The sequence below is a fragment of the Pleurodeles waltl genome, chromosome 3_2 (assembly GCF_031143425.1).
Source record: "Pleurodeles waltl isolate 20211129_DDA chromosome 3_2, aPleWal1.hap1.20221129, whole genome shotgun sequence".
Taxonomy (NCBI): domain Eukaryota; kingdom Metazoa; phylum Chordata; class Amphibia; order Caudata; family Salamandridae; genus Pleurodeles; species Pleurodeles waltl.
Genome location: NC_090441.1, coordinates 164,247,795 through 164,319,883, shown reverse-complemented (window position 1 = coordinate 164,319,883; position 72,089 = coordinate 164,247,795).

Genomic DNA, 72,089 nt, shown 5'->3' with positions numbered 1-72,089 from the left:
GCAACATATTGGAAAGAGCAGTCCTGATTTATAAAAGCTAGATTAGCATCAGATAAAACAAGATTATTCCTTAACGTACTCAGTAAATCTCCTTTCCTAGAAACCCCTCTTACAGCAATAATGATAGATGCAGAAAAAGCATTTGATAGGATGAATTAGAAGTCTATGTGAAAATCATTAGTCTGGCATGGTTTTGGCCCTAAGATCATTGCTCTGATCTCTCTTTTATATTATTTCCCTTGCACGTTGTTGGGTTCTCTCTCGGTTCGTATGTCGAGTCTTGGAAGGATTCTAGAACCTGTCCTCGAGACTCGAGATACGACGGGAGAACGGTTGGGGAGAGCGTCGGGGTTAGAGGTACTTTGCTGTTCTGCATTAATGAACATTGAACTTGAAATAAAGAACACTTACGTGATACCTGACTCTTCATTGGCGACGAGGACGGCAGGACAGCGGGACCTACGTGTGTACCTTTTCAGATCGATGTGGAATTTTTGGAGGTGTTCAACGCACGGCGTCTTCATCCAGCCCTCAATGTTTCAATCCTGCTGAAAGAAGTTCTTTGAGGAGCCTGCTATATGTCTGATTGAATTTTCATCGATTTTGGGCTGTTTGATTCAACGCGCGCCTCCTCTTGATGTTATTCACGCGTCCCATCACGCGCAGCGTTGATTACTTAGTTGCTTAGCAACGGAGACGCGTCTTACGAGAGACCTCGTTTCCTGGCAACGCAGACGCCAGGAAACGAGTGAAAGACGCTGAATACGCATCTTATGAGAGACTTTGTTTCCTGGCAACGGGGACGCCAGGAAACGAGCGTCTTATGAGAGACTTTGTTTCCTGGCAACGGAGACGCCAGGAAACGAGTGAACCGGCAAATTCTTCGTGAAAATTTCATTTTGACGTTACTTAATGGAAAGTGGCTCCATTCTGCAAGTTACTTCTTCCAAGCGTTTCAAAACATTTCAAGCAGTATAGTAATGTTAAATTGGTCTTCTACAATTCAATTCAATAATATTTTCTGCGGTGACACGCACTCCTTGCGCAGTGTGTTTTGAAAATTAACAGGACACGCATATCTTTGTATTTTAAACTATTCCTCATTGCTTAATTTTAATTAACATTTAGGGTGGTTACATTTAATATGCAGCAATCCATTCTTTCTCCTCCTGTATTTTCTCCGGATCCTGTTTCTTCAGAAGCGGATTGGGATTCCTGGAAAGAAGGTTTCGAGGCATATTTAGATGCCATTGACGGTGACTCTTTTACTCATAGGAAAAAGTTTGCTGTTTTACGTCACTGTTTAGGTCCAGAGGGACGTAAAATTTTAAAACACATTCCACAGATGACTGTTGCATTAGATGTGGGTGAAGGTGATGGCGGTATTGATGAATATGCTTCTGCCATTAAGTCTCTTGATAACAGATTCAGATCGTGTAAAAATGTTATTATGGAAAGACACAAATTCTATAAAAGGGAACAAGTTCCTGGTGAACCTGTTGCTAATTAGGTGGAGGCTTTAAGAATGTTAGCTGTTTCCTGTGATTACAAGGCGTGTGAGGATGAAATGATTAGAGATCAACTTGTCGAGAAAACCAATAATAAGAAGGTTCAAGAGACCCTGTTGTCTACACCGAATTTAACTTTAGAAAAGGCCGTGGAGATAGCCAATAGAATTGAGAATACAACAACGTATATGCAACAGATGAATATAACTAGTCAGAAAGATTCTCATGAGAAAGTGGCTATAATCAAACAGAAATTTAACAAATCCCAAGCAATTGCCAAAGCTGAAACATCAGTTAGGAAGGAAAATTACAAAAGAAGGGAATGTTTTAGGTGTGGTAGTTCCACCCATTTAGGTAATGCAAGTAATTGCCCTGCAGTAGGTAAAACATGTGCAAAATGTTCCAAAGTTGGGCATTTTGCTAGAGTATGTAGGGCTGTTAACATATCAAGTTCCACTTCAAGGGATAAGGTTTTTAAGTTACACAATGACAAATTGGATGGATCTAATTCTTCCTCTAATGAGGATGACGAAATTCTTACTGTTGTGTGTTGTTCTAACGAGAGTGGTGTTGTTATGTTTAACAACACTAAAAGGCCTACCTGTAAATTGTCGATTAATGGCCATGAAATAATTGTTGTTGCAGACTCTGGATCACCTTATACACTTGTTAGTCAAAAGGTGTGGAAGAAAAATTTCAACCATGTTGGACTCAGGAAGTCTAGCATTAAGCCTGTGGGATATGGTGGCAAGCCTGTGGAAGTTTTGGGGGAGTGTGAAGTCGAGTTGAGTTTCCAAGGTAATGTGACTAAGGGAGTAGTGTATGTAGCTAATGATGAGACTTGTCTTTTAGGTTGGGAAGACCAAAGAAAGTTGGGTATTTTGTTAGATCCCAACAACCCCGAACAAGTTATACTGAGCAAGAATTATAACCAGGTGTTATCTATTAGTTCTATGTGGGTCGATGCATTTCCAGGTGTTTTTAAAGAAGGAATTGGTATGTTCAAGGGATTTGCACACAAGATAAAGTTAAAGGAGAATGCAATTCCCAAAGTTCATAAGGTACGTAGAGTACCTTTAGCGTTGAGAGCAGAGTTGAAAAAGGAGCTAGACAGATTATGTGATCAACGCATAATTGAGAGGGTGGATGCATCAGATTGGGTGGCCCCCATAGTTATTGCTCGTAAAGCCAATAACTCTATTCGCATGTGTGTTGATTTACGTGATCTCAATGCACAAATTTGGGTGGATTGCCATCCATTACCTAACATTGTTGAAATTCTATCCATTTTAGATGAGGCCAGCGTGTTCAGTTTGTTGGACATGACATCGGCTTATCATCAGATTAGTCTGCATCCTGAGTCAAGACATTTGACAGCTTTTATTACTCCGGAAGGGTTGTTCCAATTTAGACGCATGCCATTTGGTTTAGCTTCAGCCTCTGCGGTATTCCAAAGGGTGGTGGATAGTCTATTTGGGAGTATGGAAGGTGTAATTGCTTTCCAGGATGACATTCTTATCTTCGGCAAGGATCAAGCACAGCATGATGAAAGAATGGAACAAGTGTTAACTTTGTTAAATAAAAAGGGGATTGTACTAGGAGCGAACAAATGTAAATTCAGTGTATCTAGTATTGATTATCTGGGGTATAAAATTTCTAAGTGTGGAGTGGAACCAAAGAAAAAGCTGGTTGAAGCTATTTAAGATTTTCAGTCCCCTAGTAATAAAGACCAAGTCAGATCCTTCATGGGTCTGATTGAATTTTATTCAAGGTTCATTCCTAATTGTGCAAGTAAAACTCATAGAATCAGATCTCTTTTTAAGAAAAATTTCAAATTTGATTGGTGTCTGGAGTGTGAACGGGAGTTTACAGCCATTAAAAAGGAAGTAGCAATGGCAGTTCCGTTGAAGTCTTTTAACACAAGGGATGAAATAGTAATAATGACGGATGACAGTCAACTTGGATTAGGTGCTGTTTTAATGCAGAAGAAAAATGGTAGGGATGAAGTGGTAGCCTTTGCTTCACGTAGTCTGAGAGGTGCTGAAGAAACTTACTCAACTATTGAAAGGGAAGCACTTGCATGTTGGTGGGGCATCGTGCATTTTAAATCATATTTGTGGGGTGTGCACTTTACAGTCAGGATGGATCACAAACCATTAGTGCAATTGTTTTCTACCTCTGGTGCGCATCGAGCCACTCCTAGAATAGCTAAGTGGCAGTATAGATTACAAATGTATAATTTTCATGTGGAATATATTCCGGGTGCAAGGAATACACTTGCTGATTCTCTTTCTCGACTTCCTTGCAAGAATAAGTCAGATGATGAGGAACCAGAAGAAGATGATGTACTGGTATGTTCTATAGAGTTTCATTTGGGTGGTGCGGTGACGGAAGATGAGTGGAGGCAAGCGTGTGGAAGTGATGATCAAGTGAAGGAGGTCATGAAGGGGATTGCACAAGGATGGTCTGTATGCAAGTCGGAACAGTGTGAAGTGTACAAACATGTTTTTGAGGAGTTATCTATTGTAAATAACGTGTTGAGGCGTGTGGATGCAGTGGTCGTACCTAAGGATTTAAGATACAAAGTATTATCTTTGGGACATGAAGGACACATAGGTATGCGGACTATGAAAAGGAGAATAAGAGAGGATTTCTGGTGGCCTGGAATGGACAGAGATGTAGAACACTTTGTGAGAGATTGTTTGGCCTGTGCTATCAGTGACAAGTCTCAGGTTGTCCTGCCTTCCCCGGTTGAAGTTATTGAAGTGCCTGGGAAAGCCTGGAGTAAGGTTGCAGTGGATTTGATTGGACCTGTCCATTTGCTCAATGGGCAAGCGGAGTATGGTATAGTGTTAATGGACTTTTATAGTCGTTGGCCCGAGTTTAAGTTGGTGAAAGTACCTAATTCGCATAAGATCATTGAATTTTTGGAATCTGTTTTTCTCAGAGAGGGTATTCCTGATGAGATACTTACCGACAATGGTAGTCAATTCACATCTTCTCAATTTTCTGATTTTTTAGTGCTCATGGGCATTAAACATGTTAAGACTTCACTTTATCATCCTAGGAGTAATGGTCTTGTTGAGCGCTTTAACAGAGTGATTAAAGAAAATATCCAGTTGGCCAAAGCTGGAGGGTTAAATTGTAAGGATGAACTTAAAAAGTTGTTGTGGGCTGTGCGGACCACACCCAATGCAGATACCGGTGTATCTCCTTTTATATTATTGAAGGGAAGAGCTCCTGGTACTAAGTTGAAAAGGAAGTGGATGGGTGAAAATGGAGTTGATGAGGCATTGATTGAGGAAATGAGTGGAAAAAGGATTTCTGCTCAGAATAAATACAAAGGTGATTATAGAAAAACAATTTGTGTAAAGTTGGGTGATTATGTCAAAATCAAGAGTGCCCGCATTGTTCAGAAAGGTGAATCTAGATTCTCTCATCCTAAGAAAGTCATAAAAATCTGTAAAAATGCTGTTAAATTGGAAGATGGCAATTGGTGGAATAAGGAGAGGTTGTCCTTGGCTCGTGATGTGGAACTCTTGAACAGATCTTTGAAGGAATCCACCAAAGTAAATCAAGATGCAAGAAATGATCCACAGAAGGTCAAGGATTTGGAAGGTCATACTAAGAAGGAAGTTGAGTTGATGGACATGGAAATGAAATCTTCCACTAGGAATAGGAGGTTTCCTACGAAGTTCCGTGATTATGTATTTTTAGTTTAGCATAACTTGTTACATTTTTGCAACTGTTGAGTGTAACTTTGCATGTGTTAAAGGGAAGGATATGTTGGGTTCTCTCTCGGTTCGTATGTCGAGTCTTGGAAGGATTCTAGAACCTGTCCTCGAGACTCGAGATACGACGGGAGAACGGTTGGGGAGAGCGTCGGGGTTGGAGGTACTTTGCTGTTCTGCATTAATGAACATTGAACTTGAAATAAAGAACACTTACGTGATACCCGACTCTTCACACGTCTGTTCTTGTTAATGGTACAACCTCTCCTTATTTTCCCCTTCAAAGAGGCATTCGGCAGGGTTGTCTCCTTTCCCCACTATTATTTGTCCTGGCTCTCAAACTTTTCCTTTCCTGTGTCTGACTTAATTCATTCATATCTGGCTTTCGATATGGTGATCATCAATTGAAGCTTGCAGCTTATGCAGATGATGTTCTTCTCTTTCTTTCATCCCCAGAAACGTCCTTACCAGTACTGCTAAATGAACTAGCCCTCTTCTCTGATGTTTCAGGTTATAAGAGCAACAAAGATAAAACTGAAATTCTTCCCCTAAACAAATACACCCCCAGGTATTCCTTTAAAGAGTCTCATTTTCAGTGCACGTCACTTTCTGAAATGAGATATCTTGGTATTTGGTTTCAGTGCAACCTCCCATTTCTATTAACTTTAAGGAACTCTTTACTACAATAGAAAACATACTTTCTGCTGGGAACCCCTTATTTTTGTCCTGGTGGTGCAGGCTTGATGCCATTAAAATCATGATTTCTCGTCTTTATTATTTTTTATCTCTATGTTGGTGGTATCTATTCCCCAGGCTATCTTTAAGAAGATAAACTCTCTTTAAAAAACTTTGTGGAAAAATAGAAAAGAAAGAATCTCTCTATCTCTTCTACAAAAATCTAAATTTGATGTAGAAGATTTTAATCACTATCATAAAGCTTTTGCTCTGCATCAAGCTTCCTTCTGGCTTTCCAACCAGACCTCACCCTTTTCTCCTTTATGGTTTGGTATGGTATGGAGAAGGCTATACTTCATACTTTCGCTCCAAAATAAATTATTTTCTTTCCCTCTAAAACTCCTTTTATTATGTCCCCGCTTTTTTCAACACACTACTTCTTTGATACGATCTATGTTCGTTCATGTGATGTTAACATCTTCTATTTTTTTTAATATGCTCATATGGCATAATAACTTTATTAATATTTGCAACAGACTGACTTGATGGCATTCTTAGAGGTCTAAAGGTATTATCTGGGTTTCACAATTATTTGAACATGAAGCCCTATCTCCTTTCTGGACTTGTAACATACATTCCAAAGTCCCCAATCTTTTCAAGCATGTTTTTCTCTTATTAATGTTGTCCTAGGTGCTGTTTTCTACTGACAACAAACCATTCTTTCAATACCACATACCTAAGATTTTACTAAGTTTCTCACTGTTTGCCCTGTTATTTATAAAATAATTCCAGCCTTAACTACTCCCCCAACCAAATCCAAAGCTGAACTTCTTTGGGCAAATGACCTTGGAGTGAACTGGCTTATTTCCATGTGTAACAAGATTTGGTCATGCATTTTTAACATTTCTAGATCAGCTAGTATTACCCAGCCTCTTTTTTCCTCTACCATAGCCTTTACTACACTCCCCTACAATGTTCAACATTCTCAACAGGTACTTTATCTCATTGCTGGTCTTGTAAATCTCCCAGCAGTGACATAATATACATGTTATTTAATTGTCCTAATAACTTTCCTTTTGGCATAAAGTTTGTTCACAAATGAGGCGAATATTTAACATACAACATCCTTTTAACATTAGCCATCTCTTATTAGGAACCATAACTGCTGAGTTTTTCCCCTCTTTCCCTGACTATAAATTACTTGATATTTTTTTAGTGATTGCCTTTTAAACAAATTGCCTTTAATTGGAAATGCTCATCTAAATTATCATATAACATATTGCGGAATTGTATTTGTTCTCATCATAAATTGAATACTTTGGAGGTCATTATGAATATTGCGGTAAACGCCCCTCTGCCAGCGGCGGCGGCAACTACTGCCAACAAGCTGGTGGTCCGGCCCGCCAAATAATGGAGCACATGAGAAACAAGTAGCGGTCCATCCACACACCGCCATCATTGTAGTGCCAACGAGGACGGAGGAGGCCACGCACAGTCCAGTGGAAAGGAACTACCCACCCACCAAATAATGAAGCACAAGACCGCCGTCAGTTCCGGGGCGGGAACCACCGCCAGGCAAAGCATGGCGGAAACAAACAAAAGAAAAGGAAACACTCAGCGGAGGCACACACAACACGCCGACGTAGACATGGAGAGAGAGTTGGAAATAATGTCAGTGTTGCTCCTTGCCATATACCTCCACGACCGTGACCGCCAACGAAGACAACAATGATAAGTACCGCAACCTAGTACACATGGGAAGAAAGGGCACAGTTACACACCCAGCACACCCACCCTGCAATGCACTCCCAACCCCTCCCACCATCCCAAACCATACACACCAGAACAAGATGTACTTACCCGACACACAGTAACAAAGATCTGCACCAAAGTACACACATGTGCACACCACACCCCCACAGTGAAACGCTGAAACAACATCACCATAATGTTGCAATAGCACTACTTGGCACTGCAATTTATTAACTGTAAAAAACGTACTGTCCAAATAAGGCCATTGGCCAGTCCATGTGAAAGACCCTGAAGGACCAAAATAGGCCGAACTTGACTCCCGCATGTGCACAGGGTACTCCACTTGAAGGGGGCATCAATGGGGCAGCCACAAACCTTAGGGAACAGGGGCAGGCGGGGTGGGGACTTACATCTGGAAAGGGGGGGCTTAGGTTTGGGAGGTGTAGGGCTTGCCCTTGGAAGGTCGGGAAGTGGGCTTGGACCAGTGGTTGGCAGAGGGACCTGGGGCAACACGGGGCTTCTTCCTCCCTGGGGAAGGGGCACTGGAATGGGAAGGGTGGACTGGGGTGGACTTGGAGGTGGAAGGAATGGAATGCGCAAGGAGATGGGCACGTTTAGGGACCAGATGGGGTGGGCCAGTGGATTCAAACAGGTCAATTTGGGAGAGGAAAAGCTTCTTAGGGGCAGATGGGGGGGGATTTGGAGGAAGGTCTGGGAGTGGAGGTGGATGGAGTGCTTGTACCAGGTGTAGGTGTGGCGGATGTGGATACAGGTTCCTGTAAAGTATGCTGATGTGTGGTGGATGTATGATGTGTGGATGTCTGCGAATGTTTGAGTGGTTTGGGAGGAGGGAGGGTGGACACAGTGAGACAAGACAGGCTGCCAGTATACATGGATGTTGTCTGGGTGTCTGCAGGTCTGGTGAGTGTGCTGCAAGTGTCTGTCAATGTAGTTGTGGTGAGTGCAGGTGTGGTGTCTGGGGTGCATGTCTGGATGTCGGATGTTGTGGTCCAGAATGGGGCCAGCAGCAGTGCCTGAGGGTGCAATGCGTGTGGGTGTGCATGGTGAGGTGACAGACAGGGTGGCGGGGGAGGTGGACACACTGGGGGAAGTGGATGTTGTTTTCTCTGCTTCGGTATGTTGGGTGTGTGCATGCCTGTGGTGGGAAGTGTGGTGCTTGTGTTGATCTGTGTGCATGGCTGTCCAGACGTGTGCTTGGGATGGGTGAAGGGAGTGGGGTGCTGGAAGAGGTAGAGGAGATGGGAGGGGGAATGGAAAGACCAGAGACACTGGCTGCCGTCAAAGAGGAGGCCAGAGCCTGAATAGATCTCTGTAGGCCAGACATGGCACCGTGAATGCCTTCCAGATATGCACTGCATTGCTGCATCTGGGATGCTAGTCCCTGGATGGCATTCACAATGGTTGTCTGCCCTACAGAGATGGTCCTCATGAGGTCAATAGCCTCCTCTGTGAGGGCAGCAGGGCTGACTGGGGCAGGGGATAAGGTGCCTGGGGCGAAGGAGACACCCACTCTCCTGAGTGAGCAGGCACAGGCCACTGTGTGGAGAGCAACTGGGAAGGCGGAGATGGCATGGGGTGTGGAAGATGACATAGAATGGGTGTGCCCAGTAGAGTCTGCCACCACCAGAGAGCTGCCATCGGAGGAGGTATCAGAGTCACTACACTACCGCCAGTGGTAGTTGCCTCCCCGTGGTACTCCTCTCGCCCTCCAACCCACTGGTCCCCTTGGCGTCCGCCAACTCTGCCTCCATGGAACTGTGGGCCGCTGCATCCTCACTCACTGGTGCCACTGCACCCTCGTGAGATGATGCTGATGTACACAAAGGACACGAGCACAGAGGTGGAGAGACAAAACATGGGAGAACTCTGTAAATACCTGAATGAATGTACATCCCTGGCTCACAAACACTCCCATCCAGGTCACACACGTACATGCAGCACCGATAGCAATAATCATGACTGTGCCCCTGACTAGTGGCCACTACCCCAGAATACACCACACTACTCACAAGAAACACGGACCTGATAAACTGTGTGGAGTACACACATGGGAGACAATGCCCAGCGAATGCACTCACCAGTCAATGAGCCCACAAACCATCCAAGATTACAGAAATGGGACCCCCCATGGGCCTATTTGGACTGCCCAAACATGCCCTCACACCATCCCCGGGTCTTTGAGGGGTCAGGACGGCAGGAACACACCTGTCCGAGTGCCTGGCACCTGACAGCATACATACCACAGCACCCAAACACATCCATCAAAGAAGTATTACAACAGTGTTGGTACTCACCCCCTTGTGGCTGCTGTGCTGCCTTCAAGTGCCCATCCAAATCCGGATAGGCCACTGCCAGAATGTAGGCCATTAGGGGAGTCAGGGTCCGACAGGCACCCCTTCCTCGTTGGGAGGCCTTCCCCAGCTAGGCCTCTCCAGTCTTCCTGGCCAAGTGCCTCAGGTCCTCCCACCGCTTCCTGCAGTGGGTGCTCCACCAGTTGTAGACCCCGAGGGTCTGCACTTCCTTGGCAATGGCTTGCCACAGTCCCCCCTTCTGATGGGCGCCGACCTGCATGGGACACTCAGAGCAGAAAAACAGATGTCAGTATGTGTTCTCCTAATACAGATGACATGTCGTCCCCTATGGAACGGACATTTTAGAAATCCATGTTATCAACACACATACAGTACATGCCAGACAGTTTATGGCTGGGTAGTCACAAATCCACTTCCAGTGACCCTAAGGTATTGTTCAATGATGCTGTTGTCTTCACTGCATAGTTTCAATCTGCCTCATGTAGTTGGTAATGTGGTGTCTATAGTCATTGACACTGTTAACTGAGTACTGAAGTGGCATGTGGCATGTGCCAGGGAACCCAATATTGTGTACACTGTGACTTACTTCAGACACTACAGTGCGTGGGATTCGCTCCTGCAACAAAGGTATCAATATGAAATTGACTGGCTAATGGATACACACTCACAATTTTAACTCATAATTACGAAAGACATTTGAGTTGAGTGCATATGTGTTTTTATTAAGTGACACAAATTTGGTATATCGTTGTACAGTGATAGGGAGTGGGCTCATGGTGCATATCCAGACCCTGGTGCATGTGCTCAGCTGTTGGAGGCACTGGGTTTTGGTCCATGTGTCCATTAGTAGATGGTGTGTTGTAGTGGCAGGTCAACAAGGTAGCACAGTGGCACACAAGGGTGACAGTTCAGGGCAGAGTCACTTCTTAGCGGGGCCTTGTTCTTGGCTGGAGTTCCAGTGCCATGTCTGGGTCTGAGGGCACGTTTGAGTGACTGGAGCTGGGCTGCAGGGCTAGGGGTGCTGGTCTACTGTGTGCCCTCTGGTGGAGCCACCAGTCCAGTAGCTGCTGCAGATGTAGATGGCAGGGTAGTGTCTTGGCTAGTGGTAGGGGCTTGCAGGTGGGTGGAGGTCTCAGGCTGGCTAGGGTAGTGGTGCTGTAGCACCCCTGCAATGGTGGCCATGGTGGCATTGAGCTGTTTCCATTGCTCCATGACCTCTTGGTGGTGTGATATCTGCAGCCTTTGATTCTGCTCCAGGGTGGCCAGGTTCTGGCCCATTCTGTCCTGGGTATGGTGGTATGCTCCCAGGACCTCAGAAATCACCTCCTGGGCTGCAGCATCTATCCTTTGGCTTCCCCCCTGGGCCACTGATGCCCTCCCACTGGCCCTTGCCCCCTGTGTCTTTGTTCCCTGCACAGGTCAGGCAGTCTCACTTGCACTGGGGCCTTCATCATACTGCCTGTTGGTGGGTGGAGACTCTGGCCTCTGTACATGTGGGCCACCGGTCTCTGCGTAGGAGACACTGGTGTGGGGTCGTTTGGCCAGAGCTGATGTTGGTGGCTGGGTGGTAGGGCTGTCAGTGGTATCCTGGGTGGGGCTGCTGGAGGGTGACAGTCCAGGACTGTGTGACGGGCCAGGGTATTCCTCACTTTCCATACATCCCTCTCCAGTCTCCTGAGTGGGGCCTCTAACTCTGTGGGAGGCGCTGGCACTCCTTGGCCTTTCCGTCCGGGTGGCATGGGTGGTGGTGCCTGTGGGGGGAATGAACATGTATGTATCATGTACTATTTTGGAATTGATGCACAGCTCTGCCCTATTTTGTGCTTTTATTCCTCTGTTGTGGCATGCAGGGTCCTTTTGTGTACTTATCTTTGCATTTTGTGTGGGGGGTGGAGGTGCATTGTGGGTGCTGTAGTGCCACTCTGAATCCTTGCAGGGGTAGGTGACTGTGCACAGGGGGCAGGATGGGAGCCTGTTTGTGGGATTGTGGGCATGCAGGGTAACTGGATGTGGGTGTTGTTGCCTGGGTGGGGATGGGGTCCTGGTGGTAGTGAGAGGGGTGGAGTGCTGCATGCATTATAGGTGGGGTGACTGTTAAGGTATTGTAGTTGACTTACCCGAGTCCAGTCCTCCAGTGAGGCCCTCCGGGTGCAGGATTGACAGCACCTTCTCCTTCCAGTCGGTGTAGTCAGGGGGTCGAAGGGGGGGGTCCTCCACCAGTCTTCTGTATGGCGATGTTGTGCCTGAATGCCATTGACCTCACCTTCCCGCACAGGTCATTTCATCTCTTCAGTATGTTGGCCCTTGTGTGTTGATGGTTTCCCACTGCATTGACCTTGTTGACAATTGTCTGCCATAGCTCCATCTTCTTGGCGATGGGTGTCTGCTGCACCTGTGCCCCAAATAGTTGTGGCTCGACCTTGAGTATTTCATCCACCATGGTCCTTAGCTCCCTATCTGTGAAGTGGAGGCGCTCAGGGGATGCCATGGTGTGTGTTGTGGGTGGTGTGTTGTGGGTGTATTGGTGAGGGTGCTGTCATGTGGTTATGTGTGTGGCTTATGAGGGTGTTTGGGGTTTGTGTGTGTTTTGGTGGTGTATTTGTGAATATGAATTTTGTTATGTTGTGTTCAGTGTAGGCGTTTTGCTGTCAGTCTCATTCATCCTATTGGCGATGCAAAGGATTGTGGGGTGTGTATGTGAGTGTTTTATAGTGTTGTGGATGTGTGTCAGGTGTGTGGGTTTCAAAGTTGCCAATCTGTGCTTTGGTGTTGTTGGGTCACATTGCTGGCCGTGGCGGTCCGTACCGCCAATGGTCGTTCGGCATCCACTATTCACCACGCTGATTTGTGCATCATTATTTGGTGGGTGGAGGATTTGTCTGCATGGCAGTGGCGGGTGGGGTGTACTGCCTTTCTGTCGTTGTAGGCCTTGGCGGTGGGTGGAGGTTGCAGGATTTTTGGAGGTTTGTCTTTTTGGCCTAATAATTCGGCGGGGTCCAGTCTTCTGCCACTGGCAGTCTTCTTTTCACCGTCGGCACGGCGGTCGGCGGTGACTGCCGCCAAGTTCATAATGAGGGCCTATGTATCTATCTCAACCTTCTGCTACTTCTAATGCTCAATTGTTATAGTTACCATTATCATCATTTTTCAATTATACTGTGAGATGTGTACCACCCATCAGCTATACTTTGTCTGACATTTCCATCCACCACAAATGCGTTATTTATATTTGTGCAAGATATACTTAGATATTATTTATGTTGCCTAATTATTAAGAATATTTTAATTAATTGTTTCAGTTTACAATTTATGAGGTCACCTTTGCTTCTATTTCAACCTGTGAAATTTCACTTCCTTATTTCTCTCCCTCCCCGCCCTCTCCCTTCTTTTTCCTCCTTAAAATCCTGAACACTTTTGTTGTTTTATTGGATGCTGGTATATGGAGTGACAGATGCTTCCTCTGTTTCGATAGTTCAATCCTATTGTTTACCCATTCATTTAAATAAAGTATTTTAAACACAAAATCGCCAGAATGAGTCAGCCATTTCTGAGAAGTGCCTCCTTACACCCACATTCTACCTCCCCAGTACAAATTGTCTCCACAATAACAGGGACAGTTGAGCTTCTAAACCTGGCTGCAAAAACAGTGTGCACATCTGCTAAGGAGAGGCACACTTGTAACAGTTTTATGCACAAATTGCAGCAAACACAACTAATCTGATCAGTGGCTTCTTTCCTTCTGGCAAAGTCCCTGGCCCCAAGCACATGCTATCATCCTCTTACTCCTGAAGAAAGACCATCATCTGCTCCCTAAGTCCTGGTCAGCTACAGAGGACCAATATCTAATCTCCTGTTAGATCAGGAAGATCTGGGTGAGGGAGTTGATAAAACAACTTCAGGATTGTGTATAATTGAACCCTCTCATTCATTATGTTCTTTATTTTCTTAAACTGTGTTATATGGTGCAGATGTGCGGTGCAGCATCAGAATGCCGTAAATGAGAACAAGCATGTACAATCCCACAGGAAAACTCAGAGAGCCAACTGTAGATGGAATGGAATGAGTAATAGTGTAAAGGAACATGTATATGAAAACCAAGTACAGTCTAGTTGTAAAACTTAACAGCAAAACATCTGGAAGCGTGCATGACACAGGCATTACAGCATGAGGTGGAAGGGTGAAGTGACAGCACAATCTGGGACTGATTTAAGGAAAGTGGTGCTGCACCGAGTGCACCATCACTTTCCTTGCGCCCCTTAGTATCCCCCTAATGCCATCATGCGTGCGCCGTAACTAAGATACAGCGCACCATGGCGGTAGTTAGGGAACTAGCATCAACATTTTTGATACTAGTTCTGAGCTTTGCAGGATTAGCGTCAAAAATGTTGACGCTAATTCTGCAAAGCCCATTGAGGCCCATTATAAATAACGGTGTCCTCCTTTTAATGCCTGCTCTGAGCAGGCGTTAAAAGTGCTGAAAAAAAGACGCAAAGAAATCTCTTACATTTCTTTGCACCATTTTTTCGCCCCCCCCTAACGGGGGAACGCCCACTTTGCATACATTATGCCTGTCGTAGGCATAACATAGCGCAAAAGGTTGCAAAGTGGCGCAATTCATGAATTTGGCGTTGCAATTTTGGCCTCGTTGGATCACATTAGCGTAAAAAAAAAATGCTGCTAATGTTTCGCAAGGAGGCGCTAGGGGCTCTTAAATCTGCCCCTCAGTTCAGTGATATTTGCGATAGAGGCTGGCAATATAAGCCACTAATAACACAACTAATAATAAATAAATAATGATACATAGTGTAGCATAGAACAATAAAACAAAACCTAGAGCAACTAATTAACAGGTCATACCACAAAAAACTACAAGCATAACATTACAAATTATAACGCAGAATAATCTAAACTATGGCAGCATAACACAACATAGCATAGTGTAACACAACATGATCATTAGCTGCTTCTGCTGAGCTAAACACATAGACATTTATAAGAATACCTCTATCTTTAATATTACAATTGGTGCTTCTGAGGCAATCATGCCTTTATTATACCTGATCATACTTTTATAAGGAACACACAGCCATTTTCTAAGTAAAAGTTTCGATTATGTTAGAGCACAGAACAGAAACCTCACCCATTCATTGAGAAAACAAGGATTGCTTGTTTAATTTTTTTTCAAAATGTTCCTTAATTGTAACTCAACTATTTAACAAGATAAACATTACATTCACTCTTCAGTTTCCCATGTCTTCTCCTCTTGAACTACCCATCAGTACTCTGGGCCCAGGTTTGCACACCTGCCCGTTGCATGTTTTTTTCCAGTCCAGCAGATATCATGGGCCGGATTATGAGTTTGGTGGATGGGAACTTCAAACAGGGAGGTTGCCACCATACTGGCTACCTCTCCGCTGGGCCCCTTACGACTTTCCCACTTGGCTGACGGGCGGAAACCTTGCTTTCCACCCACCAGCCGAGCAGGAAAGTGGTGGCAGTATTGTGCATGGGCCCCCCTGTGGCCCTCTGCACCTGTTCTTCATCAGCTTTTTTATGGTGGTGAAACCGCCATGAAAAGGCTGGCGGAGAACCAGGTTGTAATCAGCAGGGCGGCAGTGACGTCTGCACCGCCCTGGCTGATTCCGACCTGGACTGCCGTCAGCCCATCAGAAACATTGTTCCGGGTGGAGGTGATGGTCGGACCGCCAAACTCTTAATTTGGCGGTCGGACCGCCAAACTGGCAGCCGTCAGGACCGCCAGCCTCGTATTGATGACCTTTGTTTGTACCCAAAAAACAGTGAGTCCCACAGAACTGTGTTAACTGAACATATCATTCATCTGCTGTAGGAGCAAATAATATATATATAAAATAGCAGCGTTTATTATGCTAGTGCCAAATTACAAGGAACACAGCATTGACAAAGCCAAAAGGTTGTGGGTGTGAAACCTATTGGGTCTGGAAATAAAAATGTTGTCCTTGATAACTGCTGTGAATGTTTGCACATCTGTAGTAGCAATCATGAAACTGTATTTGTTAAAATATTACATAATTCAATAAATGATGGCTGCCATGAAGGTGCAAGCATCTGTAGTGCCATCTATGAGTGTATTTTGACATGTTTTAATAAATCTTTATCAGAGATGGCACCTGTGGACCGCCATATTTGAACAGGATTTGCTAAAATCAAAAAAGCCAGTTCACGGACTCCAGTTGGGCACTCACTCTTTTTAGACCGGCACTTTATGTCCTCTCTTTATACCAGCCCGCTCTGCTAAGTATACAGGGAGTGCAGAATTATTAGGCAAGTTGTATTTTTGAGGATTCATTTTATTATTGAACAACAACCATGTTCTCAATGAACCCAAAAAACTCATTAATATCAAAGCTGAATATTTTTGGAAGTAGTTTTTAGTTTGTTTTTAGTTTTAGCTATGTTAGGGGGATATATGTGTGTGCAGGTGACTATTACTGTGCATAATTATTAGGCAACTTAACAAAAAAAAATATATACCCATTTCAATTATTTATTATTACCAGTGAAACCAATATAACATCTCAACATTCACAAATATACATTTCTGACATTCAAAAACAAAACAAAAATAAATCCGTGACCAATATAGCCACCTTCCTTTGCAAGGACACTCAAAAGCCTGCCATCCATGGATTCTGTCAGTGTTTTGATCTGTTCACCATCAACATTGCGTGCAGCAGCAACCACAGCCTCCCAGACACTGTTCAGAGAGGTGTACTGTTTTCCCTCCTTGTAAATCTCACATTTGATGATGGACCACAGGGTCTCCATGGGGTTCAGATCAGGTGAACAAGGAGGCCATGTCATTAGATTTCCTTCTTTTATACCCTTTCTTGCCAGCCACGCTGTGGAGTACTTGGACGCATGTGATGGAGCATTGTCCTGCATGAAAATCATGTTTTTCTTGAAGGATGCAGACTTCTTCCTGTACCACTGCTTGAAGAAGGTGTCTTCCAGGAACTGGCAGTAGGACTGGGAGTTGAGCTTGACTCCATCCTCAACCCGAAAAGGCCCCACAAGCTCATCTTTGATGATACCAGCCCAAACCAGTACTCCACCTCCACCTTGCTGGCGTCTGAGTCGGACCGGAGCTCTCTGCCCTTTACCAATCCAGCCACGGGCCCATCCATCTGGCCCATCAAGACTCACTCTCATTTCATCAGTCCATAAAACCTTAGAAAAATCAGTCTTGAGATATTTCTTGGCCCAGTCTTGACGTTTCAGCTTGTGTGTCTTGTTCAGTGGTGGTCGTCTTTCAGCCTTTCTTACCTTGGCCATGTCTCTGAGTATTGCACACCTTGTGCTTTTGGGCACTCCAGTGATGTTGCAGCTCTGAAATATGGCCAAACTGGTGGCAAGTGGCATCGTGGCAGCTGCACGCTTGACTTTTCTCAGTTCATGGGCAGTTATTTTGCGCCTTGGTTTTTCCACACGCTTCTTGCGACCCTGTTGACTATTTTGAATGAAACGCTTGATTGTTCGATGATCACGCTTCAGAAGCTTTGCAATTTTAAGAGTGCTGCATCCCTCTGCAAGTTATCTCACTATTTGTGACTTTTCTGAGCCTGTCAAGTCCTTCTTTTGACCCATTTTGCCAAAGGAAAGGAAGTTGCCTAATAATTATGCACACCTGATATAGGGTGTTGATGTCATTAGACCACACCCCTTCTCATTACAGAGATGCACATCACCTAATATGCTTAATTGGTAGTAGGCTTTCGAGCCTATACAGCTTGGAGTCAGACAACATGCATAAAGAGGATGATGTGGTCAAAATACTCATTTGCCTAATAATTCTGCACTCCCTGTACAGTGTTACAAACTGCACAAAATAAAAGGTCGAGGGCACAATATTCAGATTCAGTCCCTGTGCTTTACTTCAAGGTCTGGCCAACATGTGGTTTGTGATTGGATCACGTTTAGAATGCGACATATGTTTACAAACAATCTATTTTTAGTCCCATTATGTTAGTTTGTTCTGATTCTCTCTGCCCTAAGCTTTGTTTTCTTCTTATCCTTTTTACTTGAAATGTCATCAGAGTAATGGCCTAAAGTCTCCTAATCTTACAGAAATATTATTTTGAGCAACTTAAAAGCCACTTAAAGCTGCCAGATGCGCATGCGTGCTGGTGGCAATTTTGCAATGATTAAATATCATTTTAAAATTGCCTCATAATAGTTCAGGAGGTGGCAGAATAAGAGCAAGAGGCACAGAAGGGAAGCGGTGCTGTGGAGGAGTGGGCAAAACATGCAGAGTTTCACTCCATCATATTCCGCTGAATTACCTAAAAACTCCACAAGATTTTGTGGAGTTCAGAGAGTGGCAGAATTCGGTATGTTGTGTTGCTCACTCTGATTTTTAACGCTTGTCCCGCACTGCACAATCAGCGTAGACGGCACCACGCGGCATGCCATAGGGCGTTACTTCTTTCTGCTGCTCGAGTAGTTGTTCTACTCGAGCTGAAACTTTCTCGATGCGAGTGGCAGCTTTCTCAATGCCAGCAGTAGTGACCTACGGTGACCGCCAGCATTGAGAAATCTTGCTGGAAGGTGATCTAGCACTCAATTTTCTCACTCATGTTTGCCAACTTAACGTTGGCAAGCTGCATGCAAGCAAAAACTCCACCACATGGAGGTTGGCAGAGTTTTTGTGGAATGGGCAGAACTCTGCAAACTCTGCCAGAGGAAAGGAGTTTACAGTCCACCCTTAGTGCGAGGGTAGGAGTGACAAACTGGTCTGGACTTAAAGAGAGGAGGGCGGTGGAATAGGCATACCAGGGAGGGGAAAGGGAATTAAAAAAGTATTTTCCTTGAACTGTAAATCAAGGCCCGACATCAGCAGTGGAATGATACATCATAAAATCAAAACAGTGTGAGGCCGAAATACTCCTGGGTGGGACAAGCACAAGAATACTGAGGGAAACCATTTAATTAGGAGCAGGCAGTGCTAGAAAGTAAGCAGATTGAGATGGATCTCTGTTCTGGCAGCTATTTCTGGACCTGATCTGGGAGCCGTTAGACCCAAAAAATATGCTGAATTTGTCCCAATGTAATTTCCAGACACAAAGATATAATTCAGCAGCACCTACATGTCACCTGCATTCTGTTGACAATTGTCTGCCATAGCTCCATCAGGGGGCTTTCTTATTTTCATTTTTCGAGCTGGGCACAAACAAAGGCCTGATGTAAAGGGCCATCACTCCTTCTTTTGTTCAAGAATCATCCTGGCTGGGATGAGAGCTATCTGGGGCTTAACACTAAGATGCCCATATAATGGAAGGAAACAAAGGCACATTTCTTATCACTTCACAGGGACTTTAGAGAAAATATGACTTGGAGACTTTGTTCAACCCTCCTATGTAAGAGATGTACCTGCACTACACCAATGCAAGATTTATTTGTGTTCCGGAGCAATTACTCTAAGAATGAAATAAATGTCACCTTCTAATAGATTTTTTATTTAGTTATTTTATAACGCTACTCATCCCAGTGTAGGGTGTCAGAGAACTTTACATCTCACACACAGACACAACAGTGTAAATCAATGAACAAACAATGTTACTTAAAACAATAAGGGTTATAATGTGTAGGAATCACATATCATCCATAATTGTAGACATTATGGGCCAGATGTAGCAAAAGTAGATTTTGGCACTCTGAAATTGCGACTCGGAGCGACTCGCAATTTCCGAGTCACAAAACCATGTGCAGAATGGTGTCTCAGACACCTTCTGCGAGTCACTATGGGGTCGCAAAGACCCACCTCATTAATACTAATGAGGTGGGTCGCATTTTGCGACCCCATAGTGAGTCCCTGCACTCACAGGGATGGTGGCCTGCTGAAGGCAGCAGACCTCCATGTCTGTGACTGCCTTTTAAATAAAGCAGTTTTTTATTTTTATTTTGCAGCCCGTTTTCCTTAAAGGAAAACGAGTTGCAAAATAAAAAAATAACGAAACCATGGGGACCCTTTCCCTTTTGCGAATGGGTTACCACCAGTGTGACACTGGTGGTAACTGCGAATTGCTTTGCGACCGCATTCGCGGTCACAAAGCAGTTTAGCATAGCGATGCGAGTCGCAAATAGGAAGGTAACACCCCTTCCTATTTGCGAGTCGCATTCACAATTTGCGAGTCGGTACCGACTCGCAAATTGTGAATGTGCATCGCAAACGGGATTGTGCATGGCGCAAACTGCGATTTTCGCAGTTTGCACCATGCAAAATGCTTTCTACATCTGGCCCTATATGCTAAGAGTGAACAGTCAAGAGAAAAGTAAAGTCAGGACATAAAACATAACAAAGCAGTGAGTATGAAAAAGACTTTATTAATTAATTCCCAGAGCCCTTCTTTCCATCTTAGAATAAAAACAGATTGAGAAAAAAACAGTAGGAATTCAAACTTATGTCTTACAGTGTGCATGCAGTTCCATTGTGCCGGTAAATAGATCACTGTGCTATATTAGAAGGATTGCAATTAATGAATTGGAAATAACAAAATGATCTCGAGTCAAAAGCAGTAGTCCATTTACCACCCTAAATAAAATACAAATCTATGGTAGGCATATTACACAATGGCCCTCATTACAACATTGGCAAATGTAAATCCTGCTTACCGCTGTGCAGAAGACCGCAGACACACCACTGCGGCGGCGGAATTTCGCTACAGCTATTACGACCCACAGGCCGGAATCCGCCAAAATCCAGACACCCACACAAGTCCGCCACACCAAAGGTTAGTAATAAACTGGCGATAACAAAACCGACACCGTCACGCCAACAGGAATACGCACACACTATCACGACCCACGAATCGACGCAGCAGTCTTTCAACCGCGGTAATCCATTGGCGGTACACACCGCTGCGCTCAAAATACATACACATTTACAAAACACAACCACATTGGACAATTCGAAATACACACATCTGAGACACATACACACATCACTCCCACACACCGAATCCAATATAAAACACACACCCACATCACCCACAAACCCTACGACCAAAATTGAGAAAGAAGCCCAGAGAGAGACACCACCAGAGACAACACTAGCATCCACAGGCACACAACACCATCACTCACACAACATCCACACACCTCAGACTACACACACAAACACATCCACTCACACATCAAAACACACACCACCTCACACATCACCCACACTACATCATGGCACCTCAAAGACTCCCCAGGTTCTCTGAGGAGAAGTCATGGTGGAGGAAATCGTCAGGGTAGAGCCACAACTATTCGGATCACAGGTGCAGCACACCTCCATAGCTAGGAAGATGGAGCTATGGCGCAGAATCGCGGACAGGCTCAACGCAGTAGGACAGTATCCAAGAACACGGGATGACATCAGGAAGAGGTGGAACGACCTATGGGGGAAGGTGCGTTCCGTGGTCTCAAGACACCAGATTGCAGTACAGAGGACTGGCGGCGAACCCCCACCCCCCCACACAACTAACAACATGGGAGGAGTTAGTCTTGGCTATACTGCATCCTGAGGGCCTCGCAGGAGTATTAGGAGGAATGGACTCTAGTAAGTCAAATCTTAACTATTACATCCCCCACCCTACCTGCATGCTATCACATACCCCACCCTCACCCTCACACCCATCACTCCAACACCTCACAAATGTCCTACTATCGCAACCCACCCATCCCAACAACAAGCCCTGCATGCAACACCAAAGCATGGACACCCATCACCAAATCATGTCCACCCCAAACCAAATATCACACAAGGACCTAGACAAGAATGCAAGCACTGGAGTACAGGGTCACCCACCCTTTGCACATGATGGCACATACAGATGCAATAATCATGCCTTTACACTCCTGCAGGACCCCTACCCAACGTCACCGGACAGGAGGTTCCAGACATGTCCACTCCACCCACAGAAGAGGCCCACAGTGATGACAGCAGCTCTGTCCAACTGGATCAAGATGACCAGCCTGGCCCATCTGGGTCCTCGGGACAGTCGTTTCCCCTGACACTGGCACATGCCACCACAGAGCCTCCCCCCTCAGGAAACACCAGCACAGCACCCACCCACCGGGCCCATCCCTCTGTCCCCAGGACACGTCAAGCAGCAATGTGTCCACCACTACAAACCACACAAGAAAACAAGGGAACTGGGAGGACTGCTGTGCGACAGGGGGAGGACAGCACCCAGGGAACCCACTCTCCACAAGGCCCTCTCCAACATCATGGGAGCATACCATCATTCCCAGGAGACGATGGCAACGGTACTGGCCAAGTTTCAGGAGACCCAGCGGCTGCAGGAGGAACATTATCTGGGGATCAGGGAGGAACTCAAGTCCATCAACACCATCCTGGTCACCATTGTAGGGGTGCTGAAGGACCTTGTTAACTCCAGGGCCCCTGACACTAGCCTGGATGATGAACAGCCCACCACCTCCGCCGGCGCTAGTGGGCAGGAGGCACCGCCACAGGACCACGACACCAGCACCCCACCCCCTGCAGATGGAGAACCACCCCGCAAACGGTCCCTGAGATCCTGGACAAAGACAGAGAACAATGCCAAGACCCCCACCAGGAAATGAGATCCCCCTGAATGTCATCCTTCTGTCCCACTTCGTCACCCTGCCAATCCATCAAGAGCCCTAGCTCCACTTCCCATGCCCCTTTGGACAATGCATCTGTGAAACAAATAGACTGGACTCTGCCATGCACAATCCTCCACCATCACCCCTGCCCATTTTACAACCCCCTCCACTAAGTTGCACTGAAATAAACACCCTTGAATCACAAAACAATCTGGAGTCCGAAAATGTGTATTAGCAATAACTATGGAAAATAGCATTACCTCCCGTCCCTCCCTCGCCTTCCTTTTAACCAATGAGGCCTCCCGCCTCCCCCTAGACCCTCCCTTCCCCTTTCAAAACCCCCCCCCACCCTTATCCCCTCCTGTTCTTTTGTCTAGCCCACGCTAGACGTATTTCTTTTCCCTTTCTCACCTGCACGGTGGGGCCTGGAGGTCATCGAAGGAGGCACTCCTCGGGACGCGGAGCTCCGCGAGGAGTGCTACGGCTGGGGCGCGGCTTGTACGAGCAGCATGGCTGCTCGAGAGGCGTGTTCTGGGGGCCGGCTGACGGGGTCAGCCGGCCCTCTGTGGCTGGGGCGTTGGTTTCCGGTTTTCCGCGCCGCGGAGCCGCGAGGAACCGAGGACCTTCATGTTTGTGATGCAGGTAGGACGGGCGTTCGGCCCGTGGTTTTTTATGGATTTTAGAAGGATGTTGCCGTTTTAGGGATTGGTGGAGCCCTGTTGGGGGGAGGACCATGGTCCCATATATAGGCAGTTTTTTGGGAATGAAGTCAGTGTGATTTTGTGGTTTACCATGCCGAAAGCTGCGGCAAAGAGACGTAGGATTGTCTCTTCTTCCTCCTCGGAGGAGGGAGGTGAGGATAGCATGGCTCTTCCTGAGAACCCTCAGGTTCCTGACAGAGGTACTCCCCTCATGTCTAGAGAGGAAGTGCAGGATATGATTGAGGTAGCTGTTACCAGGGCACTGCAAACAGGCGTGGCCAGGTCTGGTCAGGCTAAGCGTGCGCTCTCATCGGTAGCGGCAAGGAAATCCTCATCAGAGAGTGAGGATGAGGTCCCATCGACGTCATCTGGGGGAAAATATGTTTCCAGAGAAGAAATGTGGGATGTGATGGCACATGTTCGGGACAATTTGGGTTTCCCAGTGTTTCAACCTACAAACTTGGATTCTCATTTATTTCCTCAATATCAGACACCTTCGAAGTTTGCCATGCCTTTCCAGGGACCTGTGAAGGATATGGTGTTTCGTGAGTGGAAGGATGTGGAGAAGGCTCAGGTTCCTCGATTCCTTCAGAAACTTTACTTACTTGAGGGTGAGGAGGTTTTGCCTCCTTCTATTCGCCTAGACTCTATTTTGGCTACTCTGATTGGCAAGACGGCAGTCAATCCGGAGGATTGTGTGCCTACGGATGCCATAGACCGTAAAGTGGATTCGGGTCTTAAGAGGGCTTTTGCTGCGGAGAATCTAGCGCTGAAGGCAGGGATTTATTCTGCTTATGCGTCACAGTCATTGGTTCAAGACTTTGATAAACTGGCGGTAGCTGTACAGGAAGGGGCGGAGTGTTCAGAGCTCCTGGCTGGCATGGAGCAGCAGGCCAGATAGTTGGCTGATGTGTCTTCAGATGTGGTCCGTACTTCGGCTCTGGCATCCGGGTCTTTGATTGGGGCTCGTAGATCCCTCTGGTTGCGTTCCTGGAAGGCTGATCCAGGGGAAAAGGCGGCCTTGTTGAGACTGCCGTTTGAGGGCCGTAACCTGTTTGGAGATCAATTACCATCCATGCTTTCCAAGGCATTTAAGGAGAGGAAGCATGCCTTACCTTATAAAGGGGGCTCTTCTTCGAGTAAAGGGTGGAAGAAGCGTTCCAGATCTTCTCCTTCTAGGGATGCTAAATCCTTTTCATTTAGGAAACGGCGTTTTCAGCCGCGTTTTTCGTCTAAGAAGTCTGCTTCTGCGACCCGGGGTGGTTTCAAGAAGGGGTCCTGACAATCACTGTGGGCCTGGCAGAGGGCCGGTTGGGGGAAGATTGAGTCACTTTCTTTCAGCTTGGGAGGACAGTGTAACCGATCATTGGGTACTAGACATTGTGTCCAATGGTTATGTCATAGATTTTGTTGTGGTTCCTCCAGATTCAGGGGTTCGTCCCACTCCTCTGCCTTCAGAGGGGTCACGGAGAAGGGCATTATTGGACGGAGTGCGAGACTTACTGGTCAAGGGGGCCATTTCCCATGTTCCGCTAGACGAACGGGGTCAGGGCACTTATTCGGTCTTGTTTCTTGTGCAGAAGGTTTCAGGGGGATTTCGACCAGTGCTCAATCTAAAGGAGGTGAATACCTGGATCAGGACAGTGCATTTCCGCATGCTGTCCATTCAGACTATTTTTCCATTGGTCAGGCAAGGGGACTTTCTGGTGTCAATGGATCTGCAGGATGCTTACCTACACGTGCCTGTGGCAAGATCCTCTCAAAAGTTCCTGAGGTTTGCTGTGGGTCGGGACCATTATCAGTTTTGCGTTCTGCCTTTCGGTCTAAAATCTTCTCCTCGAATTTTCACAAAGGTGCTGGCTCCTCTAATGGCTTTGCTTCATTCAGAAGGGGTGTTTCTGCATCCTTATCTAGACGACATTTTGATTCATGCCCCATCACGAGACCTTTTGCAGAGGCAGGTGGTCCAAGTTCTGGGGGTCCTGCAAAACCACTGGTTTTTAATCAATTGGGAGAAGTCAAACTTAGTGCCGTCCCAGGATCTGGTTTTTCTGGGGGCTCGGTTTCAGACTCTTCTAGGGTTGGTGACTGTGTCAGAAAAAAGGTTGGGTGTACTCCAGGCTTTGGTAAAGAAGGTATTGTTACTGTCTGCTCCCAGGGCTCTTCTATGGTTGTGTCTGCAGGGTCATTTGGCGTCGGCGATCTTTCTGGTGCCTTGGGCACGTTTCCATCTCCTGTGCTTGATGACTTGGTTCTTGAGAAGGTGGGCACCAGGGTCCAGTTCTCTGAAGGACAGAGTTCCAGGGTCCGGATTGATTCGCAGGGAGTTGCAATGGTGGTTGGAGGCAGCCCACCTGAGGGTAGGGGTTTCTTTATCACCTCTGAGACCCGTGGTGGTAACGACGGATGCCAGCCTCTCAGGATGGGGGGCATGGATGGAGTCGGCTCAGATTCAGGGGTTTTGGTCCCCTCGGGAGGCGAGTCGGTCTTCGAATTGGCGCGAATTGCGGGCAGTATTCCTGGCTCTGGTCCATTTCCAGGATTCCCTGAGGGGGTCGGCGGTTCTGGTTTGCACGGACAACTTAGTGGCCAAGGCTTATGTCAATCGGCAAGGGGGGACCAGGTCGAGGGCTCTGTTCAATCTAGTCAGGGAGATTTTTGTGTGGGCTCAGGAGTGGGTTCCTTCTCTCAGGGCTACGTACATTCGGGGGGTGGTAAATGTTCGAGCGGATCTGCTGAGCAGAGTGATTCCTTCCTCCTAACTTTTCTCTCTCCGGAAGTCTCTATTTCAGCATCTGGTTCGGCTTTGGGGTCTTCCAGTGCTGGATGTGTTTGCGTCAGTAGGGAATGCGAAAGTGGAGCGCTTCTGCTCCCGGTTTCGGTGTCCCCAAGCATGGGAGGTGGACGGGATGTCATGTCCTTGGCCGCAGGGCCTTTTGTATGCGTTCCCTCCTTTTCAACTACTCAGGGCATTTCTGTTACGAGTAAGGGATCTGGGGTCCAGGGTTATCCTAATTGCGCCTCTTTGGCCGAGAGCGAATTGGTTCCCATTGTTGATGCTGATGGCAGAGGGGAGGATGTGGCCTCTGCCTCTTTGTCCGTCTCCCCTGGAGTTTCCCTGCCTCCCAGTGGGGTCATTGAGGAGGTTACACTTGACGGCCTGGAAGTTGAACGGAGGGGGTTGACAGGTCTAGGGGTGCCGGTGGCTTTGAGTTCTACCTTGCTGGCATCAAGGAGACGTTCCACTTTGCTTTCTTATGGTAGGCAGTGGAAGGTGTTTTCGTCTTGGTGCTTAAGTCGTAAGTTGGATCCTACCTGCGCTTCTATCTTTGAGGTGATGCAGTTCCTGCAGGATGGTGCTCATTTAGGGTTGTCAGTGGCATCTCTTCGGGTACAGTGGGCGGCTATTCAGGCATTCAGAGGACCATGGCGTAATCTTCAGGATGAAGGGCGATTGATGCCTAGATTTTTTCAAGGGCTTGTTAATTTATTTCCTCGCCCGGTACGTTCTTTTCCTTCATGGGATCTGTCCTTGGTTTTGGATGTGTTGACGGAGGCCCCTTTTGAACCGTTGGGGGACTGTGATTTGCAACATCTATCTTTGAAGGCGTTCTTTTTGGTAGCCATTACTTCGGCTCGTCGGTTGGGGGAATTGGGGGCATTAGCGTGTTCCTTTCCTTTTTGTAAGATTTTTCCCGATAGGGTGGTTCTGGTTCCGGTTCCGTCTTTTATTCCTAAAGTCAATTCTTCGTTCCATTCCCGGCAGGAGGTCATTCTTCCTTCATTTTGTCCGAATCCCTCATCAGGGGAGGAGGTCCGTTTGCATTCGTTGGATGTACGTAGAGTTTTGTTGGAGTATCTGCGGGTGGTGGCTCCTTTTCGTAAAGGGGATTCACTGTTTGTTAATTTTGGTCCGGCTCGCAAAGGTGAAAAGCCTTCCACGGCTTCCTTGAGTCGGTGGGTTCGATCTTTAATTCTGTTGGCCTATTCCTTGAGAGAGGTGGTTCCTCCTCTAGGGATTCAGGGGAGATCTACCAGAGGCATGGCGGTTACGGTGGCAGAGCTTCAGGGGACTTCGGTGGTGGAAATTTGCAGGGCCGCCACTTGGGCTTCTCCTTCGACGTTTGTGCGTCATTATAGGCTGTCTGACTTGGGTAGTTTGGAGTCGGTGCTAGGTCACCGGGTCTTATCCTCTATGAGATAATGTTGGGGGATGTTCTTGGTGCAGGATATTAAATAAAGGTCTTGCAACTAGGTGTCCATCTCCTGTGTGTTTTCTTGCTATGTCTCATTGGTTAAAAGGAAGGCGAGGGAGGGACGGGAGGTAATGCTTCCATTTTCTTACGATAATGGCATTACTCCTAGTCCTACTCCCTCGCCTTCCTTTTCCGTTCCCTCCCACCCTCCCAGTACGGACTGTCCGAGTTGCGGCTTGGGCTTGGTTTTTGTACAGGAGGGGATAAGGGTGGGGGGGGTTTTTGAAAGGGGAAGGGAGGGTCTAGGGGGAGGCGGGAGGCCTCATTGGTTAAAAGGAAGGCGAGGGAGTAGGACTAGGAGTAATGCCATTATCGTAAGAAAATGGAAGCAATGTCGATTGTATTGTCAACATACCGATGTAACACAGCTCTAGTCCATGAGGTAATATAGCAGATGTCACACAGTGGGACCCACATCTGTGAAATGGAAAGGCAAAGTGACAAGTCAGGGTCCATAAACTGGGTGAAAGTGACAGACATATGATAGGCCTAACAATATAATGAGGTGTGTGAGGCAGTGATATCTTCTTACCTGTGTCTCACTGGAAGTATTGCTGGATAACGTTGCTTCTGTTGTCGATATCCTCTTCTTCTGCCTCCTCTTCTTTACTGTCCACCAACTCCACAGTAGCCACAAGACATCCTTCTGGACCATCCTCCTGCAGAAAAGGCACCTGCCTTCACAAAGCCAGGTTGTGCAGCATACAGCAGGCCACGATGATCTGGCACACCTTCTTTGGTGAGTAGTAGAGAGAACCACCTGTCATATGGAGGCACCGGAACCTGGCCTTCAGGAGGCCGAAGGTCCTTTCAATCACTCTCCTAGTTCGCCCATGTGCCTCATTGTAGCGTTCCTCTGCCCTTGTCCTGGGATTTCTCACTGGGGTCAGTAGCCATGACAGGTTGGGGTACCCAGAGTCACCTGCAAATGTCAAGGGACAACTGTTAGACACACACTAACCCTTAGGGACAACCCCAGACCCAGATAACTATTCACAGGGTATAGGGTCCTTGTCCTCACCTATTAGCCACACATGGTGCCTCTGGAGTTGCCCCATCACATAAGGGATGCTGCTATTCCTCAGAACGTAAGCGTCATGCACTGAGCCAGGAAACTTGGCATTCACATGTGAGATGTACTGGTTGGCCAAACACACCATCTGCGCATTCATTGAATGGTAGCTTTTCCGGTTTCTGTACGCCTGTTCACTCCAGCAGGGGGTACCAAGGCCACATGTGTCCCATCAATGGCACCTATGATGTTGGGGATATGTCCCAGGGCATAGAAGTCACCTTTCACTGTAGGCAAATCCTCCACCTGAGGGAACACGATGTAGCTGCGCATGTGTTTCAGCAGGGCAGACAACACTCTGGACAACACGTTGGAGAACATAGGCTGGGACATCCCTGATGCAATGGCCACTGTAGTTTGAAAAGACCCACTTGCCAGGAAATGGAGTACTGACAGGACCTGCACTAAAGGGGGGAACCCTGTGGGATGGCGGATAGCTGACATCAGGTCTGGCTCCAACTGGGCACACAGTTCATGGCTTGTTGCACAATCAAGTCTGTAGGTGACTATTACGTGTCTCTCTTCCATTGTCGACAGATCTACCAGCAGTCTGTACACCGGAGGATGCCGCCATCTCCTCCCCTGCACCAGCGGACGTGCCCTATGGACGAGAACAGTGAGGAGAGAGTCAGCCAACACTGAGGTATTGCTATATGTCATTAGCAAACATTTGTAAATCCGCAATGTGCCTGTTACTGTGTGTATGCAAGGCCTAGATAGGTGTGACGCAGTTACCAGTAATGCCATGTGGCCCCCTGAAATGGCGGCTGCCTGACCTGTAAGGTGGGACAAGGGGATATGAGGTAACTGCGCTGGTGTTCTACACCGTCGCGGTAGGCGGTCGAAGACCGCGGTGCAATCCTGCATTGGTTAACATTGGACCCTATGGGTCCCAGGAGCCAATGACGATGTACGCCGGCGGTGACGGTACGCACCGCCGCGGACATGACCGACATTTTCTGTCTGTTCACTCACTTGATACCTGACCTTCGACAGAAGAGGACCTACACTGCAAGTGCTGCTGTGACCTCAGTCTGGAAGCGATGATGGCTCATGTGTCTGGGGAAAGGGCCCCTGCCTTCACTTCGGAGGAGTTGGAGAAGTTAGTGGATGGAGTTCTCCCCCAGTACACGCTACTCTACGGTCCTCCAGACAAACAGGTGAGTACACTGTGAGCATGCTGCATGGGCAATGCCTATTTGGAGTGGTGTGCATGGAAGATATATTAGGGGGGGCTGAGGCCTGCATGTGCGGATGGTGAGTGTATGTGCGTCAGGGCAAGAGAAGGAACAGGGCCAAGGACTGTGACGGTCCGGACGGTGAAAGTTTTACCTATTCCCTGGTACTATTTCTGTAGGTCAGCGCCCACCAGAAGAAGGATATTTGGCGTGCCATCGCCAAGGACGTCCGGACCCTGGGGGTCCACCACAGACGGAGCACCCACTGCCGGAAAAGATGGGAGGACATTCGCCGCTGATGCAAGAAGACGGCAGAGGCCCAGCTGGGGATGGTCTCCCAACGTGGGAGGGGTGCCCGTCACACCATGACCCCCCTGATGTTCCGGATCCTAGCGGTGGTGTATCCGGAGTTGGATGGGCGCTTGAGGGCATCACAGCAGCCACAAGGGGGTGAGTACCATCACATCCATCTGACTCTGCGTGCATTACGAGGTGTCTGGGTGGGGAGGTGGGCAGTAGGTTACCCTAGGCCAGGGCGAGCTAGGTAGGCAAGGACCCTTTGTGAGGAAGGCTATGTGGCACCCCAACCCCACCAGTGTGAAGAGCTATCTACACCTAGTCAGGCTCCTGTGACTTCCATGTGTGCAGCAATCGGGCATAGGCCTTGTACCTCATGGGCATGTGATTAATCTAGGAACTATAAGTGCATGGCGTAGTGCAGAGGGCTGCTGTGTCTGTAGTGTCCGCCAACGGTAGTGGTATTGCATGCACTGAACATGTCTTTCTTCTGTCTCCCCCCCCCCTTTTTGTGGTCTCCCTGTTCTTGTGTGCATTAGCATCATCAGGCGGAGAAGCAGTGGCACCGGAGCAGGAGGGAGCTGCATCCCACTTGGCCCTGGAGTGCGACACAACGGAGTCTGAAGCCACCAGTGGGACGGAGGGCGAGGGGAGCTCCACGGTGGAGACAGGAGGTGACATCACCGACAGCGACTCCTCCTCTGATGGGAGCTCCCTTGCGGTGGCGGGCCCCTCTGTGTCCCCCGCATCAACAGGTACAGCCGCCACCCCCCCCTACCAGCACCGCCCTCCCAGCAGCCCCTCAGCGTGTGTCCCGTGGCCACTCACCCAGGAGGGTGGGCATCTCCTTCTCCCCAGGCACCTCAGGCCCTGCCCCAGTCAGCCCTGCTGCCCTCAGTGAGGGGGCTATTGACCTCCTGAGATCCCTCACTGTTGGGCAGTCTACCATTCTGAATGCAATCCAGGGTGTCGAGAGGCAGTTGCAACAAACCAATGCAGACCTGGAGGGCATTCATTCTGGCCAGGCAGCCCAACAGAGAGCATTTCAGGCTCTGGCCTCAGCACTGATGGCAGCCATTGTCCCTGTGTCTAGCCTCCCCCCTCCAGCTTCCTCCACCCAGACCCAATCCCCTGTACCTCAGTCTATGCCAAGCACACCATCAGACCAGCATGCACACACCTCAACACACAAGGGTGGCTCTGGCAAACATAAGCACCACACATCCCACAGGCACTCACACAAGCATCATACCCATGCACACATACCAACATCCACTGCCTCTACTGTGTCCCCCTCCTCCACGTCTCCCTCCTCCCTCCCTGTCTCATCTACACTCACACCTGCATGTACTACATCTTCAGCCACAACCTCCATCACCAGCACGCCCATCACCACACACCGTTCACGTGCAATCACCACCCCCACTACCATTCACACATCCCCAGTGTCCTCTACCAGTGTGTCTGTGAGTCGTCCTCCCAAAGTACACAAACGCAGCCACACACACCCACCCAACAGCCATCCACCTCACAACAGCCTCCAGCCCATGCACCTTCACCCAAAGTCAGCAGACGTACACCTCCTACAACCACTACCTCTTCCTCCACTCCCAAACCTCCTCCATCTACCTGTCCCAGTGTGTCTAAAAAAACTTTTCCTAGCTAGTATTGACCTCATCCCTACACCTCCCCCCCCCCCCGTCCGTCCCCTAGGGCCCGGCTTTCCAGGTCCCAACCCAGCATCTCAGCCACCACATCACCGGGAACAGTGCTGTCAGCAACTGCGGGCTTTTGGAGTGCGCCAAGCAACAGGGCTGCCAGTGTGCCACGGAGCGAGGGCAAGGACATTCCGCCACCTCCAAAAGTTAAAAAGTTGTCCACATCCCAGAGGGAGAAGGCGAAAACACCTTCCACCAAGGGCTCAGGCAAGACAAAAGTGGATAGTGGCAAGACAGCTGCACCACCATCCAAGGTGGGGAAGGTCCAGAAAATCAAGGGCAGGTCCACGTCGACGCCAACCTGCACGGCGGACAAGACTGCCACCAGCACTGCCACATGCACCGCCATCAGCATCGCAGTCACTGAGCCCGCCACCAGCACCGCAATCACTGAGCCCGCCACCAGCACCGCAGTCACTGAGCCCGCCACCAGCACCGCCGCCACAAAGCCCGCCACAAGCACCGCTGCAACACAGCCCGCCACCAGCACCGCCGCCACAGAACCTGCCGCCAGCACTGCTTCCATAGAGTCCGCCACAAGCACCGCCGCCACAGAGCCCACCGCCGCCACAGAGTCCGCCGCCAGCACTGATGCCACAGAGCCCGCCGCCTGCACCGCTGGCACAGAGTCCGCCGCCAGCACCGATGCCACAGAGCCCGCCACCAGCACCGATGCCACAGAGTCCGCCGCCAGCACCGATGCTACTGACAGCGCTGTAAGCACCGATGCCACAGAGCCCGCCACAAGCACCGCCGCTACTGACACCGCCGCCAGCACCGATGCCACAGAGCCCGCCGCAAGCACCGCCTCTACTGACACCGCCGCCAGCTCCGCCAGCGGCCCAGCGACATCCTGAGCCAGTGGCACCACCGCAGACATGGCTGCCATCCCCAGTGGTCAGTCGTCCGAGTCTGGTGGTCAGTTCCAGGAGCCTGGGCAGCTTGCATGTTGCACCACCATCAGTGGAGTATCACCTCCACTACCTCAGTCCTTGGCAGGATGAAGCACTCTCGGCACAAAACCAAGTCCAGAACCAGTGGAGAGATACATCCACTAACTCAGTCCTTGGCAGGATGAAGCACTCTGGGCACAAAGCCCCCTCCAGAACCAGTGGAGAAAGGCATCCACTACCTCAGTCCTTGGCAGGATGAAGCACTCTGGGCACAAAGCCCCCTCCAGAACCAGTGGAGAGATACATCCACTACCTCAGTCCTTGGCAGGATGAAGCACTCTGGGCACAAAGCCCCCTCCAGACCCAGTGGAGAAAGGCATCCACTACTTCAGTCCTTGGCAGGATGAAGCACTCTGGGCACAAAGCCCCCTCCAGAACCAGTGGAGAGATACATCCACTACCTCAGTCCTTGGCAGGATGAAGCACTCTGGGCACAAAGCCCCCTTCAGAAACAGTGGAGAAAGGCATCCACTACCTCAGTCCTTGGCAGGATGAAGCACTCTGGGCACAAAGCCCCCTCCAGAACCAGTGGAGGTAGGCATCCACTTGAGAGACTGTGGCTTTGCACTCCCCAGGATAAGGCAATGTGCAAACCACCCACTGGAAAGACTTCAGAGACTGTGGCTTTGCACTCCCCAGGATACAGCAGTGGGCATTGAGCCCCCTCGTGGAGCAGTGGCATCGTGCACTCATCCAGCTGAGGTGTCCCCCCTTCCGTTCCCCCTGAGGTGCCTGTTTCATTTCGATCTGATGCCCCTGCAGTGTTCTCTCCGTTTGAAGTCTGGTATCAAGTGTGGGCCTCGTCCATGCATTTTGGGCCCAGTGGTCCACGGACAATAATTTGTGCACTATCCGGACTTGTGTAGTTGGTGTACATAAATGTATATACTTTATTTCGAGTTTCAAGTACTGGTTTTATCATGATTACAATCGTTGAACTAATTTCCTTTTGTCCTAGCGTTCTTCCAGGGGGGTGGGGGGATGTAAATGTAATGTTGCAGCATGTATTTGTGTATATGTTGTTGTGGGTGGGGTTGGGTGTGGGGATATTGCATGTGTGTGTCACTCTCTTTTCCCTCCCCCTCCCTTGTGTTGTAGGTACAGTACTCACAGTGGTCGTCGCCGCCGTGTTTGGTGCTCCTGATAGAGGAGCAGGTATACCATCGCAGGGAGTATTTGGAGTTCTGGCTCCATGGCGTCCTGTTCCTCGTGGGGTGTGGAATGGTGAGTGTTTTCCCTTCCAAGTCCTGTTTCCGCCGTGTTTTTGTTCACGTTGGTTCCGCCCCGGAAAAGGTGGCGGATTGGCCTCTCATAATAGTGTGGGCGGTACATTGTCTTCCGCCTGTCTGTTGGCGGTGACCACCGCGCTGTTTGTTTGTACCGCCGTGGCGGTCGGAGTGTTAAATTGGCTGTCTATGTTGGCGGTTTGCGCCACGGTCGTAATCCCATTTTTTTCCGCCAGCCTGTTTGCGGTATTACCGCTGCTTTAACACCGACCACCATTGTTGTAATGAGGGCCAATGCACTTTGCAGCAGGCACATTAACACTCAATGCTACTTTACAAGTCACAGCTATGATTGGGCAAAACAAAAAACTCTCCCAGGACTGTTTTGATCACCATATTTATCTTACCCCTATTATAACCACCTTAAACTTGCTGGACATATAAAGTTCTCTGCAGCAGGTGTCAAACTTGTAAGATATTTTAAAATGCAGCTAGAACAGGTTTGTTGTCACATTAGTCCTTGTTGCCAAATTTCTTTGCAGAAGATGTTTTATAAATGAATGTATAAGGTGACTCTGCTTTTCAAGCTCCGTCTATCATAACTTCACCTTGACCCCCAATTTATGGGTTCCCACAGTAAACTTTTTCCAGTTCCTGCACTGGGAGCAGGATCCTGAGGCTGACCCATAGCTCACTCTAAGGCCCAAATGTATACTTTGTCACACAAAACTGCGTTAGTGCAGTTTTGCATGAAAAAGTATAGAGCCGGCTAGAAACATTCCAAGACACCAGCCGGGCACCATATTTATGAAATGGCACTAGCTGGCGCTAATGCTTGTTACTGTCCTTGTGAAGTACGTTAACAGGGTGGGGGAGGCGTAGGGGAAACAGGAGCTTGTGCGCCGAATTATGGCGCTACACTGTTTAGAGGCAAAAAAATGCCTCTAAGCAGTGTAGCGCCATTTTATGGCCGCACAACCCCCATGGACATGGCTCCTGTCGTAGTAAAGACAGGAGCCATGCCCACCACCCCAATGGTCATGCCCAGGTGACAAGTGTCCCCTGGGCATGGCCACTGGGGCCAGTGCCATGCAGGGGGCCCCAAGTAAAGGCCCCCGAGCGAGGAAAAAAAAAATACTTATGGGGACTTACCTGGGATGGGTCTCCCATCCTGTAGTGTCCCTCTGGTGTGGGTGGGGGTGGGTGGGAGTGTCCCTGGGGCCAGAGAAGGGCACCAGTGGGCTCTTTCCATGGTCTCTGACCATGGAACTATGCTTACAGGCCCCTAACGCCTGCCCATACCCAGGTGTTAATTAATGGTGCTAAGCAAGTTGAGCGCCATTATTTAAGGCCCCCATTCCCCCGTGCTGGATTTTAGCATGATGAATAAATATGGCACTAAGGCCATATCGTCCGTTTCTGTATTGGAATGCCTACCTTGCATCTCAGTGACGCAAGGTAGGTTTTCACGTCCAGAAAACGATGTTAACTCCATAACTTTGGTATGGAGTTAGGTTTGGGCTGAATTACCTGTGGCCTGTGGTGAGCATCGTGCCTCTCCCTTTCAACTCCCGTGCGGACTGCCACAGGGGTCATGTCTTAGTCCTATTCTTTTCAATTTATACATGGCGCCTTTGGCGAGCCTGGTACTCTCCTTTGGCTTCCAGATTGTTTCTTGCGCTGATGACACACAGGTGATTGTTCCTGTCTCCCACAACTGGGAGGAATCTAAAGAGAAATTTCAACTCTGCATGACAGCAATTAATAATTGGATGGCCAGAAATTGGCTTAAACTTAATGGGGATAAGACTGTGATTATGTGTTTTGGCCGTAATAACATTCCTTGGAACAACAGATGGTGGGCCGCGGCCTGTGGGAGCTGTCCACTTCCTTCTCCCTCTGCAAAAAATCTAGCTATTATATTTGATACTTCCCTTTCCTTCAAGTTACAGATCAATCATACAGTTAAAGTCTGCTTCTGGATCTTAAAAACTATCAGGAAAATTTAGCATCTTCTTGAGGAAGACTTAAGGATGCCGGTTGTGCTGGCGCTAGTCACCTCAAGACTTGACTATTGTAATGCTCTTTTGTTAAATGTTAATAAAACTTCTCTCGAGAAACTCCAGTCCATCCAGAATACGGCAGCGCGCCTTATTCTGAATCTTCCCCAGACTGCATCAGCTAGTAGCAGTCTGAAATCTCTTCATTAGTTACCTATTAATAAGAGAATTATTTTCAAAACTCTCTGCCTGACTCATAGAGCCTTACAAGTCGGAGGGCTGTGAATATTTGAAGTCTACCTTGCAATACTACCAACCGACTAGAAACATGAGATCTTCTTCCAAATATACTATTGCGGTTCCTCGATGCAATAAGGCTAGGTGGGGAGACCGTGCTTTTACGGTGGAAGCTGCAAGGCTTTGGAATACCCTGCCTTTTGCGCTCCGCCAAACAGCTACTCACTCCCCCTTTAGGAAAAGCCTGAAATCTTGGCTCTTTTCGCAATAGGCGTTTGCGGTCTGTAGCTTTTGCTTTTCCCTGTGTTCTCGTTCAGATTAGCGCTTCGATGCGTCTCGCTGGAATGCGCTTTATAAATAAGTTAATAAAATACAATACAATTAGCAGAAAAAAAATGATGCTAATTCAGCGCAAACTGAGTATAAATATGGGCCTAAGTATACATAATGTATTGGAAACAAGGGGCCTGATAATGTTTGGAGCCTCAATGAATACCATACTGACAATGCTGCTCCCATTAAAACATCAGCTGTGGGTGCTCCCAGGCATCCACTCATGGATTTTAGCGTATTCCCAGATTTACCATTACTGGCAGACCTGGGAATGAGTCAAAATTTTACTCCTCCCCAGATAAGGTGCAAGAAGGAGAAATAGCTTAATTTCTCCTCGTTACTTCCTCTTCTATGTGTGCTGCATTTCAAAGCACATATAGCAAGAGGGAAATGCCTCACAGGATTGTTTTTGTGCAGGAAGGTGTCCCTTCCTGCATGACAACCATCCTGCTAACAATGCAAGTACCCTTACAACATGGTGCAAGGGTGTCTGCATTGGCGCTAGGAAACACATTGGCCCAAATTTAAGAAAAGTGGTGCTGCATTATATAAAGGGCCTCTTTTCTTGGGCCCATCAGCGCCCCCCCGTAACGCCACCATGTGTGCGCCGTATTAAACATGGCACAGGGTAGGGACAATAGCATCAAAATCTTTGATGCTATTGTAGTACATTGCAGGATTAGCAGCAAAAAAAATTTGAGCTAATTCTCCAAGGTACATAGGGGCCCATTATAAATAATGGTGTGCCGCCTTTTAACCCCTGCTCTGTGCATGCGTTAAAAATAGCCACTAAAAATAGGGGAAGTGGAATCTAGTAGATTCCACTGCGCCATTTTTGTGGTCTCCTTAACGGGGGGATGCCCCCCTTGCATACATTATGCCTAGCCAGGCATAATGTGGTGCAAGGGTAACAAAGAGGTGCAATGCACTTTATAAATCTGGTGCAGCAAATTTGTCCACGTTGAGCCAAATTAGCATCATAAAAAATTACGCTTAATGTGGCACAAGGAGGCGCAAGGCCCTATTAAATTTGGGCCACTGTTCGCCAAAACAGGGAAAAAACTGAATGCGCCGTACAATGTTAACTACATTGCATTCCTGCCCTTTCCCTATCACACAGCACAGTGCAGCAAGGTGACTTGTTGCGCTGTGTGATTTCGTAACAAATACGCCGCTGCATGCCTGTCTGCAGGACAGCAAGTAGTTACAAAGTTAAAGGTGGGCAGGAAGGTGGCTCCATAATATGGCTACTCTGATTAAAACAGTCCCCACTCCTCTAGACCTCCTAAACATATGTTGGACAAGATGCATTTTATCTATGAGATGCACAAAGTACCCAAAGCTGAACCAGCAGCTCAAGGGTGGAATGGCTAACAGGCATCAGGTGTTTACCCGGGAGGCTGGAAGGGTCAGGGTCGCTTTTGTTATGGGGGGCCGGTTTTGTAGCAGTGCACCAGCTTTAAAAGCACTGCAGAGTTACTTGTATATCTAACAGTTCTCATGCAACAATTAAAGTGCAGAGATAATTCTGGTGAATAATTTACCTGCCGAATGTCGGAGTTTTGTCTAGTGGCAGTTTTGATTCATCTAAGGTAGCACAGAGGGTTAATATGCCTGCTGCAAAGAACGTGTACCATGCAGATCAAAGAACAGTATTTTATGTGCACTGTAGAGTGGGATACTGCTTATGTCACAGAGATCTTTTTGTTACTGTGCAGTTCATTAGTTACAATCATAATCTAGCGCAGTGAGCTATGAATTGCCATCAAAGACCTGCATGCAAACTGCATGGTACAGGCTTGATTATCCTAATTTTGCTAAAATGATTTGTCTGGGCAGAAATGATTTAGTAGTAAAGTCAAGCCTTGCCACTGTGTTAGGTTCTAAATCCTGGGTTTATGATTCCCCAGACCAAGGACTCTTACAAAATCCCTACTAGTGTGGATGACATGTGAGAGCTACACCTTGTAGTCCCCTGTACCTTATATAACATTTTCTATACACTGATTTACACATGTACTATTCATTGTCTGTGTGTGTATGTGTGTGTGATGTAAAGCGCTTCAACAGCCTACACTGGTAAGAGAGGCGCTATAAAACAAATTAAATACATGTGAGAAAAGGGCTACGGAGAGATGAGAGGCACTGTTAGAGGGTGATGGTGAGACAATCATTGAAGAGCCCCAATAAAGACTGCAGTATCCTGGTGCACTGTAAGGCCATCATTTACTATGCTTTATAAACGAATACACTTGAATATATAATGAATTGAATATAATAAATATAATGAATATGAATTGAATATAATGAATATATAATGGGTTGTAGAATGTACCGTTTTGCCATTTTTTTTCCAAATTTTCTTGGGAGGGTAACCCCCCCCACCCCAACTCCCATTCTAGTGGTCACTCACTCGCTATGTACGCTATGGGGCTGGTCTGACAAAATATGCCAGGTTTGGGTTCCAGTCCGGCCCTGCAGCAGCTGAAGGTCCGAAGATGCCAGAGAGAAGAGAAGCTCCCAACTGACCCTCTGCCCCCGAGCTTACTCCAGGCTCCTCACCCACAACACTTCCATGGCGTGCACCCAGCATTTTTTCTTGGGGAGATTTTTCAGTTTCACTTCCTCTTCTGCTACACCTCAAGTGACAGGTGACAGGTGAACAGTGCCATCTCCTCTCACCCTTTGCCTCATTCCTCTGACTTGTAGCTCTCTCACGTTCCCTCCGATGCCCTCCACACCGGCTCCCACAAGCCACAGATAACTTTCACATCAAAAAGCCCAGGATCTTTAGTAAAGGATAGATAGATAGATAGATAGATAGATAGATAGATAGATAGATAGATAGATAGATAGATAGATAGATAGATAGATAGATAGATAGATGTCAGTACCCACCTGCCAGCACTGAGTAGCACTTTGAGAGACCGCCTCATACATGTACAAAGGTCCTCCTTCAACAAGCGCCTTACTGCTCCTCCTAATCTGAATCCTGTGGAACCCTGCGGGCCGGCGACGGCTCCTCAGTTATGGCAGAGCGGCATTTCTCCCCCTGCAACAGATGCAATCTTGAAAAATAAAATGCTAATAAAACAGTTTTATCATCATTTTATTTTATTCTTCTGGGAGCTGAGTCTTGGAGGTGGGGCCATCCTCACGCAGCATCAAGCGCGGAGGGGAAGTGGTGGGCACTGCTGCAAGTGCGCCTGTTGGTTGGTCTTAGGACCGCCAAACTGACTTGCACACTGATATCTCTCCAACCCGAGCTGTGTTGCCATGTGGACAACAGCAGGCACAGGCTCCCAGCCCTGATGGGAGCGCAAAACCATCCCACTCAGGCCAATCGCGGCAGTTCTGCCATGCTGGGTAATAGTATTACCAGCATGAGAGCAGTGTCTGGATTGACCAGAGGGAAGTCTGCGAGCCTCAGCCTGTGCACTAGCAGAGGAGCAGAAGAGCGTTGAGGCGGCTGGTGGCCGGTATTTTTTATTTTATTTTTTATTGTCCCACAGCCTTGCCGCACAACTTGTCCCTGATACCAGCCGCTACTGCTGCAGGCACCGTACGTGTAGCGACTGGCGTGGCTCTCAGGAGGGCTGACATGGTTCTTTATCTTCCTGCAGTAGGTCGTAGGGGAGTACTGAGTTTGATAACTTCATTATCTGTTATTATGGCTCTAAAACGGTGGAGAAATCCACCATGGATGGGGCTCCCTGCAGAATGTGAAGAGGGGCCCCTGAGTCTCCCATATCTCACGGATTTTCATTAGCCAGGGGATGAATGGGGACCATTTGAAGGGTTTGGGTGACTAAGAAGGTTTGGGGCCCTCAAGCGTTGCAGTTGCTTCAGTGGCCTCTGATGGAGTGCTGTATAAAAATAAATGCTTATGCAGGAAGGTGTTAATCCTGATTTAAGAGGCAATTATTACAATAGAGCATTAGAAGAAAGGGGGTACAATGCTAAGCCAAAAGAAATAGAGAGCATTTGATGGAAATGAAGAGAACTCTAGCTCGCAGGGGGCAGCAGTTTTGCACGCGCACTGGTAGACATCAACAAGTCACGTGTCTGACTGGGCCTTAGAAAACGTGCCTCAGCTATACAGAGTGGAATTCCAAAGTCTAGACTGCACAATGCAAATACTGCGGGATGCCGCGAGGACCAAACACCTGGGGTCTTTCAGCAATTTGCATCCTAAGGCCCTAAGCATTGTGTAAGCAGATAGGCTAATATTTGCGCTTTTGTAGCAAATATTTACTCAACAAACCTGTTGCAGCTCCCTCCAATCTAATTTCTTGTTCAACTTGTTATTAGGGCGTGGGAAGAGGCGACGGAGTTGCTGTAAAATACATGGGAAATTCTTAAAAGTCTATGGATTAAAGTTACCCAGCAATAACTCCCTCCCCTTTGGCCCCCATGATACATATCAAGGAATATTTATATTTTTCACTCATTGAAGTTTTCTAAAGCTCGGACAAGTCCGAGTGAAGGAGCGGCCTGTGCAGGGCGGAAGGCCTTTCTCCAAGCAGGGGACATGACTGATGTGTACATATAAGGTGAATCCCGCAAAAATAAGTAACTGCGTCTATACTCTTCTCGAGGTGTAATCAGCCACCTGATTTGTATTTGAAAATGTGGATGTTAGGGAGTAGGAGGGTTTTAATCACAGAGAATTTGATTAGGGGGTGACTTTTAGATCTAGATTTTGACAATGCAGCTGTCAAACACACCTATTGTGGCTAAAATACTCAGAGGGGGCGTTGGGTACGCCCATTTCATCTTTTTCCATTGGCTTAAGACTGTCAGTCACATCTTTCCGCAGCGCAGAGGAGTATTCCCTTCACCCGTCGCTATTGGTTGTTATGGTGTAGCTCTCCACCTCTCATGGAGTGCCTGCTGTGAACTGCATAAGGAATTATTTTACAACCACAGAACTTTTTTGTTGTCTCCTTGATACTCACTGCAACCCATTCCACTTTTCCCTCTTCTGTCTGTTCCTGTCCTGTTGGCTCCCTTGTGCCCATCCATGTACCCCTTCTCCGCTTTTCGTTTCCCATGCCACCACCACCATCTCATTATTTCCAGCTTTTACTGTTCTAACTCTCGTCCATTAACATTGGAGAAAATGCATTTATTTGGGGGAGGGAGGTGTCACATTTACTGCTCTTATTCCAGTGCAACTAAAATTAGGGAAACTCCATCTATTTAGGAGGTGGGTCAGAGTTACTATTCTAACTCCAGTCCAACTAACAATGTAGAAAGCATCTAATTCACTAATTTAACTCTAGTCCAACTAACATTGGGGAACGTACATGTATTTGGAGTAGGGGCCAGATTATTCCAATTTCACCCTAACTAATTAGACAATGTGCATTTATTTGGGTGGCCTAACTTCAGTTGAACTAACACCGTGGCAAACGTATGTATACTGGGGGGGCAGATTTACTATTCTGACTTGAATCCACCTTACATTTGGGAAAGTGCATCTAATTAGGCAAGGTCAGATTTACTATTGCAACTCTAATCCAACTGACAGTGGACACAATTAATATATTTAAGGCAGTCAGATTTAGTACCGTAACTCCAGTTCAGCAGACGGTGGGGAAAGTACATAACTGGGAGGGCAGATTTACTATGCCAACTCCAATCCAGGAAGTGCACAGCATCAGGTGTTGTCACAAGTAGAGCCAGGGTCTTCAGAAGTCATCTAGGGGATCTCCATTGCAGGACATGAATCAAGGAACACAAAATTTTGGAGAGATCTACTCAGCGCCACAGCAAATATCACCTTCTCACTTCTCTGCAGCAGAAGGTTCTTGCAGAGGCTTAGCTGCACCCCCATTAAAATCTAGATGACCATGAGAAGCAGCACATTGGTGAGTATTTTCCTGACCTTTCGCGCTTGTATTTGGGACAGCTATGCATTGCCATGTCATGCAGTATAAGGTTTCATATGCATGTCAATGTAGGTTACATGTCATCCAATGAGTTGGGAACATCACATTCATCTTTTGTGACATTCAAGCTTTAGCGTCAGTCATATATTTTTGTGTATCATCGTGACTACATGTCATCATTAACCTCACATGCAGCACAGGTAAAAGAGAGGGTAAAGTTAGGAAGTCTTATCTATTGTGTTCGGAAGTGAGGAATACTCAATCAATGACATGTTTCAGAAAGGATGGCAATTTACAAAGCATCTGAGGATGGTAGATGATGTGTTCATGGGGGTGGGAGTTCTTGTCCACATCTATGCTGTATGGGGTTGTCCACAGTCTTGGCTGTGCTCAGTAGGACTAGGGTTGGGGTCACTGACAGGTTGTTCCCTGGAAGAAATTGTTGGTGTGGTTTTGGAATACCTTGAAAGTACTTGTTTCCTACTATAGAAATGAAATGGTCCCAGCAGGATGAATTGGGGCCCTGTCGGAAAGGGGATGTTTGAGATGCAGGAAGTTATAATGCCGCCTGGTATTTCCTTCTTCACAATCCTGAAAAGTTTCCAGCCCAACTCCAATATGTCCTGGAGTAGCTGATTATACCTCTACCTTACATGAGTGTAATAATACCCATTTATGGAGGAGATGGAGATTCAGATTTCACAGCGCAAGAGTAATGTGTAATTACTGAAACTACTCCGATTACTCCAGCATAATTAAAATTTCACCCAGGTCTAACTATCAAGCCACTTGGAATTTTCCTTCCTCAGAATTCTGAGAAGTTTGCAGTTCAACTCCAAGGTGTCCTGAGTAGTTTGATCCACTACAAGCTGATTGTACTGCTACCTTACTAGTGTCTGGTCCAGCTGGTGGTTGTCCAAGGTGCATGCTGATGGAGAGTATGGACCCCACCATGTTCTCCATTCCTCATAGTATGGTGGCTTTATGTTCAATGAGCTACTTATCTACATAGCAGACATTGTTCAAGCCATACCTCCCACCACTGCATGCAAGGATGACTGACTTCAGCAAAAGTTGCAACATGGAACTGCAACATGTGAGAGACCCAATGCTGAACAACTGATCTGTGTGTGTGATGATGGAGAGCATGCTGAAGAAGCACCATGACGGTAAGTGGAACAAGGTAATAATGTAACTGGGCTATCATCGGGTTGGTTGGTGAGGGGTAGGTGAGTGAGTCCTAAGTAGGTGGGTCAGGCACCTGTAGCCTTGGTCCTTGAGCATGGGTGCTAAGCATTCAGAAGCTAGCCTAGCAAGGGAGGCCGGTGACCAGCAGTGATGTGCTAGTAGGTGGGTCATCACACGTAGTACAAGCAATATCCTTCTTCGCCGGGATGTTGTGGGCCACCAATACGGTAGCCTGCAGAAGCAAATAGTTCACTCCTACAACTGCATTTGGTTTCCTCTGGTGTCATGGAGCTTCATCTACTGCTACACCTTCCCCAGGTACTGTGCATGATAGAACTCATGTCAGTTCATTGACAACTGCTAGGGTAGATTAGCGGACAAACACATACTGACCTACCCAGTGTTGTTTCACTTGGGTCATGAAAATGACTCATTGATGCAAACTGATAAAACAAGCAATACAAGTTATTAGATCCATGCAGCTGGCCAGACACTCAGTCAATATCCATGTATAGGACATAATATTGCCAACCTGTGCTTCATAAGCACTACTGCTCTGTGCATCAGTGTTGCTAAGTCAGGCATTGTGGAGATGATTAGAAACACTTTGTTGAACGCTGACCTAAATAATCCTGTCATACGCAGTGGTATTGTATGTGGTCAATATAGATATGAGACTTATTGTGAGATACCAATGATAGACATACTTGTTTATTAAATGCATTGAATTAGTGCGTGTGTGAATTACACTGATTGAGATGTACAGTTGATAGCACCCAAGACCAGACAAGAAGTGCAATTTATGTATTCATGTGTAGGTAGACACACCAGACTTTATCATTCTTATCCAAGTGGTCAGACCACGTGACACAGCCATCAGGGCAACAGCAGTGGAGGTGGTGGTAGATATTAAATGGGCGGCCGACTCATGGTCTCAATTGTGGTAGTCAACTATTAGTATTTATGTATGTGTATATGTTTTCATGTTAGCTACACTATGAGGGTATAGCGTACAAGGCATACAGATAGACTTGGTTGGTAGTGACACCTCCTTATGACATAAGAACAAACCTGTGGCATCAATATGTGGAGCATATCTATAGTGTGAGAAAAGACATTGCTTTGACGCATAACTGACTGAGTGACTGTATTCAGCTGTTAGGCCAGTCCTGGTTGTGTCCCTCCCACTCTTGTGTTGTGCACGAGGGCTGGTGGGAGGAGGGATGGAGGCAATGATCATCATGGGCATGCCTTGCATTTTATGCTTTCAAGATCAAGGTGGTCAAGTTTGTAAATCTGTGAGTGTGCACTAGGTCTCATGTCTGAGCAGTGTACTCTGTGTGGCTATGGGGACAATAGCAGTGTATGTGATGTATTACTACTTTCTGTGTGTATCTCATCTGGCCCGATGATGGTTGTGATAGGAAGAGGCAAGCAATGCAGTTACTACTCATGTATGAGGAAGAGGATACACTGGCCTAGAAAGGAGAGACTGAGATCTGACCTGGGTCTGACTCCAGAGAATACAGATGCAGCCTTTATCTTGGCAAACTTATCATTCAACCTCTCTGTGACATCCTTCCATATGGCCACTTTCTGTCCTCCGCACTGAGGGTGTAAGGAAGCAGACCGTGTCGAGCAACATAGCTGACAACTACAGAGTTGACCACAATGTCTGTCCTTCTCAGGGAGGTTCCTTTTCCTCTTGAGTGGGAAGGGCTACATTTCTGCCAATTCTTGCAGATTCCAACAGGGCTCCAGCTACACACTGTGCACAGAACAAGAGGAAGGGACAGAGCCTTGGGTGTGGGAAGTATTTATCTGATCCAAATCATGTTTGTTGTCTGTTTCCTTCCATTCTGGGTTTTACATAACATAAGTGTAATAATACACATATGTGTAGGAACTGGAGATATAATTTATCATTGTAATGTTACTTATAGAATGTTACTTTTAGTAACTCGTGCACTATCTGTTACTTGTATCAACACTCCAGTGGTAAACTGAGATGTGCATCTATCCTTCCCATCAATTTATTGGTTATGAAGAGCTGGGGGAGTTGTTTCTACTACTGTAAGTAAATCTCTGCAGTGTCTTTGTGAATTGCTTATATTCATAAATAAATGTATGCACAGTTATAGTCATGCTATTACATCTGTGTGCATAAGTGGATGTAAACCTACCTTTCTGAATCAGGCCCTAAGTGTTATTCTCTGGACTGAAATGGAAACCCCGCAAACTGTGTACATTTATGGAGAATACTTGAGCTCCCAGCCAATCCTGACACTGCTTTGAGCAGCGTCATGATTGGCCTTGGGCAGGCTGGGGGCCTGTGCCTGCAGCAGCGATGGGAGAGGAGCGGCGCATGGCGCGGGATCAGAGGTGAGGTTTTTTTAAAATGATTATTATTTAATTATTTTTTTCCCATGCCCCCCTCCCTGCACCCTAGCCCCGCCCAGGCACGCAAGCTGCTCCTGCCCAGTTGTTTCCACAACTCAAAATAAAGCACTGGTTTGGCAAAGCGCGAGGACCACCAGATTACACAGTTTCCCCTCTTCCACCAAGTCCTAAATGAGGCCCTTTTTTCTTAATTTAAAATATTCTGAAGTGAGGCACATTTGACCACATTATATATTTTTGCAATGAATATTGATGCACCAGCCCTTTTCCAGAGTCCTACATGGAAGCTTCTTCAGCTAGGGTAGCAGATTGGAACAGAGAAGAAGCATTGCAAAGCCTAATGCATTTGTGTTGATTCACAAAAAGTAAATCACTCACACAGGCTTTCTCTCACCTATCTTGTAACTTGTGGAGCTGTCTGAAAATATTACATCCAACCCTAATCTATTCTTTTTCACACAAAAAACGAAAAGTCACATTTTCAACATCTATCTTCAAGAATGATTTGTTCTCGAGCCCATACATTTGTGTTGTTCATTTGCTCATCATCTGTATGAGAGCCCCAAAACTTTCACGTCGGTTCCTTCCATTCCTACTCTCAGAAACAAGTCCTCTAGCTGATTCCTTAGCTCACCCTACACGCAGGCATGTTCAAGAGTGTGTACATGTTCTCCCTCCGCAGTGCGATGTTTCTTTCTGTTTCTCTATTCATTCTAGTTACCAGCAAAGTGCTGTGTTGTCCGAGTGACCAGGCCTGTGCTTTGTTAATAAAATAAAAACAAGTGATCTCTTTAATCTCTGACTGCTGTCCTGCCCACTCGGGATCTGAGAGTTAGGTTAATAAAATGCTGCTTAGGAGTGTGCAGTATTTTAGTAAGCCTAGGAGTCTCTGTTTACATTAGGACTTTTCATGGCTCAGATTCCTGGTGGTCAATGCCTTCTTGTGTAAGAGAAGGTGTTCAGTTTATGGTTCTCTGTATAAACTGAATTTTCAGTCCTTCTTGGTAAACTGCTGCTGTTTGGAAAGAATTATGTGATTCCATGATGTTTGCATTAGATAATGATTTATAGATCTATTTTTGTAAATTTAATGGCATTTCCCTCATAATAAACTTGAGCTTGATATATACAGTCCTGCACAAAAACTGCTGCATTAGTTGTATGTAAACATTCCTTCTACCTAAAGAGACTTTTAAAGTGCTGTTGCTGTGTTCATAGCAGGAGAATGCCAGGGGGGGAGGGACACTAAGGAGTAAGTTTTAGAGAGTTGGGTGGTATGTATGGCAAGGAACCAAAGAATGATAATGTTTTGTAAGAAGAGGTGCTGGTGTCATTATTGGCAGTGTAACAGCACTTGATGACCTCATCCACTCTTCATCCTCCCACTCGTTTACACAGTAAGGGTAACGGGTCCAGTGTACTACTCCTGCTTGCAAGCCAAGGCTTTGCAAATTGCAAACCTACTCCCTTGAGAACATGCATGTATTGTTTTTTTCATGTAAATAGAACTTGCGTGCATAGAAAAATCTGATCTGCTGGTGGAAAACCCTTGATCCTGTTCACACACTATAGATAGGTGGACATTTATACACACGCATGCGCACATATATACACATCAGACTTAATGCTGCACACATTTGCCGAACATTCTGAGTTTAACGTGAGCCATGTAGGGCATGGGTGCAAAGCAAACTATGGTGAACACCAACAAACTTAATAGTTTCTGATTACTCACAATTGGACTTTGTTTACGACCAAATAAACAAGCTCAGGGGCATATCTACAAGAAAGTGGCACATCAGCTATGATGCGCCACTTTTCCTCCACCTCCCAATACAATACGGCACACCATGGCTTTTACTAAACATTTTTAAAGTCATATTTTACGCAAGGGATTACAATTCTCCAATCGGTATCACAAAGGCAAATATAACCAGCCACTGTGAAAGGGGATGTTCAAAAGAAGACACGCTTTGGGAGGGGCTGAAGAGTGGCGTGGATTAGGGAAGATGGGGGAGACTGAGAATAAAATGGAGGACAACATGATTGCATAAAATTATGAAAATGACTACACCTCTGGATGCTTCTGTTACTATTCCATTTTTGAGGTGGGGAGTCACTATGTTGGGCTCATATGCTGTATCCATTCGGGTCAATTTGAATCTTTAGGCTTGTCCCGGGCCTCTCAGTCCAGTCAGCATGGTGTGACGTCAGAGCTTCTGTGCCTCTGTCACCTCCTCCTTACTGTTTCCTCGCAGTGCCCTCCAAGACCAAGGGATGGGACATCCAGTGCTGACTGCCATATAGGATTTGCACCAACGGGTTATTTCTTAATGTTATTTGTAGCGCACTCACTCATATGCAGGATATCTTGGTGCTAGAGAAAAACTGTGTTAAGAGGTCATTGGACCATCCAAATGATAAAGAGCCAGGTTTTAAGGAGTTTGCAGAATATAAAGATATCACCTTCAGCGTGAATATTAAGAGAAAGTGAGTTGCATAGAGAAGCCCCTGGGTCCTAAAGGGATCTTGCTCCTTGTGCACAAAGATTGAAAGTCGCAATTGAGAAGGTAGACTTGGCTGATGATCCCAGCATACAAGATGGAGAGTATTTCTTGAATTTGTCCGCAAGGAAGGAAGGCATAGAGCCATAACATGTTTTGTACATTAGGCAAACGCCTTTGGAATCATTGTGTTTATTCACTGGCAGCCAGTGGGGTTGGTTGCAGGAGGGTGCTACAAGATCAAGCTTTTCTAAGTTGAAAAAAAAGCAATTTTTGAAGTCAGTTAATGCTTTTTAGGCAGTCTGGAATACATGAGTTTCCTTAATCAAATATTAATTAACTAAATTAATTTACAACTGTTACTTGATAATGAAATTAAAGAAATTGAATAATCCTCCTTAGTTTTTTATGGTGAAAGACATAGGATTTACGGACAGCTGTAATCTGGGGTTCTAGGAAGAATTTGGGGTCAATTTTGATGCCTAAATTGTGGGTAGATTTACTGGTCAAGAAGCATTGGCCCGTGTCCTGAGGCCATAGGGTGGACTTTCATCTAATAATTTTGTTAACAATGATTGCTATCTACGTTTTGCTGATGTTGAACTTCAGGAAGTTGGTTTTCATCCAGCTTTGAGTGATATAAAGCGCAGAGTTCATGGGTTTAGTGTTTTCAAAAGAGTTAGTGAATGTAAGAGGATCTAAGTATATGGTAAATCACAGAGTAAAAACAATCACGCCCTGTGGCACTCCCCATAAGAGTGGTTTTAGGTGGAAAGCAGAACTTCTCTAGATGAATGGGTTGGGACATGTCTTCTAGTTTTTATGAGATCCATCATAAGATGGCACCACTGATTTCAAAGGAGCTGAGACATTGTAAAAGGACATATGGGCTTTTGGGGATGACGGTGTAGGAGGAGACAGAGAGGTCTAGTAAAATTAGGGTCTCCACCATTGCCCGCCCACCATCACTCATAAATTTTCACTGGCGGAGGACACAACTAGTACAGTGCTGCAAATTGGTCTGAATACTGCTTGACAGCCCTGCAGAGTGTGAGTCCCTTCAATGAAGTACTTGGAGCTGTTGAATTATTAACTTCCCAGTGGGTTTAGAAATATATGGCAATAGGGAAATGGACCTGATATGTTTGGAGTTGGTGGGATCCAGGGAAGGTTTTTTTCAAAGACAGCAGACAATGGTGGATTTAAATTCCTCAGGGAAAATGCTTGTTGACGGAGAAGAACTAATGTCAGTTAGGTATGTGGTACTGTACACTTCTAAGAGTTACTGGAGTGTTCCTGGCATTGGAACATCTGGTGAGCTCGACCGTGTAGCACTTATAGTGAGTGTCTGCAGCCTTTAGTCATGATAAGTTCACAAGTGTCAGAAAATTGGTCATATAGATGCTAATTACTGGTTTTGCATTGGGTGTTAGTTGTCCATTTGTTATTTCTTATTTCAACAACATGATTCCAGTGTCAGCGATTAAGCATAAAGGAATTGTTTTACACTGAAAATAGTACAGAGAATACAGTAAGGAGATGATCTGAGCAAAGTGTTTCTAACATAGATTTAAAGTCAATCAAGTTGGTAGTATAGAAAATGAAATAGAGGCGATGACCTGCTGTATGGATGTGCACGGGCATAACTTGTTGAGTCTGATTTAAGGTACTCATTGATTGCATTCTAATTTTTGTATTGACGTTCTGCAGGGCCACCCAATGAGATAAAATCCCACAGAACCACTATTTGGTAGTAACTTATTTAGGTCTGTAAGATTAGTTCTTCTAGCCAAGGGAAGGACTTGATGCTGCATGAAGAGGGGATGGTATATTAGTAAACAATGTTTGTTTGTTTGTTTTTTCAAACATAGAGTGACATCACCCGGGAGACTAATTAAATAGACATTGGGGGTTATTACAACTTTGGAGGAGGTGTTAATCCGTCCCAAAAGTGACGGTAAAGTGACGGATATACCACCAGCCGTATTACGAGTCCATTATATCCTATGGAACTCGTAATACGGCTGGTGGTATATCCGTCACATTTGGGACGGATTAACACCTCCTCCAAAGTTGTAATAACCCCCATTGTTTTTATAAATCACAACTATGTCTCTACTGCGCTCCCATAAGTGGTCTTGGCAAAGAATCTTAAAGTTTTGTGGGACTAGGACTTCTAAAAGAGGCCCACAGTCCTCAGAAAGCCAAATCTCCACGAGTAGGAGGAGATTGTGGTTTTGATAGATAACTTAATTGTCTGTTTTTTGCTGCTGACCTCACTTTACGTAGCCCAGCTAATAGTGCAGATTTGCGATGCATGCTGGATTTAGTAAAGACGGATTGCTGACATTCAATGAGATACATGGTATTGGAGTACTGAGAAGATGATTCTCCTCTGTGATTTCTTGGACAATGTCAGCAATGAATTTCTGGATTAATGGGACGGTGCCAAAATGGCTCAATGAGAGGGGCTCAGTGCCTGTGCATTTCAATAGGGATGTTTGAATGGGCACATGGACGGATGTATAGATGACACACTCAGTCAATGGGGAATTTCGCCCTGTAACACATCAAGGTATTGCCATTGATGAGATTTGGGTTGCCCATTTTAGACAACGCATTTTTTCTCAGAGATACATAATTGACTCGATTTGATGTTCACAGAGTAGTAATACTCGATGTGGGCCTTGATAAAGTTCAGTATGAATGAAATGCATTGTCCAAAGGCTGAATTTTAATGACGAAAGAAAAAAAATTCTTTGGAACTTAAAATGTGAATTTGTGTCTTATATTCTTTCCTGATAATTATGGACCTCAACTGAAAGGAACAACTGATGTATAGGGCTTGCATTGGAAAAATATTTAATAATATTTGAGTGCTATGGAAAGTTCAAAATCTGTGTTTTTTCTTTGTGAGAAACATGGGGATTTCCATGCAGTTGAATGATATGTCTGCTCACTCACCCATGGCACATACTCATCCATCTTGCCTGCACACCATCCATGCATCCATCATTCCACCATACACATGCATTGATCCAGCCTTCCTTGGAGCCATTAACCCTCTTTAAACAACTGATCATAAACCCTCAGACTCTAGCCTTTAAGATTAACTTACCGAATGAGACAACGGAAGAAAACTGTGGGTTTAGGTTTCGATTGAGTCTGAAAATGAACTGAGTGTGAATTACAGACCAGTCCACCAAAGGGTTGACCCAGCATCTGTGGTGGAGTCAAGGCAAGGTAGACATTTATATGTTACTGCAGAGGTTTCTAGAAACAAGTATTGGTTGGTGCAGGGTGACCTCACAGAAGTGAGAGCAAACAGTTTTCAGAAGTATCAACTTTATAAGCAGAATAAGCCAAAAATATAAAACATTGCCTCGTGTGTCAAAGGCGCTTGTCATCTTGCCTTGGAGATAAACACTTCTGGTTAACAGAGTTAGCATGAGGAGAAAACCCCAAGGATAGGGGAAAAACACAGGAGTTATGGATTACTTTAGCCAACAGGATAGTTGTTTAATAGGATCTGATTTATACACCTGATTTTTACCCAATTTATCAGTTTTACTGCCAGCCAATGGTTGGATTTAAAATAAATTGTGATGGTAGCACTATTGCACAACACCAATAACTGGCACAGTGACATAAACGGGTGTGTGAATTTGAAGTTTACGCCTAGCCCAGAATGATCTATAAGGTCAGGAGCCTGATTACGACCTTGGCGGGGGGGAACGTGCCGGATATCCCACCTGCCGTTTTACAAGTTCCATAGAATATCATAGAACTTGGAATACGGTGGACAGGATATAAGTCATATTTGGAATGGCGTAATTCCCTCCACCAAGGTCGTAATCAGGCCCTATGTTTTGTTTGTGGTCACAAACGTTATAATACAAGGCTCTGGCATGGACTATTGCAAACCATCATGCTGACCACTGCTCCTCTGCATCCCAAAAGGACCTTGCCTCAGTGCTTCATTTCTTCCAAAGCTCTTCAATGAGCCAAGCCAACCCATCATAAACCCAGAAAAATACCCAGTTCTGGGTCCTCTCCACTTGCCTCAGTTCACTAGCTGCAGAACAAGTTTTAACAAACATTGACAAAGCCAAAAGGAGTGGTGTTGGCTACGGGACTTTTGGTTTTGTCATGTGTTTTATAAAACCTTATTACCAGAGGAGCTGTTTAACCCTCACTCACTGAATAAAATATTAGCTAAAAGCAAAAATAATTTTGGTGTAACAAAGCACACATCGTTATAGTAGTCTCTGGCATTGAAAGTAACTACTTAATGTACAAATGTGTTCCTTGTGAAACAGCGGTAAGGCGTCACTCAAAGTGAAAGTATAGATGAGGTGGGTTTTCCTGTTACCTCGTTGTAGGAAAGTACCAACTTGCCTGGCATGTTACCCCCATATTTCACTGTATATATGTTGTTTTAGTGTATGTGTCACTGGGACCCTGCCAGCCAGGGCCCCAGTGCTCATAAGTGTGCCCTGTATGTGTTCCCTGTGTGATGACTAACTGTCTCACTGAGGCTCTGCTAACCAGAACCTCAGTGGCTATGCTCTCTCTTTGCTTTCCAAATTGTCACTAACAGGCTAGTGACCAATTTCACCAATTCACATTGGCATACTGGAACACCCTTATAATTCCCTAGTATATGGTACTGAGGTACCCAGGGTATTGGGGTTCCAGGAGATCCCTATGGGCTGCAGCATTTCTTTTGCCACCCATAGGGACCTCTGACAATTCTTACACAGGCCTGCCACTGCAGCCTGAGTGAAATAACGACCACGTTATTTCACAGCCATTTACCACTGCACTTAAGTAACCTATAAGTCACATATATGTCTAACCTTTACCTGGTAAAGGTTGGGTGCTAAGTTACTTAGTGTGTGGGCACCCTGGCACTAGCCAAGGTGCCCCCACATTGTTCAGGGCAAATTCCCCGGACTTTGTGAGTGCGGGGACACCATTACACGCGTGCACTATACATAGTTCACTACCTATGTATAGCGTCACAATGGTAACTCCGAACATGGCCATGTAACATGTCTAAGATCATGGAATTGTCACCCCAATGCCATTCTGGCATTGGGGAGACAATTCCATGATCCCCCGAGTCTCTAGCACAGACCCGGGTACTGCCAAACTACCTTTCCCGGGGTTTCACTGCAGCTGCTGCTGCTGCCAACCCCTCAGACAGGTTTCTGCCCTCCTGGGGTCCAGCCAGGCTTGGCCCAGGAAGGCAGAACAAAGGACTTCCTCAGAGGGAGGGTGTTAAACCCTCTCCCTTTGGAAAAAGGTGTCAGGGCTGGGGAGGAGTAGCCTCCCCCAGCCTCTGGAAATGCTTTGATGGGCACAGATGGTGCCCATCTCTGCATAAGCCAGTCTACACTGGTTCAGGGATCCCCCAGCTCTGCTCTGGCGCGAAACTGGACAAAGGAAAGGGGAGTGACCACTCCCCTGACCTGCACCTCCCAGGGGAGGTGCCCAGAGCTCCTCCAGTGTGCTCCAGACCTCTGCCATCTTGGAAACAGAGGTGCTGCTGGCACACTGGACTGCTTTGAGTGGCCAGTGCCAGCAGGTGACGTCAGAGACTCCTTCTGATAGGCTCTTACCTGTGTTGCTAGCCTATCCTCCTTCCTAGGTAGCCAAACCTCCTTTTCTGGCTATTTAGGGTCTCTGCTTTGGGGAATTCTTTAGATATCGAATGCAAGAGCTCATCAGAGTTCCTCTGCATCTCTCTCTTCACCTTCTGCCAAGGAATCGACCGCTGACTGCTCAGGACAGCTGCAAAACCGCAACAAAGTAGCAAAGACGACTACTGCAACCTTGTATCGCTGATCCTGCCACCTTCTCTACTGTTTTCCTGGTGGTGCATGCTGTGGGGGTAGTCTGCCTCCTCTCTGCACTAGAAGTTCAAAAGAAATCTCCTGTGGGTCGACGGAATCTTCCCCCTGCGACCGCAGGCAACAAAAGACTGCATCACCGGTCCTCTGGGTCCCCTCTCAGCACGACGAGCGTGGTCCCTGGAACTCAGCAACTCTGTCCAAGTGACTCCCACAGTCCAGTTACTCTTCAGTCCAAGTTTGGTGGAGGTAAGTCCTTGCCTCCCCACGCTAGACTGCACTGCTGGGTACCGCGTGATTTGCAGCTGCTCCGGCTCCTGTGCACTCTTCTAGGATTTCCTTTGTGCACAGCCAAGCCTGGGTCCCCGACACTTTAACCTGCAGTGCACATTCTCCTGAGTTGTCCTCCGGTGTCGTGGGATCTCCTTTTGTGACTTTGGGTGAGCTCCGGTTCACTCTTCTTTGTAGTGCCTGCTTCTGTGAGGGCTCCCTGTCTTGCTGGGTGCCCCCTCTGTCTCCTCACGCAATTGGCAACATCCTGGTCCCTCCTGGGCCACAGCAGCATACAAAAACCCTAACCGCGACCCTTGCAGCTAGCATGGCTTGTTTGCGGTCTTTCTGCGTGGGAACACCTCTGCAAGCTTCTTCACGACGTGGGACATCCATCCTCCAAAGGGGAAGTTTCTAGCCCTCTTCGTTCTTGCAGAATCCACAGCTTCTACCATCCGGTAGCAGCTCCTTTGCACCCTCAGCTGACATTTCCTAGGCATCTGCCCAATCTCGACTTTGTCGCGACTCTTGGACTTGGTCCCCTTGTTCCACAGGTCCTTTCGTCCGGAAATCCACTTTGGTTGCATTGCTGGTGTTGGTCTTCCTTGCAGAATTCCCCTATCACGACTTCTGTGCTCTCTGGGGAATATAGGTGCACTTTACACCTACTTTTCAGGGTCTTGGGGTGGGCTATTTTTCTAACCCTCACTGTTTTCTTACAGTCCCAGCGACCCTCTACAAGCTCACATAGGTTTGGGGTCCATACGTTATTCGCATTCCCCTTTTGAAGTATATGGTTTGTGTTGCCCCTATACCTATGTGCTCTCATTGCAATCTATTGTGACTGTACATTGCTTGCATTGCTTTCTATTGCTATTACTGCATATTTTTGGTATTGTGTACATATATCTTGTGTATATTTGCTATCCTCATACTGAGGGTACTCACTGAGATACTTTTGGCATATTGTCATAAAAATAAAGTACCTTTATTTTTAGTATATCTGTGTATTGTGTTTTCTTATGATATTGTGCATATGACACCAGTGGTATAGTGGGAGCTTTGCATGTCTCCTAGTTCAGCCTAAGCTGTTCTGCTAAGCTACCCTTTTCTATCAGCCAAAGCTGCTAGAAACACCTCTTCTACACTAATAAGGGATAACTGGACCTGGTACAGAGTGTAAGTACCCCTTGGTACCCACTACAAGCCAGGCCAGCCTCCTACAGTCGTGTTGTAAACTGTCTTGGGCAGAAGTACAATGTTCATGATACAGAAGTAGACTACTGGATGATGACGGCTGTCTAGAAGCTCCCATCTGTGTGTTTATATGTTTACATTCAATGAAATGCCCAAGGTTACAGGGACCTTATAGTTAGGTTTGGATTTTACATCCACAAAATCATAGAAATTCTGCAGTTATAGTTAGACTATAACAGTGCCCTAAGGTAACTATGATTCGCACCCCCCACCATAGACAGTTTTCTTACCAATAATTGTGTTGCAACAATATCATCAATGATGTCATAGAAGATGTCATGATTGCTGTAATATGTGGGGTAATTAGCAGTGCGTGGCGAGGGTGCAAGGTAACTATAACTCACACCCTTGCCATGCACTCTGAATTACCCCACATATTACTTAAGTCATGACATCTTCTATGACATCATTGATAATATCACAACAAAATTTGCAATAAAACTATTGAAGAGAAACTGAGCATGGCAGGGGCGCTAGGTATAGTTACCTTAGGGCACAAGTTATAGTTTCTTGAGATAAATATAACTCTAATTGTTGAGTTTCTGTAGTTTTTTGCATGTAAAATCTGAACCTAACTATAACATCTGTTTCTTAAAATTCTATTTTCTAGCTATAACAACCTTGTAACCTTTGTTTTTTTTCAGTGAATATATGTATGTACATATATATGTAATATATATATTATCTTTTGAGTTTTCTGAATTCAAAAGATCTTGCGATCTTGACTAGGTGGTATAGATTGACATTGATTTTTAGTTTTGACGTACAAAACATATTCGATTTGTGCATATGTTACTGTTTGCATGCATTACATCGTTAGCAGTAAAATAGAATATAAGATACAATGTCACTACATCACTGATAGAGAAAAACCAAAGTGTCTGCTGTTATTAAAAACAAAAGAGCGGTCAAAATGTGCAAACTTGCAAGTTTTCATTGATTAAATTCTACGTTAATAGCTTTTTAACACAACTTTTTGCTCAACTCGCTATAAGTACCCAGTATACTGGTGAGTCGCCTGACATTCCTAAGATATTAAATACACTGTTTTGCACATTCCATATGTGTTCCCTTTAAAAGCTGGAGCCAACGCACACATGCTCATAATTATTATGAAGTGGTTATCTCATAAATGCACATTGTTTTGGTTCATTAGCTCATGCCTGCACGAGTTGCTAAGTGATTAACAGAGAAAAAAAGTCAAATAAAAAACTGATGGGTGCCCTGTCTCTGATGCTGTTTCTCTGCTGGTTTGGCTAGTGTTTGATTGCGGACTGATGTTAAGCATGGCTTGCTGCAAACACTCCCTGAGGCCCAGAGAATGGCATTCAGGAATCGGTTACTACATATTTCCGAGTTGCTGAGGAGGTTAAAATTTACACTTTTCAGTTGTTTTTACAAAACTGAATTTACTGACAGCTGAGTGTCAAAATGATACTAGTGCAATCCCAGGAGGGCACAGAATTATACTCATTCTTTCCAGCCCACTTGAGGGAAATTGTTATTTGATCGGGTAAAGTGTTAAGGGCTTTATTAGAACATGTAATAAGATTTTCAAACCTGCTGGCCAGTTAGGTTGTTAGATAGAGGGTGCTGATTGGCCAAGACGGACTGCTTTCCACAACCCCGATGACGTAATACTACTCAGCACCCAATCAGGTTGTGCCTCTCTAATCATTCTGATATCACATCAAAATACTTTGCAACTTTTTCACATGGCAAGATACTTGGTTGCTGGTCAATTATCTCTTAATAATAATGCCCACTAGTAAATTCATGGATGTTATGATATGGCCCTCTCACTAACATCATCCCAACGCCAACCACAACCCAACTTTTAAGTCTTAGGCCCATATTTATACTTTTTTAGCACCGCATTTGCATCATTTTTTGACGCAAAAGTGGCGCAAACTTACAAAATACAATTGTATTTTGTAAGTTTGCGCCGCTTTTGCATCAAAATGAGGCGCTAAAAAGAATAAATATGGGACTTCAAGTTTCAGGTGTGTTCAATTTATGACCTAGGGAACAGTGAAGGCGGGGGAGTTGCTGATCTACTGCTACAGATTAGGAGCTGTTTTCCTGCTGCAGAGAGATAAAGCTCTAGGATACCACGGTGCTGTCCCACATTTAGTCCCAATTGTTACCAAAGTGGACCTGTGGCTCAAACCCAGCATTCAAGACTCTCACAGAGAGGGTCTTTGTCACAGACTATGGCTGCCTGGTAAAATCCAGGGCCTGTATTGCAATTTCAAATGCTTCTTTCGAGGCTCATTTGAGCTCTCTCAAGTACAAGGGACCTATGGTTTTACAGCAACAATATTGATTATAATACATGGGATTCTGCATTCTCTGTATTAAAGCCTGGCTCTAATTTCTTTATGATTGGCAAATTATGAGAACATGATTATTTTTTGCATTCCCTAGATAATTCCCTAATAGATAATTATAGAAACGTTAGAATTGTTCTGGGTATTCCTACACATTTTAAACTACTTCGTTTTATTTTTAATCTGACTTCTATTGAACTGCTTCTAATACCTTTTTGAAACAAATGTTTAACATGTTTTTGATGTGTTTAATTTTTCACTAGAGATTCTATTTGGATTCTTCTTGTTTGTAAGCATGCTCTCTCTTTCATAGGAAAGAGCTACGCACCACAGTTTTAAGAGGTTTGTGGGAAAGGTGATGACGCAACCATGTATTATACGGGATAAAGAACCCACTGCTGGACATAATAAAAATATTGCAAGTCAGGGCCGACTCTAGGGATGTGCGACTGGTGCCACTGCACCGGGCACTGACTTCAGGTGAGGGCACCGTTTATTATGGTTGTAAAAGCACCTGCTGCCACCTTCCTTACCTACATCATGTTTCAGGCAACAATAACAATGTCAAGATAGCGCTGGTGATTAATGTTCTTCCTGGAGGGAGATCGAAGTTTTGTCTAGTAATGGTTTTGATTCATCATAAGACAGCGCTAGCGCAGAGGGTTAGTGTGCCTGCTGCAAAGAACGTCCACATGCAGATCACAAAGTGCTTGTAATGTGAATAGGTGAGCTGGTTACTGCTTTTGCCAGAGAGATTCTTTTGTTTTGTTGCTTGCAGTTTATAAGTCAAAACCTAATATAGAACAGTGAGCAATTAACTGTCTTCAAAGAGCTGCATGCAAACTGCAAGGTATAGATTAGAGTGTTATGGTTCATTTGTGTATAAATCCATTCTTATTAATAAAGAGAACCTCCAACTATGGTGTTACGTTTTAAATTCTGAGTTTGTGTTTCTTCAGACAAAGCACTCTTAAACTATACTGCCTACTACTATGGATGACATGTGACTCCTACACCTTGTAGTCCTCTGTCCTATGTAACATTTCCTATACACTGATTTACACATGTATGATGATTGTTTGTGTAATGTGTGTCAAGTGCTCTGACACCCTACACTGGTATTAGTGGTGCTCTAAAACTAACTAAATGCATCTGAGAGAGAGTGGTTATAGAGACTTGAGGGGCACTGTTAATAGGTGGTAGTGAGGTCATCCGTGGCAGAGGTGGCCACTGGGAGCACAAACAAACACTGTCGGACCAGGCACCACCAGCGCTAAAGCCGGACCTTTTTGCAAGTCACCTGAGAGTTCCTTAGCCGTATAAAGAAATTCATCCTTTAGGCTCTTCCTCAATATGGTCATGGATCTACTCAGTGACTTGTGATATCCTTATAATGTACGTCAGGGAGTCATTTACCACTTATATATTTCTATTTTCAGCATCTGGTAACTTGTGTGACCTTTAATTTTATTTTTATTTTTTACCTATTTTTCACTTCTGCTATGATTTTAGATTGTATCTTTATAGGTGTAATATGATTTTGTTAAGCAATTATGTACATGAACCTGAGGTGACTTGTGGGGATAGACCCATATCACCTCCCCTTGTGATCTCTAGGAACTCTTGGTAGCCACAAATGCCTCCTCTTACAAATACCTCATTGCCCCTGTTCTTGACATCCTTCACTGAGTTTGCACATGCAGACTCAGATAGGAGTGCCATTTTTCTCACTCGCATATGGTTCACACCGTAAACGAATGCCTTTCTTTGAGAGGGATTCAGTCTTCTACCATCAAGCTTCACTAAGGACACAAATTCTCTCCACAGCTTTGTAGACGAGCCATCTCTCTGCTCGGGGTCAGACTGGCCTAGGGGGCAATCAGGCAGAGCCCAGAAGGCTGCCATGACACGTTTGTATGTGAGCCGTATTTTGGCTGTTTGTGGGTCTGTTTCATTGTCTGCTAGGACAGGTTTTACTATTAATTTCCCTAATATTAAAACAAACATTGCCTGCGGCAAGCTCAAATCCTTGCATAGTTTGCAAAACACCTAAAATGTGTGCCTTTACAGTTTCAAAACTGCCGCAATTTGCATATATGAATCACTTGTTAGCAATTTAATCAGGCAATGGGGGGCACTTTTATTTTTTGTGCCCGGTCCTATTTTCTGTCCCTGTCTGATCTAGTCCCTGCTGACTCCTGATGAAGGTTGACACAGAATGCCTTGGCAGTCCTCAGGCATTAACACCTCATGTAGTTTCCTTCTCATAGTAATTACAAAATGGGATGAGTCCTCACCCGGGAGCCTCCCATGGTGAAGCTTCAGCATTAGCTTTTAGGATACTTGTGCCTAGGTGTTCCTCACTAGGTGTTCATATCTTTTGGAATGCCTAGAATGGGAGCCTTCTGGCATGGGGGAAAGGGAAGAGTCATTCTCCAAGCTTGGCACTATTTCCAATGGTTATATAGTTCCCCTGTGCCTTGAAATAATGTTTTTGAAAAGTTTGTTTTATGTTACGTACCGCAGTAGTGGCCCTCCCTACTGTGCTCAGTATCTTCAGTTTGATGGACTGATGAGCAAAGCAAAGCAATGGGTCACAGATCTGAATTTTGTTTTCAAGCTCGCCTGTCCACTTTTAATGATTTTCACATTGTGTTTAAGGGCATTTGCAAACTTTAGGTCTGAGGTTTGATAGCTAGGCTGTCAAACAGGCCTACCACTAACAATATGCATAGAGTGGGCTTTTGGTACGTGACTTTCAGCCATTGGCTGGAGGATTTGTCAATCATGTCTTTGCTCAGCCTAGTGGAGGATACATCTCTCACCTGATAAAATTGACTTTCTGGATGTATACTTCCGCCTCCACTCAGGTGCCTACATTGAACTGCATGAAAAAACGCATTACAACTTTAGCCCTCTGTTCTCTCTGGCTAGCGGCCCTTCAACTGTCTCCTGTAATGTGCTAGTTCCTCATGTGATAGCACATTAGACCCAGGAGTATCGGCGTTTCCAGTGCGTGTTTGCGTTGCTCAAATTCTATGGGATTTGTCCATGGATGTTATGATTTCTTCTCCTTTTCTGTGTCTTAACCACATGGTAACACAGATGTGCAGTTGTTCTTGATTATGCTTGAGAAGCCCACTTTCTTGTTCTGTCTGCGGAAATGTTTTCAACGTCTGATTGATCGCTTAGCAGTTCCCTTGCTGTCTGGAGACCTAAGTGTCTTGAGCTGTTAATCCTGTTTCTAAAATATAGTTAGGTTTCTATATATTTAGGGACATATTTATGAGTCCCTTGCTCCACACTTTTTGTGATGCAACTGCAGTGCAAAACCTTGAAAAGCTACTTTGCGTGGCTTTGAATGACCTCATAGATATGGAGTAAGGCAAGGCAGCGCAAATTGCTGCATTGCCTGACTTCTGCAGCGCACGTAGAAAGAGGAAAAAGCCTACCAGGATTGTTTTTGTGCAGGAAGGTGCCCCTTCTTGCACCAACACAATCCTTCATGCAACGTAGGCACACTTGCACTATGGTGCAAAGGTGCCTGCACTGGCTCTAGGCAACCCATTGTGTGCCGGCGCAGGGAGAAAGGACAGGAATGCACGGTATACTATACATATGGTGCATTTTTGCTGTTTCACTTTGACGCAGAGCAGCGCGGCAAGCTGACTTGCTGTGCTTCCCTGCGCCAAATCCCCATAAATATGCCTCTTAACGTTTTGTACTTTTGGAAGCGATGATACTTTCATGGATGGAAGACGCTGCCTGCTTGAACCCTAGTGATTACAGCTAAGGGCTAAAGTGCCATTGGTTCCATTATGTTTTTTACTGCTTAAAGGTCTGTTCTATCACAAGATGCTCTCAGATTTGCTTGAGAAAGCCATCAGCCCCTGGTGTTCTTATAAAAGGGATGTGTGCATTGCATTAACGGTGCATGTCACCTCAGTTGCTTAAATTTCACTATGCCAACAGCAGTCTAAGGGGCCATGGGCCAGATGTATGAAAACTTTTTGCATTCGCAAACGGTGCGAATGTCCGTTTGAGAAAGCAAAAAGCCATTTCAGAATGTATGAAAGGCATTCTGAACGCAATTTTAAGGAAACGCTAAAATAGCGATTCCTTAAAATTGCGACCCTGTTTAGAGAGTCGCAAATTGCTGTGGAGTACCTGTTAGCCATGTATGTTTTCTCTCCCATAGAGTAAGATTGCAGCTTCAGAAAAGCACACTGTCAACTTTTGAAACTTGCAAAAATTCCTAACATGAAAAGTACTTACCTGATTCCGGTGATCTTGTTATCTAAATTGATATAAAAGTATGGGTTAATTTCATAAATTGGTGTTGGATCTCTTCATTAAGTGTCAATCTCACTTGCTGCCTATGTGTGTGCTTTACAAGCTTAGCACTATCCTCTGATATGCTTCTAGCCCACACTACCACAAAAGAGAGCATTTGGGAAGTCATTTGTGCTTCTCTGATACCTTTGCGGTTTGTTTGGACTCTCTGCACAGTGTACCTCTTTTTGGTCCACTATATAAAGAGTTAGCTTCTTACACATAAAAACAATAAATCCCACTCCAATATGCCTGCTCTAATCCAAAAGAATGTGCTCCACTCCAACCCAAACAATCTGCCCCACTCCGGTCTGCCCCACTCCAATCCAAAACAATCTGCCCCACTCCAAACCAAAAAAATCTGTCCCACTTCAATCTGCCCCACTCCAGTCTGCAACAATTGTCCCCACTCCAATCTGCCCCAACCCAATCCAAAACAATCTGCCCCACTCCGGTCTGCCCTACGCCAATCCCAAACAATCTGCCCCACTCCAAACCAAAACAATTGGCCCCACTCCAATCTGCCCCACTCCAATCCAAAAAAATCGGACCCACTCCAATACAAAACAATCTGCCCCGCTCCAGTTCAAAACAATCTGCCACACTCGTATCTGCCCCACTCCAATCCAAATCAACCTGCCCACTCTAATCCAAAACAATCTGCCCTACTCCCATCTGCCTAACTCCAGTCTAAAACAATATGCCCTACTCAAAGCTACCCATTTAAATCCAAATCTACCTGTCCAACTCTAATCTCCCCACTCCAGTCTGCCCCACTCCAATCCAAATCTGTCCCACTCCAATCTGCCCCACTCCAATCCAGAACAATTCACCCCACTCCAACCTGCTCCACTTAAATCCAAAACAACCCACCCCAATCCAATCCTCCCCACTTCCAGCCACCCTACCAATCCAACCCAACCTAATCCACCTATTCCAATCCATTCCAATCCAATCCACTGCAACCCAATTCACCCCACACCAATACACCCACCCACGCCAGTCCAATCCAGTCCACCTTAATCCACCCCACTCTAATTCACCCCATTTCAAACCACCTGAATCTACCCACTCCAATCTAACCCACTGTACTCCACTCCAGTCCAATCCATTATAATCCACCCCACTCAATTCCAGTTAACTCAAATCCAGTCCACTCCAATCCACCCCAATCCAATCCCAACCCCTATCAAATCCATCCCAATCAAATCCAACTCACTCCAGAAATTCCATCCCATTCCAATCTACTCCACCCCACTCCAATCTACCCCAGTCCACTTAAAACCCACACCCAATCCTCCACCCCATTTCAACCCCCCACTCTAATCCAGTCCACCCCACCCCACCCCACTACATTTCACCTCACTCCAATCCACCCCACTCCAGTCCAATCCACCTCACTCCACTCCAGTCCTCCCCACTCCAAACCAACCCTCCCCACTCCAATGCAATCCACCGCACTTCTGTCCAATCCACCCTGTTATAGCACAATCCATACCACTCCAGTCCAATTCACTCCACTCCACCCCACTCCAACAACCCCACTCTAATCCAATCCATCCCACTCCAGTCCTACCACTCCAACCCAATCCACCTCCATCTAATCCAATCCAGCCCATTCCAGTCCACTCCATTCCAATCCACTGCACCCCATTTCAATCCACCCCACTCAAATGCAATCCACCCCATTCAGTCCACCCACTCCAATCCACCCCACTCAATCCACCCTACTCTACCCCAGTTCAGTCCACCCCACTCTACTCCAATCCAATCCACTCCACTACCTCAATCCACTCCAACTCATTCCACCCTAGTCCACCCCCTTTCACTCCACTATACGCCACTCCACTCTACAACACAGCAGTCTACGACACTCTCTGCCACTGACCAACTGAGCTCTGCTCCCTTCTACTCAACTCTACAACACCCTACTCTCCCTACTCCACTCTACACTAGCAAATCCGCTCTACGACACTCTCCTCTATGACACTCCACGTTACCAACTTTTATCTGTGCTGAACAGCCACACACTGGTGTACAGCAGGGCGAAAACACATTGCCAAAGCCAATAGCTCTCAGGGAAGAGAGACCTATTAGCTTTGTCAATGCTTGCTTCCCTAGTGTAGATGATGTTGTTGAGTTGATTCAGGTGACACAGTTGCAGGGCATACTCAGGCATGTGTTGTTTAGGTCATTGGTCACAGTGGTTTTGACTGTGAAGTTTCTGGTTTTGCACTGCAATGGTTCCTTTTTCCCAGCTTTTGAGGAGCAGTGTGCAAAGCCCACCTCTACTGTCAGTCAAGCCTTGGGTGGGTTTGATTCTGTTGTTACAGTTTTTGCTTGATTCTGGGCTGGTGTCCTGAGAAGCAGCGCTGTTTAAGGTGTGTTTTCAGAGTGCATTACCACTACGTTTCAAGAGGCATTGGTAACTCTCATTTGGTTCTTGTCATCATGAGGTATTTCCCGTGTTTGCTTCCTGTCACTCAGGTCATGTGCTTCTTTGGTGGAGTTTTCTGTGCTTCTTTTTGTAGTCCTGATTGGTTATTATTATACTTTGGATGGCTGGTTGTGCCAGTGTATTCATCAGTATGGTTGATTAAGCATCTCCTATTGGATTGTCTTCTGCTGAGAAAGGATTTTTTCACTTGTTTCCCATGATGTCGTCCAGCATGTTTGTGGCCCTTTTTGTTTGCCTGCTGGACAAGTATTTGATGATTGTGTCCTGAGCCCCGGTGATCATCTACTTTGAACTCTATGTTCCAATTTGTTTAACATGGATGCTGCTGTATTTGATGGCATTGGCACTATTCAAGTAATTTCTTTCTGCCATCTGTCTAACGTCATGGGGATTACACTTTGATGTTTACATTCAAAGGCTTGGTCACGAGAAGGATGGTGAATGGGCTTCATGCTCCGAGTATACTGGTTTTGGTCTACTTGTTTGCCATTAGGGACTGCTTCAGGGGGGTTAGGGCTGTGCCTGTGATATCCTCTCTTGCAATTATTGAGAGGCATTTGAGCATAATAGGGGGCCTTGCTTCCCCTGTACTACACAGAGGTCGAAAATGAGGCTTTGTACACAGGGAGGTTGGCCTCCATTCTACATCTTCTGGAAACTTTTTATGCTGTTTATGGTCCATTGTATTTTCCTTTCTTTCATATATGAAGTCCCATAATCATTCTAGATGCATTTTGCGGTAGGCCTTAATGAAGTGATTCATCCTTCAAGGGAATTTTTTTCCATACATGACAGTCCTTAACATTTGCACCACCAACGGTTGCACTAGATTCTCCCATTGAAACGTCCTCCCCTTTGAGAGCCATGTGTGAGATTGGTTTCTTTATGGTTTGCTTGTTTTGAATAATGATTAATGGCAAAATGTTATCTGAACCTATTAATGTGGGAATGTCTGGTTCCTTTGGAAACCTTTGCTCCATTACACATGTTCAGGCATCTTTGTTTTCCTAAGTCACTTTTCATAATGGTAACAATTATTGGATGCATAATAGCTGCCTTCAAATCAGCTTTGACAAATTGGAAATTTTGATTCTTGGCTCTTCTTACCCACTTGAAGCCATGCGACTTTGGCCTCTTGAACTGGGACCAGCCCCCATCCACAGTGGCCAGTAACCTGGGGTGCTGATGGATACGCTCTATCCTTCAAACCCCACGTTCAGGCCACTGTTGTTACCTGATTATGGCGTTTTTAAATTACTAAGGAAGTCACCAAAATATGTACCTTTTGACACCTGAAAGGGGATTGTACATGCTCTAGTAACCTCTAGGTTGGATTATGCCAGTGCACTCTAGCTGAGAGTCCCTCAGAATCTCTTCACACAGCTTCAGCATACACAGAATGTCCCCGCTCGGCTCATTTTGAACATTCCAGAAAGACACTCTCTTAAGCAACATCTTAAGCAATTGCATTGGTTTCTGGTTGAATCCAGAATTAAATTTAAAACCCTCATGATCGCAAAGAGAGGATTCTATCAGAAGGGCCCAAGTTACATTCAAGACAAGTTAAAAAATATCTACCTTCTAGGGCACTCTGCTCAGCCAAACAAACCTACGGTGCATTCCAAAAATTCAAAAAGCCAGATCTGGGGTTAAATCTTTCTCCTTTCTGCACCCGCCCAATGCAACCCGCCTGGAATGCCCTACCACCTTACCTTCATACCATCACAAAAGAAAGTGTGTTCAAGGCTCAGCTAAAGACCGGTATGTTTAGTGAGATGTAAATTCGTCCTTCCTCTGTTTACTTAAAGCACCAGGGCACTTCTTATGAAGCAGCAGACACGCTATATAAATTGCTTTTCATTCATTCATTCATTCATTATATTTTTTGTGTGGCTTCATCTTCTCTGTAGATAGCTAGTGTAACCCTGTTCTTTCCTGTACTGGGTTACAGCACATGAACACCATACTCTGTACACATCCCACAATTCCTCTTCACTATTCCCTTGGTACAGTGATCTTGTTTCAACTATGCTACGAGGGATAGTTCTTCACATTATTTTATTGTTATTGTTCTAGTGGTTTTTTGTACTGAAGCCTGGCATGGTCTTGATTTGGTTCAGGGACATATTGTACCTTCTCAGACTTTTTGGGGATTCTTTTTTGGACATATCTTGGTTATCTCTTTCTCAGGGTTGCCATGGTACACAGGACCCACCCCAGCTCATCCTTGTTATTACAATAGTTGGATTTCAGGGGAAACCTCTAGTGATGGGCTAGTATTCATTATTTCATCAATCACACTTGGTCTATATCATGTGGGATGATTCACAACCAATGCCTGTACTTTACCTGTCTGTGTCCTAACTGTAAAAAGTGTGTGTTTTGGACTTGTGATTTGTAGACCTGAGTCAGTTTCGGAGAACATATTGAAAATTTAAAAGTGGAAGTGAAGGTCAGTGTACTGCTTGGTTCATTTTCATTCTGTGAGGAATTTGACAAGGAAGGTTTTACCTAAAGCAATGAAGATTACTGTTCTTCATTGGAGGTTGTGTTATCTACCAATACTTGAACCGGCTTCCCCTTGATGGATGACAGGAAGATCTTCAGTGCCAACCAAATGGCACAAAGTTCCTTAAAGTTGATGTGGTGCCTCTGTTCCACCTGGGACCAAAGTCGCAGATTTCCACCACTCCCAGGCGACCGCCCCATTACAGATACAATGCATCTGTCATTACTGTGAGCCCTGAATGGGGAAGGAGGTAGGGAGAATAGCCTGTTGCAGGTCGGGTTGGTTTCCAACAGCCATGCATTCTGTGAGTCCAAAGACATCCTCCAGTCATCATGGTTGAACTGCGTATCTTTTTCACCATTTTTATAATGCTGGTTGCCATGCTTTATTTAATCTGTTTAATAATCTCAGCTCATGCTTTCCATGTAAGAATACAATTGTTGCAATAAATGTTTGAAAGTACATTTTCGTATGTTTTTTTCATGTCTTACTTTGGGCACGCAAAGTTGCAATGAAAGGGTTTCTACAATTTCCTTGGGAATCCGAGTAGTGATGCTCGCGGCTGCAGATACCATCTGGTACCCTACTAAGTTTAGGGGTTCAGATTGAGCACTGTGAGGTGGTTAAGAATTGTGTCAACATTTCCGGATAGTATAGACAGAGTCCCTATAACCTGAAGTTTATGTTGAACTCATACAAAGTCCTACTTAATTCTTAGGAACCGTATATCGCCAGATTCATGGCAGAAAGAACCTGCACCATATTCAACATATTGAACGTGTCCTTCCAAAGTAAGCTGGGGGAAATTGATGGTTCAGTATCACCGCAAGACCTTTGTCATTTTTGGGCACCAAAATGTACAGGGACTAACATCCTCTGCATATCTCTGCCTCAGGATCTCTTCTGTGGCCCTTTGGTCGGGAGTGGCTAAACTTCCTGAACAAAAAAAGCAGCATGATCTGCTGAAGTGTCAACACAAAAGGATGGGGCAGGTGAGGATGAGGGTCTCAAAGGGAGAGGGTAACCATGCTGGACAACTTGTAGCATCCACTGGCCTGAGGTAATTTACATGTCGGCTGGGCAGCTAAAAATGTTGTCTGCCTCCTACCAGCCATCCACGACCATGTGATGGGAAATTTAAAATGCATGGCTGCAGTGGCACAGTCAGCATGGAGGGCTGGGACCGCTGTCCTTGCTGGTGGGCATGGCCTCCGTTATCCCCATATCCCATATAGCCTGGTGATTACTGGGAGCTCAAGAGTATCCTCTGAACTTTTGGTATTGGTGTTGGAATTGATGAGCCATGATTAGCACATCCAAAGTGTAGGCTGTAGCACAATTGTCTTTGAAGCTCTTCGTCAGCTTTTTCTCCAACAATCTTGGAGCTTTTAGAGGGAACATCTCCAAGGGATTTTTCCATATCACTAGGCAATATTATGGCGTTCATCGAGGCATAATGCCTGATCACCACACTGGTGCCCACATTGTACGACCTACACAGTCCATTGTGCTCACACTGGCTCTCGACACATACTTAGCTGCATGATGTCTATCTTTAATGCTCGAACAAAATTGTTCCTGCATTTGTAAGGAACAACTGGCAAGATCTTGCTAGCCATATCCCAAAGGGCATGTGTCATGTGTATAGGCTGCCAGCGGATAACACTCAAAGACCTCAAAGCCAAACTGGCAGACTAGAAGTCTTTGTCCGAATGCATGAATGCACCTTGATTCCCTTTATGGCAGAGCAGTGGGGAATCTTTTGGGGGTAATTATACTGGTGCAAGCTTGAACCAACAAGCTTCCTGCTGCTCCACAGGGGCAGGCCAACAAAGCCTAGCTACAGGGCAACCTAACTGGTGGAGTTGAGCATGGCTTAGACCAGCTCATTGTCTCTGTCAAAGCTTTGTTAAAGGGCAGCTAAGTCTTTGAAGTAGAAGGGTCAGATAGCAAAACGTCAATCAGTAAATCTGCCTTAGCCTTAATCGTGGGTAGTTGGAGATCCATTACCGCTTCTGCCCTGCAAACCAAAAGGCACTCTTATCTGTGGGGGGACCTTGGTGGGAACTCCAACTCTGTCTCAGAGGAAGGATTCAGGGTACTGACATTGTTTAAATCTACATATAAGGCTACATAAGTGTAATGAGGGAGGAGTATGTTTTGCACCTCCTTATCGTCATCCTCTTCATGCAGGACATTTTGAAGGCCAGGAACGGCATCTCAATCCAATCTGGACAAGTCCTTCTGCCTAGAGTAAAAGTGGCATCAAGGAGGAGCATTGGAATCTTCCAAAGAGGGAGATATGCCTTGGTTATGTTATAGCAGGACATAGGCTTGATATGGGTGAATGTCCGCTCCAGATATGAAACAGACATGAGGGTCAGATCTGGAGTAGGTACTACAAGAGTCAATGCCAGCACCGTTATATGAGTGGAGGCATGGGCAAGTGCCAGGCGGGGGCTGAGCAAAAAGCCAACATGCTCGGTTAGCTCTAGGGCAAGCCCCTGCAGTGGTCTGACTAAGGGCACCTGTAGTTCCAGGGGGCCCACATGCACTGCAAAGGAAGCCAGAATCATCTACAAAAGTTGTAGCATGGCCTCCATGAGGGCCTCTATCTGATGATGGGTCAATGATGGCCTATGGAACTTGGGCATGCTGAGACCGGCTTTGAAGTAGGCTCTAAACCAGGTAAGGGAAGCAGAATCAGATTTCCCTTCTCCCATCAGACGGAATGATGAGACGGAATAAGCCTTGCTTGGATTGCTTAGTTTATGGGAAAACCTGTCTCTAAACTTCGTATTAGATCTACCAGAGGAATGGGAGTGACTAAGTGATCTGGAGCAGGTTTGAATCTGTTGTTTAGACAGTGACGTGCTCCATTTCTTGTGCTCAGTGATGTACAGTGTGTCCCATTACCCCTAATGCACTTTGGGTACATTAAGGGACTTTTGTTACAGGACTTTAAGTCGCGCTGGATCCTAGACACCCCTGGACGACATTGAGGTTATCCATAACTAACATGTGCATCCTGCGGTTGTGAAATGGTTTGAAGCTTTCGGTCTTCTGGAGAGTCATTTCCCCGGCACAATGCCTGCAACAATGATGTTGGAGTTGGAGAAGCACTGACTAAAGTCTAGGAGCAGAGTTCCAGATCCACGTCAAAGTGTGCATGAGCAAAGAAACTGACATTAATGTGTACAACTGGCACCTTCATACAGCTCAGAACCCGGATGCATCACCTTTCAACGCTTAGGTGCAACTGCTAGAAAAAGGTATGGATCCAGTCTAACAGGTGAGCAATCTGCAGTCAGAAGTATACATCAAAATGAGTTACTTTTATTTCTCAATTTGATATCTGCAAGAACAACAAACAGTAGAATATATATATATATATATATATATATATATATATATATATATATATATATATATATATATGTATATATATAAATGTCCCAATATCAGTATTCCATGTACCAGCTAATCAAGTATAATTTCTGAGCATGAAGCTACACATCTGAAGATAGGCTGCGGCCTTTCCTATGATGTGGCAATAAACATTTTAGGTAGATTTTTTGCCCAAGGAGATTGTTCAGGTAATTTTTTACCTCAAAAATACAAATATCAATGAGGGTGGCAGTGTTTCGAATGTGAATTCTCAGAAATCAACTCAAAAATACATTTTAAGTTCAATTTTTACCCGGACAGACCATTCAGTGAGTGAGAGACGCATTTTGCATAATTTCACTGTAATTTCATGTAATTATGCTCCAGCAAATTAGGCAAGTTTTGCATGCCACCAATCCAGGTAATATGTACGGGAAGGAGGGTTTTTTAAAACACATTTTACTTGTGTAGGATGCAGTCAGTACTAGCCCGATAGTTTTCAAAGGTTTTGCTGTATGAAGCAGATTTTGCAATAATGACTTAAATGCAACATTGATCCTGTACTGAAGCTGAGGCCTATTTTTTGAGATTTTAATACATCAATACCTAATGAGTGAATTCATCATTGATAGTACTTGAAACAAATAGTGCAAAATATCATACTGCTAGAACTAACAAAGCTGCAAATGATGAGCATGATAAATTTGCATTCTCCTTGTCTTTTCAGTGTTAGGACCTTATCAGACATTCCAGCAAATTCCATCTTTCTGACCAGGTTTAAGGCGAAGCATTGTTGATTTTTCTGTTGTTTGGTAAAAGATCCAACAATTATTATGGGAGTGAAGGACACCACAACCCAGTGTGGGCCTGTGGGATGGGCACATTTAAAAGCAGGACGCGTTACTCCATTGTTAGCTCGTGAGACATTACCAGAATCAGAGAGGGCTCTCTAGGGAAACTTACAAGAAAAGGATAAGATACTTGATTGATATGTGGATAAAACAAACAAAAGTAGAGATCATTTAACCAGAGACAAGACATTGAAAGAACTCCTCGTTCTACGATCTGTTGCTCTGACGAGCAATGCCTGACAAACATCTGAGCTCCATAAGCCAATGAGGAG